This window comes from Aegilops tauschii, chromosome 2 (genome assembly GCF_002575655.3).
Source record: "Aegilops tauschii subsp. strangulata cultivar AL8/78 chromosome 2, Aet v6.0, whole genome shotgun sequence".
NCBI lineage: Eukaryota > Viridiplantae > Streptophyta > Magnoliopsida > Poales > Poaceae > Aegilops > Aegilops tauschii.
Genome location: NC_053036.3, coordinates 558,676,639 through 558,747,744, shown reverse-complemented (window position 1 = coordinate 558,747,744; position 71,106 = coordinate 558,676,639). Strand labels below are relative to the sequence as shown.

The 71,106-nt window shown below is 46.9% G+C and overlaps 4 protein-coding genes and 1 long non-coding RNA gene across 7 annotated transcripts; 4 read left to right on the top strand and 1 right to left on the bottom strand.

The window, feature by feature from the left end:
* The first annotated feature begins 17,517 nt into the window (after positions 1-17,517).
* LOC109777894 (uncharacterized) lies at positions 17,518-20,654 on the top strand. Of its 2 annotated transcripts, none has more exons than XR_005769054.3 (4): positions 17,518-17,973; positions 18,622-18,716; positions 19,225-19,450; positions 20,299-20,654. It is a non-coding gene; the product is annotated as an uncharacterized lncRNA (long non-coding RNA). The 2 variants fall into 2 exon arrangements; XR_006670597.2 differs by having other exon boundaries at positions 17,589-17,973; positions 19,327-19,450.
* An 8,517-nt stretch (positions 20,655-29,171) lies between these two features.
* Positions 29,172-35,550, top strand: LOC109777893 (uncharacterized). 2 transcript variants are annotated; one of them, XM_040401093.2, is made up of 14 exons: positions 29,172-29,352; positions 29,422-29,733; positions 29,827-29,946; positions 30,086-30,175; positions 30,269-30,294; positions 30,384-30,425; positions 30,562-30,633; positions 31,279-31,365; positions 31,591-31,647; positions 33,656-33,742; positions 33,814-33,876; positions 34,021-34,083; positions 34,589-34,678; positions 34,761-35,550. In XM_040401093.2, the coding sequence occupies exons 1-13, from the start codon at positions 29,225-29,227 to the stop codon at positions 34,669-34,671; spliced, it is 1,230 nt and encodes a 409-aa protein (XP_040257027.1). In that variant the 5' UTR covers positions 29,172-29,224; the 3' UTR covers positions 34,672-34,678; positions 34,761-35,550. The 2 variants fall into 2 exon arrangements, with proteins under 2 accessions (XP_040257027.1, XP_040257030.1); XM_040401096.2 differs by lacking the exon at positions 34,589-34,678.
* A 2,104-nt stretch (positions 35,551-37,654) lies between these two features.
* Positions 37,655-40,010, top strand: LOC123497150 (uncharacterized). Its single transcript, XM_073507386.1, has 5 exons — positions 37,655-38,311; positions 38,470-38,547; positions 39,174-39,226; positions 39,452-39,544; positions 39,617-40,010. The coding sequence occupies exons 1-3, from the start codon at positions 37,655-37,657 to the stop codon at positions 39,177-39,179; spliced, it is 741 nt and encodes a 246-aa protein (XP_073363487.1). The 3' UTR covers positions 39,180-39,226; positions 39,452-39,544; positions 39,617-40,010.
* LOC141041258 (uncharacterized) lies at positions 39,497-52,452 on the top strand. Its single transcript, XM_073507385.1, has 9 exons — positions 39,497-39,544; positions 39,586-39,607; positions 39,690-39,808; positions 40,599-40,699; positions 41,795-41,911; positions 42,311-42,423; positions 50,999-51,187; positions 51,838-51,997; positions 52,075-52,452. Exons 1-6 carry the CDS (start codon positions 39,497-39,499, stop codon positions 42,357-42,359), a joined length of 456 nt encoding a protein of 151 aa, XP_073363486.1. The 3' UTR covers positions 42,360-42,423; positions 50,999-51,187; positions 51,838-51,997; positions 52,075-52,452.
* A 140-nt stretch (positions 52,453-52,592) lies between these two features.
* On the bottom strand, positions 52,593-53,453 carry LOC109777895 (putative FBD-associated F-box protein At5g56560). Its single transcript, XM_020336446.3, has one exon. The coding sequence runs from the start codon at positions 53,451-53,453 to the stop codon at positions 52,593-52,595; it is 861 nt and encodes a 286-aa protein (XP_020192035.1).
* Positions 53,454-71,106: the final 17,653 nt, after the last annotated feature.

Sequence of the window (71,106 nt, the reverse complement as noted above, 5' to 3'; positions counted from 1 at the left end):
GCCACAAATAAGTTGCACTATCATTATCAACTCTGCATCTTTTGGTTTCAATATTATGAATATGTGTGTCACTACTATCGAGATTCAACAAAAATAGACCACTCTTCAAGGGTGCATGACCATAAAAGATATTACTCATATAAATAGAACAACCATTATTCTCTGATTTAAATGAATAACCGTCTCGCATCAAACAAGATCCAGATATAATGTTCATGCTCAACGCTGGCACCAAATAACAATTATTTAGGTCTAAAACTAATCCCGAAGGTAGATGTAGAGGTAGCGTGCCGACCGCGATCACATCGACTTTGGAACCATTTCCCACGCACATCGTCACCTCGTCCTTAGCCAATCTTCGCTTAATCCGTAGCCCCTGTTTTGAGTTGCAAATATTAGCAACAGAACCAGTATCAAATACCCAGGTGCTACTGCGAGCATTAGTAAGGTACACATCAATAACATGTATATCACATATACCTCTGTTCACCTTGCCATCCTTCTTATCCGCCAAATACTTTGGGCAGTTCCGCTTCTAGTGACCAGTTTGCTTGCAGTAGAAGCACTCAGTTTCAGGCTTAGGTCCAGACTTGGGTTTCTTCTCCTGAGCAGCAACTTGTTTGCTGTTCTTCTTGAAGTTCCCTTTCTTCTTCCCTTTACCCTTTTTCTTGAAACTGGTGGTCTTATTGACCATCAACACTTGATGCTCCTTTTTGATTTCTACCTCCGCAACCTTTAGCATTGCGAAGAGCTCGGGAATTGTCTTACTCATCCCTTGCATATTATAGTTCATCACGAAGCTCTTGTAGCTTGGTGACAGTGATTGAAGAATTCTGTCAATAACGCTATCATCCGGAAGATTAACTCCCAGTTGAATTAAGTGATTGTTATACCCAAACATTTTGAGTATATGCTCACTGACAGAACTATTCTCTTCCATCTTGCAGTTGAAGAACTTCATATCTCTCAATTCGGGCATTTGCTTGAAATATTAACTTCAACTCCTGGAACATCTCATATGCTCCATGACGTTCAAAACGTCGTTGAAGACCCGGTTCTAAGCCGTAAAGCATGGCACACTGAACTATCTAGTAGTCATCAGCTTTGCTCTGCCAGACGTTCATAACATCTGGTGTTGCTCCTGCAGCAGGCCTGGTACCCAGCGGTGCTTCCAGGACGTAATTCTTCTGTGCAGCAATGAGGATAATCCTCAAGTTACGGACCTAGTCCGTGTAATTGCTACCATCATCTTTCAACTTTGCTTTCTCAAGAAACGCATTAAAATTCAACGGAACAACAGCACGGGCCATCTATCCACAATTAACATAGACAAACAAAATACTATCAGGTACTAAGTTCATGATAAATTCAAGTTCAATTAATCATATTACTTAAGAACTCCCACTTAGATAGACATCCCTCTAATCCTCTAAGTGATCACGTGATCCATATCAACTAAACCATGTCCGATCATCACGTGAGATGGAGTAGTGTCAATGGTGAACATCACTATGTTGATCATATCTACTATATGATTCACGCTCGACCTTTCGGTCTCCGTGTTCCGAGGCCATATCTGTTATATGCTAGGCTCGTCAAGTTTAACCTGAGTATTCCGCGTGTGCAACTGTTTTGCACCCGTTGTATTTGAACGTAGAGCCTATCACACCCGATCATCACGTGGTGTCTCAGCACGAAGAACTTTCGCAACGGTGCATACTCAGGGAGAACACTTATACTTTGATAATTTAGTGAAGGATCATCTTATAATGCTACCGTCAAACAAAGCAAGATAAGATGCATAAAGGATTAACATCACATGCAATCAATATAAGTGATATGATATGGCCATCATCATCTTGTGCTTGTGATCTCCATCTCCGAAGCACCGTGCTTGTGATCTCCATCTCCGAAGCACCGTCATGATCACCATCGTCACCGGCGCGACACCTTGATCTCCATCATAGCATCGTTGTCGTCTCGCCAACTTATTGCTTTTACGACTATCGCTACCGCTTAGTGATAAAGTAAAACTATTACATGGCGATTGCATCTCATACAATAAAGCGACAACCATATGGCTCCTGCCAGTTGCCAATAACTCGGTTACAAAACATGATCATCTCATACAACACATTATATCACATCATGTCTTGACCATATCACATCACAACATGCCCTGCAAAAACAAGTTAGACGTCCTCTACTTTATTGTTGCATATTTTACGTGGCTGCTACGGGCTTAGCAAGAACCGTTCTTACCTACGCATCAAAACCACAACGATAGTTTGTCAAGTTGGTGCTGTTTTAACCTTCGCAAGGACCGGGCGTAGCCACACTCGGTTCAACTAAAGTGAGAGAGACAGACACCCGCCGGTCATCTTTAAGCAACGAGTGCTCGCAACGGTGAAACCAGTCTCGCGTAAGCGTACGCGTAATGTCGGTCCGGGCCGCTTCATCTCACAATACCGCTGAACCAAAGTATGACATGCTGGTAAGCAGTATGACTTATATCGCCCACAACTCACTTGTGTTCTACTCGTGCATAGCATCAACGCATAAAACCTGGCTCTGATACCACTGTTGGGGAACGTAGTAATTTCAAAAAAATTCCTACGCACACGCAAGATCATGGTGATGCATAGCAACGAGAGGGGAGAGTGTTGTCCACGTACCCTCGTAGACCGACAGCGGAAGTGTTATCACAACGCGGTTGATGTAGTCGTACGTCTTCACGATCCGACCGATCAAGTACCGAACGTACGGCACCTCCGAGTTCTACACACGTTCAGCTCGATGACGTCCCTCGAACTCTGATCCACCCGAGTGTTGAGGGAGAGTTTCGTCAGCACAACGGCGTGGTGACGATGATGATGTTCTACCGACGCAGGGCTTCGCCTAAGCTCTGCAACGGTATTATCGAGGTGTAATATGGTGGAGGGGGGCACCGCACACGGCTAAGAGATCTCAAGGATCAATTGTTGTGTCTCTGGGGTGCCCCCCTGCCCCCGTATATAAAGGAGCAAGGGGGAGGCAGCCGGCCAAGGGGAGAGGCGCGCCATAGGGGGGAGTCCTACTCCCACCGGGAGTAGGACTCCTCCTTTCCTTGTGGGAGTAGGAGAAGGGAAGGGGGAAGGAGAAAGAAGGAAGGGTGCGCCCCCCTTCCCTAGTCCAATTCGGACCAGACCAAGGGGAGGGGTGCGGCCACCCTTGAGGCCCTTTTCCTTCTTTCCCGTATGGCCCAATAAGGCCCAATACGTATTCCTGTAACTCTCCGGTACTCCAAAAAATACCCGAATCACTCGGAACCTTTCCGAAGTCCGAATATAGTCGTCCAATATATCGATCTTTACGTCTCGACCATTTCGAGACTCCTCGTCATATCCCCGATCTCATCCGGGACTCCGAACTCCTTCGGTACATCAAAACTCAATAAAACTGTCATCGTAACGTTAAGCGTGCGGACCCTACGGGTTCGAGAACTATGTAGACATGACCGAGACACGTCTCCGGTCAATAACCAATAGCGGGACCTAGATGCCCATATTGGCTCCCACATATTCTACGAAGATCTTTATCGGTCAGACCGCATAACAACATACGTTGTTCCCTTTGTCACCGGTATGTTACTTGCCCGAGATTTCATCGTCGGTATCTCGATACCTAGTTCAATCTCGTTACCGGCAAGTCTCTTTACTCCTTCCGTAACACATCATCCCGCAACTAACTCATTAGTCACAATGCTTGCAAGGCTTATAGTGATGTGCATTACCGACTGGGCCCAGAGATACCTCTCCGACAATTGGAGTGACAAATCCTAATCTCGAAATACGCCAACCCAACAAGTACCTTTGGAGACACCTGTAGAGCACCTTTATAATCACCCATTTACGTTGTGACGTTTGGTAGCACACAAAGTGTTCCTCCGGTAAACGGGAGTTGCATAATCTCATAGTCATAGGAACATGTATAAGTCATGAAGAAAGCAATAGCAACATACTAAACGATCGAGTGCTAAGCTAACGGAATGGGTCAAGTCAATCACGTCATTCTCCTAATGAGGTGATCTCGTTAATCAAATGACAACTTATGTCTATGGCTAGGAAACATAACCATCTTCGATTAACGAGCTAGTCAAGTAGAGGCATACTAGTGACACTCTGTTTGTCTATATATTCACACATGTATTATGTTTCCGGTTAATACAATGCTAGCATGAATAATAAACATTTATCATGATACAAGGAAATAAATAATACTTTATTATTGCCTCTAGGGCATATTTCCTTCACTATCAACCGTCACAACGTAACTGGGTGATTATAAAGATTCTCTACAGGTGTCTCCGATGGTGTTTGTTGAGTTGGCATAGATCGAGATTAGGATTTTGTCACTCTGAGTATCTGAGAGGTATCTCTGGGCTCTCTCGGTAATGCACATCACTATAAGCCTTGCAAGTAGTGTGACTAATGAGTTAGTTACGGGATGATGCATTATGGAACGAGTAAAGAGACTTGCCGGTAACGAGATTGAACTAGGTATGAGGATACCGACGATCGAATCTCGGGCAAGTAACATACCGATGACAAAGGGAACAACGTATGTTGTTATGCGGTTTGACCGATAAAGATCTTCATAGAATATGTTGGAGCCAATATGAGCATCCAGGTTCCGCTATTGGTTATTGACTGGAGATGTGTCTCGGTCATGTCTACATAGTTCTCAAACCCGTAGGGTCCGCACACTTAACGTTCGATGACGATTGGTATTATGAGTTTATGTGATTTGATTAACCGAAGGTTGTTCGGAGTCCAGGATAAGATCACGGACATGACGAGGAGTCTCGAAATGGTCGAGACGTAAAGATTCATATATTGGAAGGTTGCATTCGGACATCGGAATGGTTCCGAGTGGTTCGGGCATTTTTCCGGAGTACCGGGAGGTAACCGGAACCCCCCGGGAGAAGTAATGGGCCTATTGGGCCTTATTGGAGGAGAGGAGAAAGGGCCACATGGGAGGGGCGCCCTTCCCCTTGCCCGAACTGAATTGGACTAGGGGAGGGGGTCGGGCCCCCTCTTTCCTTCCCCCTCTCTCTCCCTTCCCTTTCCCTCCGGTGGAAGAAAGGAAAAAGGGGGGGCCGAATCCTACTTGGACTAGGAGTCCAAGTAGGACTCCCCCCTGGCGCGCCCAACCTGGCCGGCCTCCTCTCTCCCTCCCTCCTTTATATACGTGGCCAGGGGGCACCCCAATAGCACAACAGACAATCTCTTAGCCGTGTGTGGTGCCCCCCTCCACAGTTACACACCTCAGTCATATCGTCGTAGTGCTTAGGCGAAGCCCTGCGTCGGTAGCTTCATCATCACCGTCACCACGCCGTCGTGCTGACGGAACTCTCCCTCGGCCTCAACTGGATCAAGAGTACGAGGGACGTCATCGAGCTGAACGTGTGCTGAACACGGAGGTGCCGTACGTTTGGTGCTAGGATCGGTTGGATCGTGAAGACGTACGACTACATCAACAACGTTGATATAACGCTTCCGCTTTCGGTCTACGAGGGTACGTGGACACACTCTCCCCGCTCGTTGCTAAGCTTCTCCTAGATAGATCTTGCGTGATCGTAGGAAATTTTTGAAATACTATGCTCCCCAACAGTTCTCCCTCGGTATTGACAGTGGGAAGCGACATATTCGGATCCTAGTCTACGCAGGGACATTCCCTGGTTGACGAGCCACATCAACAAAGCGCCTCGCTGCTGGTAGTAGGATTGTTCATCATCTCTCAAAGCCTTAAAGGTGATGGTGTTGGTCTGGATTAGGGGGTCGTGGAGATTTGGCTCATCCTCCGTCTGGCGTCGGAGGTTGGAGGTGATCGCTAGATTGGCTGTGTGGAGGAACCCCTAGGGACTTCATTTTATCTTTCTTTATCTTAGGGGCTTTTCTGCAAATTATCTAGGACACCAGTCCTATTTTAGTTTCTTTAGAAGATACCGCATCGGTTTGTATTTGTACTTTGTGTTTTCTGATCAAAGTTAGTATATGACTAGAAGGATTGAGTGTGTTTTACTGCGTTGTTAGTGTTGTTGAGTTTTCGTTAATAAAAGTACTCCCTCTGCTTTACTGCTCCATTTCTCTGCCATGGTTGCCTCCCGTCTTCAAGTTCATCCTCCATCTTCCTCATTGCATCCCGAAGATCCACAAGTAGTTGCCGAAGGAATGGGCTGCAAGGATCATCATGCCACACAAAATATCCACATCCATCTATCTGATTCAATAGTTCATACAATCAGCAACGACCAAAAAGTGAAAAAAAAAAAAATCAAAGATGCAAGAGGGGAAGATTTGGAGCTTACAATGCCTAACACGCAGCAATAGTACCTTCTTCCAGGGTTGCTGTCACTCCAAGAAATCCAGCGGGGTGCCTTCTTCTCACAGAAGCACTGCTTCTCCGGATGATACGCCATGGGGTTCTCCCGATAGGGCACGGGCGACCTCGACGGTGCCCTCATCTAACGGCGCCCTCCGCCTGAGTACGCTCCGGAGGACGACGACATAATCGCTCGCCGCCGCTCTGCCGCCTGTCGCCGCTCTGCCGCCCAAATTGTAGTGAGTGCGACGAACCCTAGTTCTTTTCCCCAATCGAGGATTTCACTCCGAGCGACTCTAATAAGCAGAAACAACGAGTGGGGCCCGCTGTCAGCGTAATGTGGCGTCTGATTCCCCCTTAATCACTGCCACTTAAGCAATCCGTGCACTCAAACAACTTGTCAGTCAAAAACCACCGGGATAAGCCAAGATTAGATAAGACAGGGTGCTGATTTCAGGGATTTGGAGTTCAAGGTTCGTTTCAGACTCCGTCTACGAGCTCAAGGTTTTTTCAGACTTTTTCCTATTTTTTTAAAGACAGACACATTTAAGTTTGACCAAATTTATAGAAAAATATATCAATATCCATGATATCAAATTGATATCATTAGATTAATCATTGAATGAATTTTCATATTTTATTTATGTAGAATTGTGGATGTTCGATATTTTTGGCTTTGAACTGGCCGTGTTTAATAATATACTAGCCATGCCCCGCGCGGCGGCACCCCGCGCCCCGTCGATGAGTTGTGTTTGAATATGTTGTTTTTATTGTTTACAATTATACTTAATTTAAAGCAAGAGAGATATATAGATGAGATTGCAATCATAAAAAGATAATATGAAAAATGACACAATTATTGTCACCGTGCATATTCCATCTTAGAAAACGGGGAGTGTACATGATGGTACTTTTCTAGTAAGATCAAACAAACACGAAACATTCACTTCTAACTTAGATCATTTCGGTGGAGCCCCCTGCATGCTTGGTGCTTCAGTGCTTGTGATGAAATGATAGAGGGCATTTACAAATTGTTGCATGCAATCTTCAGGTGACTTGGCGCCGGTGCACGTGATGATTGGATCTTCAGTGTATGGACATTGAGAGTACATTCATAGTGGTATCATGTTGAAGAAATTATCGCATATTTTAGCTAGGATTCTAGTCTGCCTTGTAAACTCATTTTACGGGATGGTTATTAGAACGGGCCATGTTGAATTGTCATTGATTGGTTCATGTTTTCTCTTGCATTGAAGCAGACTTCCCATTTTGACTTGAAATGAATTTGGTGCCATGTGCGCCTCTCCCTTGTTCACAAAAAAATTCTGAACTTGAAGTACATGATAGTTTTGGTGACCATCAGTTTGTTCTGTTGTATATGTTATATGCTATAGTTAATTGTTGTTGGAAACGTGATGAAGCCACTCGGTGACTTCAAGTGCATGATAGCAGGTTTCTCATTGTGATTTGAGCGGCACGTACCCGGGGACGTACTTCCGCCGATGATACGTGGGATCGTGATTCGGGACCATACCACAGGGATCGTAACTGCACTACAGTAACCACTAACCACACATGCAAACACAACATGTTAGCCAATTAACATCGAATTAAGTGGCGTTCAGAACCAACGGAAATGCGGTGCCGGTTAACACCGACTAAAACAGCATCCAGAATCAACGGAAAAAGTGGCGCTACATGGCGATGCACGTGGTCACATCACAGACGAAAATCTCCTCCAACATTGTATGCATGCACATGACTACCACTCAGAGTCCACCGTCTAACAACACGTGACTAATCCTAACATTGGCAGCCTAACGAAATCACAGACCAAATCGCAACACACACCCACAAAACGTACGCTCACAGGTCCCCGAGTAAATTGCAGAAAACCACCAGTTTGAATGCTAGGTTATCAGAAAACACTAGGTTACAGTTTCTTGAAGCACCACCTCTCTCGTAAACATTTTGCAAAAACCACTGATCGGCGGATTAGTCTCGTTTGAGCGCGTTTATGACAGGTGGGCCCCTATTTGGCTTACGTGGCATAACTTTTCATGCCAAATGTGTTTTTATCTGTATTTACAAACTAGTCCCAACAATTTTATATAGACACCCCTTAATCAAAAATAAAAAACGCAATCAGGCCCTCATGTGCACAAAACCGGTTGCACGGCGCCCATGGCTCACGCGAGCAGAAGGAAGGTGGATGGGGCGGACCATGGGTCTCGTCGCCGGCGAGAGGGAGCACCATCAGGGCTTAGGGAGCGGCGGCGCGCCACTGGCCGGCCAACTGCAGATCGCCGATGACGGCCTGCGGAGGGAGCGGCGGTGACGGCAGCCTACAGATCCGATGCCGGGCGAGAACGGCGGCGGCCTGTGTAGGGAGCAGCGACGGCAGCGGTCTGCGTTGGGAGAGGCGACGTTGGCGGTTGCCTGCGATGGAGCAGCGACTGCATGCGGAGGGAGTGACAGCGGCGGCCTGCGCAGGAAGCAACGACGACGGCGGTCTGCGGACGGAACGGCGACGGCGGCAGTTGCCTGCGTAGGGAACGACGGCGGCTGTTGCCTGCGGAGGGAGCGGCGGTGCCCTGCGTAGGAGCGGCAATGGCGGCGGTTGCGTGCGGAGGGAACGACGGTGGCTTCCCACGAAGGGAGCGGCGGCTGCCCGCGAGAGGGAAGGGGGGGCATGAGGGGAAGAAAGTTAAGGGCTTTTATGCTTTAAACCCAAATAGTGATGCCACGTAAGCAAAAAGGGGGGCCCACCTGTCATAAACGTGCTCAAACGAGACTAATCCGCCGATCAGTGGTTTTTGCAAAATGTTTACGAGAGAGGTGGTGCTTTTTGTCAAGAAACTGTAACCTAGTGTTTTCTGATGACCTAGCCCTCAAACTGGTGGTTTTCTGCAATTTACTCCAGGCCCCCCAATAATACATGCATGCACTAGTAGAAAACAGAGCATTGGTTCGGCCCTCGTAATACCATTAATCCCGGTTCGCTCACGAACCGGGACCAAAGGAGGCAACTGTCCCGGTTCGTGAGCCCAGGGGGCCGGCCGGGCCACGTGGGCCATTGGTCCCGGTTCGTCTGGACCTTTTGGCCCCGGTTCCACGCACGAACCGAGACCAATACGCCTCGCCCCTGGCCCATGACCATTAGTTCCGGTTTGTGCCACAAACTGGGACTAAAGGGTTGGTCCTCGTTGCGGTCAGAGTTTAGTCCCACCTCGCCAACCGAAGGGCGCTCACACCGGTTTATAAGCCCGTCCCTCTCTGCCTTGTTGAGCTCCTCTCAAAGTGAAAATAGATGCCCTTATACAGGGAATTTGACCTAAATTCAGAGTAAATTTCTTTGAAATTCATAGAAATTTATTATGAATTTAGGTTGAATTCTCTCTATAGGCGCATCTATGCTCATTTTTTATGTTGGGGTTGGCGATCTTTACAGACTTTTTGTGTGTTGAATATGCACCATTCAAAATCAAGACAAGAAAATGAAATCCCTTTGTAACACATGAGTTTTCGTCCGAAACCCTGATACTTCGAAAGAGATTGTCCATTTTGTTCATGAAGTGCATCCAGCTTTTGCCGTAATCCTCTCAACTTTTTTGCACATGCTATGTGGGTGAAATGATGATACCATGCCAACTTTCAACCTTTTCAGAGCTCATTTTTAGGGCTTTTTAATTTCAGGGTCATTTAGCTCAAAACAATCCGCCACTGCATGAAAAATAACAATTGAAGTCAGAAAGGGTTAAAAATTGATGATGTGGCTTTGAATGGTGCATTTTGAACACACAAAAAGTCTGGAGTTCAAATAAGTTCAAGAAAATGAAATCCCTTTGTAACAGATGAGTTTTCCTCCGAAACACTGATACTTCGAAAGAGATTGTCCATTTTGTTCACGAAGTGCATCCAGCTTTTGCCGGGACCCTCTCAACTTCTTAGCACATGTTATGTGGGTGAAATGATGATACCATGCCAACTTTCAACCTTTTCAGAGTTCATTTGTAGGGTTTTTCAATTTCAGGTTCATTTGAAATGCTTTTCAATTTTAGGGTCTTATAGCTCAAAATAATTAGTAAATGCATGAAAAATAACAAATGAAGTCAGGAAGGATTGAAAAATGATGATGTGGCTTTGAATGGTGCATTTTGAACACACAAAAAGTCAGGAGTTCAAATAAGTTTTAAAAAATGAAATCCCTTTGTAACAGACGAGTTTCCGTATGAAATCCTGATACTTTGAAAGAGATTGTCCGTTTTGTACACGAAGTGCATCCAGTTTTTGCCGTAACCCTCTCAACTTTCTTGCACATGCTATGTGGATGAAATGATGATACCATGCCAACTTTCAACCTTTTCAGAGTTCATTTGAAATGCTTTTCAATTTTAGGGTCTTATAGCTCAAAATAATCAGTAAATGCATGAAAAATAACAAATAAAATAAATAAGTAATTAGAAACAAAATAATATAAACTTTATTAAAATATATAAGTAGAAACAAAATAAAATAAACTTTAATAAAATTTATGAAACTAAAATTAACAAAGTATTTTCTGTTCAAAACATTATAAGAAACCTCTAGTATTATTGAAACTAAAATTATATAAAATTGATGCAACTAAAATTATCGAAATATTTTCTGTTCAAAAGCATTAAAAGCAAAAAGAATTTTCATAAAGAACTTTTTTGTTAGAAACTTTAATAGCAAAAAGAATTATCATAAAGTAAAATAAATAAGTAATTACAAACAAAATAAAATAAAATAAATAAGTTTTTTGTTGTAAGTAGAAACAAAACAAAATAAATAAAGCAAAAAAACAAAAAAAAACAGGCAAAAAGTAAAAAATATGCCACCTACTGGGCCACCACGGCCTGAATACGACTAGAAACCCATCGATGGGCCAGGATTCAAGCCCGCAGAAGGCCCAGTAAGCCCATCAGGCATAGCAGTGACAATTAGGCCCGTAAGCCTGCAATGGAGAGGAGCTCGAGAGGGGTGCGGCAGTGGGGCTTATAAACCACTGCGCGCCCCTCTCAACTAGCGAGGTGGGACTAAACTTTCGACGCCGGCGCAGCAGCACAAGGCCTTTGGTCCCGGTTGGTGGCACCAACCGAGACTAAAGATGTGCATTGGTACCGGTTCGTGGCACTAACCGGTACCAATGCCCCACCTTTAGTCCCGGTTGGTGACACTAACCGGGACCAAAGGCCGCCGCTTCCTGCTCTTTGGGCTGCTGAAAAGAGGCATTTGGTCCCGGTTGATGGCACCAACCGGGACTAAAGGTGGCATTGGTACCGGTTGGTGCCACGAATCGGTACCAATGCTCTGGGTATATAAGCTGGACTTGTGAAAATTTTCATTCAGTTCGTCTTCCCCGCCCCGACGACGCCGCCAGGCTGCCCCTCTGCGCCTCGCCGTCGTCGTCGTCGCCCTGCCTCCGACGCCGTCCCGCGCCGCCCGGACGCCGTCGCCGCCCCGCGCCCCCTGCCTCCTCGTCGCCCGTCGCCGCGCCCCTCACCTCCGCCCCCTGACTCCTCGTCGCCCGTCGCCATCGCCGCCCCCTGCCTCCTCGTCGCCCGTGGCCGCGCCCCTCACCGTCGCCCTCGTGCCCTGCCTCCTCGTCGATCGCCGCCCCCTTAGCGAGCTCATATGAATTTTCCTAATTTAGATGTGTAGTTTAGATGTGTAGTTAATTGAGTTGTTGTAATTTGTTCATAAATGAATATGCAAAAGTTAGAATTTTTTCTGTTCATAGATTTTTTTTGTGATATTATTGTTGAATATGCAAATGTTTGTGTGTTCATATATATGCAAAGAATATATCAATTTTTTTCATAGAATTTTTATAATTTTTTCTATTGTAATTTTGTTCATAGAATTTTTATCTTGTTCATAGAATTTTTATGATTTTTTCCTGTTGTAATTTTGTTCATAGAATAAAAAGAGAAAGTGTTTAATAGAATTAGTTAGAAAAATAATAGAACTAGTTAAACTAGTTTATTTTTAGTAAGTACTACTTTATTCTATTTATAGTAAGTGCTTAGTAGTTGAACTAGTTGATTTATTAAAACTAGTTTATTTTAATATAGAAGTAGTTTATTTTTAGCAAGAAAATTAATATAATTAGTTTATATTTTTAGTTAAAGCAATTATTCCCGCATCGACGTCGACGATGCCAATCCCGCATCCTCGTCGTCGACTCGGCGGAGGAGGCCGGCTTGATTAGAGGGGCCATGTCCGGGACTGGGCTCCGCCGGGCTGGTTTTGGGAGGTGCTACCTTCCGGGTGGCGTAGGTTGGTGAGGAGCCAGCCCGTCATTGACCCGATCCTTGTTTGGTGGCGGTCGCGTGGGCCAGTGATCGTGCTGAGGCTTCCGGACACCGCGGAGGTGGTATGTCACCGTGTCAGCTTCTCCTTCGTTCCCGTGTGCTAGACAATTTGGTGTAATGCACTCGGGAACGAAAGGAAGGAGCTACCATCACTGACGGTCGCAAATGTCTGAGAGGAATCAGTGAGGGAGAGTTCCACCATATATATATGAGAGGACGAAGAATCCCGACTGTTGTCGTGGGGGTCGCTTCTCCTTCATTCCCGTGTGCTAGACATTTTGGTGTAATGCACTCGGGGATGAAAGGAGGAGCGACCATCACCAACGGTCGAATGTATACACCACGTGAGCTGAGAGTTTTCAAGAAAAGACTCGACAAACCGATAGTCAACCCATGATGAATAATAATGATCTAACTTAGGTTTTTTAGTACATATATTTAATTGTAGACGTTTAATATTTGTATTATGAACATAGGAAATGTCGTACTCGGACGACGAAAGTCTCCCGTGGGAGTGCGACTGGTGCCACGACGACCGAGGTCTGTGCGACAGGCCTCACCTGGACGAAGATCGGCGCTTCAGTATTAAGCTGGAGGAGACCTTCGATGTTGAAACGGTACGCAACGACGACAAGTGTTATTTTTTCGTAATTAAGCACGACTTCAACTATTTCAACGTGTACTTTTCATCTTTTACAATTCGACTAGCTTATTCCATGCCATGCAAGACGCTACGTCTTGGAGATGATGGGTTTTGAAGACCATGAAAGTATGGAAACAAAGAAAATTCACCTAAGAACCCATCATGATATAGATTTTGAAGTAAATCTATATAATTCTGAGAGCGTAACCCATTTTGGTTGCAAAAATTGGGAAGCATTTTGCAAGATGTATGGTTTTGATGAGGGTATGCTTGTCACCATGGATCTTGGTGATCCTGACATCGAGCAAGACAATATGGACATTTGGGTCCTTGTTGATACGCCTCCAATTCTACCGCTATGTGAGTTTCTCAAACATAGTTATTAGCTAATTTATATTGTTCATTTCAAAATAGTTGACAGCTTATTTTCATTGACAGCTTATTTTGATTGTTCAAACAATGTGCGGAACATGGTAGACAGAACCTACTACACCGATGGCTCTGAGTTAACTTATAAGGAGAAAACTCATCTGATCGGATTTTGTACTGATCTTGAGAATTACAATATCTATTGTAAAACTCCTCCACATTATGGTCAATATGTGCCACTAGTGCACGTGTTGAACTACGGTAACTACTATGGAGATACCCTGGTAAGATTTCTTACTATTACGACATCCGTGCATCTTTTGCATACTTCTAAAACTAGTACATCATTGCTAACTATGAAGTTATTACTATGTTTTTCAACAGATAATCCCAGAGAATTGTGTGCCTCATTTGATGTATCAGAATGATAGCCTTGATGTTTTGAACATACAACCAGGTCATCCTACGAATCTCAACTGTCCATACCGGATTTCTAAAAGAAGTGGAGACATGAAAATCAAAGAATGAAAAAAATGTATGGACAGTCGCAAGGAGGTTCTTGGAAGCAAAAGGAAGCGAAGCGCAAAAATTGGAGACAGGATGATCTCCATTCTCCATAATGGAGAGTCGGGGTCTATATTGTTTTATGCTATTTTACCTTAAAGAGGGTATTTAGATCCTACCTAATACTGATGATCATGTGCTAAGAACAATTAAGTAGGGTTTGTTCGATGACTATGAGGATGATGATCGTATGACTTGTTATTAATAGCGAGTAGAAGTTGTATGATGATGATTAGTAGGACTTGTTATTATGATGATGCATGATGCGGGCATGAAGAGTTATTATATATCAGTTATTATATATCTCTGTTAGCTAGCTTACACACCCTAAATTACCCCTAAACCCTCCCTCCTTTCAGAAAAAAACAAAAACCACAGCCACTGAAATGCTGACGCGTGGATGCCTTTTGGTCCCAGGTGGTGTCACCAACCGGGACCAAAGGCCCTCCTGCCTGGGCTGGCCGCAGCGGCCACGTGGAGGCCCATCTGTCCCGGTTCGTGTAAGAACCGGGACTAAAGGGCTAGGGCATTAGTAACGACCCTTTAGTCCCGGTTCAACAACCGGCACAAAAGGCCCTTACCAACCAGGACAGATGACCCTTTTTCTACTAGTGATGCGCCGTGCATCCATTAACCAATTTTGAACAGCATAAAAACTACTAAGAAACCACAAATAATTACCAGAAAGCTTTGACAAAAAAATCATAAGCAGGCACCATTTTATTATCCTTGTGTATAAATGTATGATCAAACCCATTATTTGGTGAAATTTTAGGATACATTGTAATACGTTCCCCTTGTCTTATTTTTGTAGAATCAAGAAAAAACTAAATATAACCATACATTTGACATTCTTAATTACAATTCAGTTTTGAAAAGTGGAATTTCACTAAGGCCCTAGAGAAAATCTAAATGGGAAAATTATGCTATTCCACAACCTCTCGAAAGCTGCATTTTCGGTCGTTGCAACATTTTGTTATAATTAATATTATTTCATGAAAAAATAGTTATAATATTATTTATTATTCAAGTGAATCAAAATGAATGTTTTCCTACTATTGCCAATTGGAACGAAAATAATTCATATGTTCGTATTACTGCCAGTTCTAGGCTTCAACATGAGAAGTACTAATTCCCTAGGGATTAAGAGAGCATCAGCGCGCTATTAAACACCACAAACTTGCTCACGAAATTCTTAGAAAAGAACAGTGTACATCTGGAAAGAGCAAAGGTAAGCTCACATACATCTACAATAGTAAATACTGCAGCAAATTTTCCCAACAAGTCCATTTACACACGGAATCAACCAAACTAAAAAAGCAAATGTAAACTACGCGAACCTATAAAATCATTCATCACGCATGAGGAATTTGAGATACAACCATACAGGTAAGGATGGAGGTGTTCAGTATGGGATGAATCGAAACGGGAAGATGAGACCTCACCGCGTTCTGCAGTGACGGCCGAACGGAAGGACGCCCATGCTCCCCGGCGTGGGACAAGGAGACGTCCCTCGGCAGCGCAGACCAGTGCACTAACATTGGACACTACAGAAGAGGGCGCCGCCGCCGCGCGCCGTCGTGGACCAGGACGTAGGCGATGGTCCGAAACCGAACTTGGCGTCCGCTTGCCAAGGAAGGTCACGGACAGCATGTTCCCTGCACTGCGTGAACCGGAACACGTACATCATGCGCAGACGGCGCAAACGGAGATTACCCGCCGCAGTAGCGACGTGAGCTTTGTCGAAGCACAACGCCCACGGCCGACCTGCACCGATCGACACGTTTCATGAGCCACTCCATGGCCTTGCTGTGTCAGCGTGCCCCGTGCTCACCGTCGCCATGGCCTCGCCAGCTCCGGTGCAAGCCACGCCGCGCGCCGTCGGGACCTCGCCGATCGCTGGCACCATCGCGTCCAGTCTCACTCTCCGGGGGCCTCCTGCAGCCATCACCTCCAGACGCGAACATCCGCTGGCCAAATCAAGTAATCAACCTCACTTGGAATTCCGCTGCAAGGCCTCATCGGTGATCGGCAAGAGGCCACGGAGACTCACCTAGCTTGGAACATGATATCGTGCTTGGAGCGGCTGCCCACCTCGTCTTCCGTTGCCGATGGCCGGTCGTCTTCCTCTGCTGGTCGTGCCCAAAGCTCGAGCGGTGAGAGAAGACCCTAGGCAATCAAGGCAGCAAAACACTCAATGTACAGAAAAACTCCATCACAAACAAACGGGGAAACAAAGAAATAGCAAACAAACCAGATCGGGCACCAGATCGCGACGCAAAATCCGCCGTGCATCCAGAACCTTTAAACGGCACGCGCCACATGCAGAACCAGAAGATCCTACAGAACGGCCACCCCGACAGAACGGCCGATGATGAGAGGCAGGAGCATGTTAGACTGTATATACGTAGCCTTGTATAGGCCTTGTATTGTACCTTTTGGTACGTTTATATAATGAGATAGCCGCGCCCCGTTTTAGGGTGTCAAGCCAGTTTCCCAAACCCTATGTTTTACATGGTATTAGATTAGGTTACGATGTCTTCCGCTGCACCACCTCCCGCCGCCGCCGCGCCGATCTCGACCGCCGCCGCCGCGCCGGCCCTCGCCCCGATGTCGCCCTTCCTGGCCTCCCGGCCCCTCGCGGCGACGTACGGTGCCTTGCCGCCGCCGCCCGCTTCCCCGCAGGCCTCGGGGGCTCCGGGCGATCTGATCGCCCCGCCCGAGCCCGCGGCGCTGCCGGCCCATGGCGGCCCTCCTCCACCTAGTTCGCACCCACTACACCACGGTAGAGTTTATGTGACACACTTCTGTTGGCAAAGGTCCACTAGTCTCCACGAAAAAAACTGTTGGGGTAGCTATAAAGTTTTGTCCTCACACCATGTGTCGGCGTAGATACATTATTGGGAACACGGTATGTGTCAGCAATCACTAAACAACGACTTAGCTGTCGGCAACTCACTAACAACATGTTATGTGTCGGCAAATGTGTGGGCCCTAACAATTTATCTGTCGGCATATGTATGTACGTAGTGATATCCAATATGTCGGCATATGTAGGGTGTATGGACACAAAATAAGTGTCGGCGTTTGTGCACATGTGTCAAGCGACTAAAGCTTGGATTTTTTTTGATTGAGAATCCTGAAGCTTTGGAAAGTTAGCGTGCAATTTAGGCGCGAGACGGGAAAAATTTCGGCCGGCCCGTGCAAAATATCCCCCAAATCGGACCAAGTCCATAACCTGACCCGTGCCAGCCGCCGCCCTTGCACTCCATCCCCTCGTCCTCGCCCTCGCACCCTATCCCCTCGTCCTCGCGCTCAATCCACGGCCCTGCCGCCGTCGCCGCCGTATTCGCACCTGCACCCACGGTCCTGTTGCCGGCCGCCGTCCTCGTGCTCCGCCCGAGATCCAGCCGCCATCCTCGCGCCTTGCCCGAGATCCAGCCGCCGTCCGCTCCGCCTATGATCCAGCCGCCGTGTTCGCGCTCAGGGATCCACCCCATCCCCGACCTCTAGCCCCCAACCTCGTCCGTCATCTCCATCGCGCTCCCCCCCAGAGCTCTCCATCCGTGCTCCCCGCCCCTGCTGCCGCCGGTAGTCGGTAGAGATCCATCCACGAGATCTTCATCCCGTTGCGCCCCTCACGAAGGCAGCCGTCCGTTGCTGCAGATCTCCGCACAACACTCGTTTTTCCAATAGGTAAGCATCGGCTCCTCCTGAGATAAACTTTTATGTACTGCTGTGTGCTTGTACATTGCTGAACTTTGAACCATATGTCATTGCTGAACTCTGAAAATTAGGGTAACACTTTCTTATCTTCTGCTAAGATTTGTTGATTTTACAGTTCTTATTCATATTTCTCAGCATCTCAATTTGGATACAAAGATTGGTGCTACAAAACATAGCGAGCCATCTGACATCCATGTCTCATAGCTGATTTTCATTTATATATTCTTCATACTATTATGAACTCTTTATCTCCTTTAAATTAGAAAGTAATTATTCGTTTAACATGTGATATGGGTTAAAATTCATATGTTGTTAGCATTGTGTGACTTCCTGATTTCTAGGTGGTTCAGTTTTGTTATTTAAAGCCACGACCCATTGTGTGACTTCCAGTATTTTGGGTGAATTGGCGTGGTCAAATGGAGGCTCCTGGAGGTTCATAACCTCTATTTTTTTATAGGAAGCACTTTTGATTGTCAATACGTATTTCTAAATTATATAGTGCTAGCGATCGAGTTGGCTTCCACTTCGCTGTAGAACTGAATGTTATTTGTGCTGTAACATCATTTAGTTTCTGATGCTTCATGGTTTAATTTTGGGTCGACGGGCTTCGTGCTGCAGGGAGCGGGTGTACATGATGGTGAGCTTGCAGACAGTGAGTACGCGGTACTACCTGGCAACAAGGCTGAGGAGGTGGGCGAGCGGAGGGCGCCGAGGTGGACCCTGAGTCTACTCAGTGTTTAAGGACGCACATTCCAATTTTATTCTGCATCACTATTGAACTGCATCGTCATCTACACTAGATATTTATGGATAACAGTGTCTTTGTTTGATATAATTTTTTTATGTGAGCACGGTGTTGTTTTCCTTTTGCATGAATATGGCATTAGCATTCAAACCTTAGGCTCAACATATACTCTCATCTTCCTCTGCATCCACATACCTTCAACTACTTGAAGCTGCATACTGTTTCCAGAGGGGAGAATTGCAAGTTCCGATCACATTCAAACATTAGGGGCACCTTCTCATAGTGCCTCACACCGCATTGTTTGGACATGTGAATTCCAACTGTAGAGTCAACCGCCTTGGTGCAGTGGCTAGATAGTTTCAGGATCCAGACTTTCAATACTTTTATGAGATGTTCGTGTTCACGCTGGTTGCTCGCATAATATTTGTTCTTTTGACAAGTTCATGCAGTATACTAACCAAGTACATAACTTGCAGACCTTTGGCCTTTACTTTATGATTTGATTTGGGAAGCTGAGTTATCTATATTGAACAAATTTTTTGGAAGGATGGTTGATACATGTCTACACATTTTGTCAGAGCAATTTGCGGTGAAAGAAGCAGCCTCAAACTGATAAGAAGGCAACATTTATTTCTATGAAGTAACGGTTATTGTTGTAGATCAAGGATGATAAGAAGGCAACTAATGTACCAGGAGGTACAGGTACTACAACATACTACATACATTAAGTTTATTGTTTCTCTCTTAGAAATATACATAGATCATTTTGAGCCTTGACTAGAGCGCCAGATTTATGCCTGAACTTATAGCATTACTAGATACTCCCTCCGTCCGGAAAAGCTTGTCCCAAACTTGTCTTTCAAATGAATGTATCTAGCACTAACTTGGTGCTATATACATCCATTTGAGGGACAAGCTTTTTCGGACGGTGGGAGTAACATTTTGTATCTCGTTGATAAAACTGAACTCCACATACTGTAGTTTATAATTAAAAATATGAAAATGACACAACATGATCTGAAGCGCACATACATTGCTTGGGAGTTAACATACACATATCAGTTTGGTGTTATCCCTTTGGTGGTCACAATCTGAAGATAACATGGCATAAACTGAACTTCACATACTACAATTTATTTGGTCAGAAGTTGTACATTTTTGTTCTACTTCATCAGATAACATACAAACACAATTATTTGTACAATTATTTTCAAACTTTGAAGATCACATCAGCTAACTTCCTATTAGAACAAATACAACTTCACATTGGCTGATCCTACTACAGTTTCATGCATGTAAGATGTTGAATAAAATTTGTAGATTTGCCTGCCATGGTGAAATGCTTATTCTATGTATATCTAGATATGTCTGCATGATGATTCCTTTCAGCATTTTATAAATATTTGACCGCATGTATGATAGAACTATTTTATGTGTGTTATGGACGTATGTCATAAACACTCGATTCTTATGCTTCTCTTGGCTGCCAATCTCCCTATGAGAGCTTCAAAGCACTTGAGCTGACTGCACTTTCTTCCAAATTCTTGTAGAGTATTTTTAGGTAATTAGCAACCTAATACGCATGGATGTGATGACTTTGAAGTGTTATGGAGCATTTGGATGTCTGCAGTATTTTGGACCAGCCAACTCAATTGTAATCATGAATCGTGTTACAGACCATTTGCTGCTTAAGTGTTATGTAGTAGAGATCTTGTGCTCATGGATGTGACTCAAGTGTTTTGGACCATTTAGTGTTTGAACTATATATTTTAGACCAGCAAATAGGGGCCTTTTATGTGACTTGTGTTTTCTGGATGGTTGCCAAGATGGCCAAACTTTGCTTTGTGAAGATTGACTTGTGTTTGAACCTGTGCACAATATATATGTGTGTATTTTTGTTACCATATTATCAATGATTGTGCAATATGTGTTCATCTTGATCCCGTTTTGTGCATCATCATTGAAAATTGCATATAACATTTGAATTAGAGGAGTATCCAATTGTTGTTTTGGCTGTGCACCATCTTACCAACAATTTATATGTCGGTAAAAACATTCCAACGCGGAAAGTGTTGCCAAAAGTATGCCCATAACTAGACAAACCATGTGTCGGCAATGCTAAACACCTATTTAGACAGACTAAGTGTCGGCATAGGTAGGGTGTGCGTTGACTTACCATGTGTCGGCATAGGTAGGGTGTATGTTGACTTACCATGTGTCGGCATAGGTAGGGTGTGCGGTGACTTACCATGTGTCGGCATAGGTAGGGTGTATGCTGACAGAAAAAGTGTCGGCAAGTGAACTTCTGTCGGCAATACCTTTCCCCACCGCAAGTCCTCCGACTGTTTTCTCTTTTGTCAGCATATGTGTTAGCTACAATTTATCTGTCGGCAAAGGTACCCTATGCCAACAGATTGATGTGTCACCAAAACTTGACCGTGGTGTAGTGACCCTGGTGCTGGGTTGCCATGGTACAACGCTCCCACGCCATCCTATGGTGGGCCCCCGCCGCCGTCGTCCTTATGGCCGGGGTCGGCCTATGCTGCGCCGCCGCCGCAACCCTACACGGCGGTGCCGCATCCGCCGCCACCGCACCACTACTACCCGGCGCCGCCCCAGCCGACCTATGGGGGCGCAGCCACCTCGCCGTATGGCGCCCCTGCAGCACCCGGCCAAGGTGGTTCGGCTGCTGCGGGTGCTGGCCCCTACGCCGCGCCCGGCACCTATGGTCCTCCTACAGCGCCCGGCCACGGCGCTTTGGCAGGCGCCTCTCCCGGATCCTACTCCTCGCCTGGCGCCTACGCGATGGTCCCTCGTCCAGAGATGGCCATGTCCATGGATCCCTATGCACCACTGGCGCAAGCGTACACTGCTCAAACCGCGGCGCCTCCGCCGTTTTATTTCTCGCACCTGCTGCCGGTGAAGCTCGCGCCGGACAACTACCTGTCCTGGCGTGCTCAGGTCTTGCCTCTACTCCGCAGCCGCTACTTGGAGGGCTATGTCGACGGGTCCATCCGTGCCCACCCCCTCACCATCCGGCATATCACACGTGGGTGGCGCATGATCAGGCCATTCTCTTCGCCATCCAGTCTTTGCTCACGCCGAGTGTTTCGTCGATGGTCATCTTCGCCGCTACGTCCAGGGAGGCGTGGGCGGCCCTCCACACTAGTTTCGCCTCTCAGTCTCAGGCGCGTGCACACTCTATACGCACCGAGCTGGGTGAGACCAAGCTTGGAGATCTCAGCATCACGGAGTACTTCAACAAGATGACGAGCCTCGCCGACACCTTGGCCTCTGTTGGTCAGCCGCTTCAGGACGAGGACTTCACCACCTTTGTGCTTAACGGGCTCGATGATGATTATGACAATCTCATTGAGAACGTCCATGGTCGAGAGGATACGCTCCCGCGTCGTGAGCTCTATGCCCACCTCCTTGGGCGTGAGCAGCGCATCAAGGCGCGCCGTGTTTCCCCCAGCTTCGTCTCCGCCAACGCCGCCACACGCGGAAACCTCACAAGCCGGCCCCATCAGGTGGCAAACCACCGGCTTCCTCGTCGCAGGCCTCGCGGGGCAACGCGCCGACCATCACTGGCGGGAGTCGCCCAGTTGCTTGCTGTTCTAGTTGCGGTGCTCCTCAGGCTTGTCAGCTTTGTGGCATAGATCGTCACCTCGCGTCTCGCTGCCACAGACGCTACAAGCAAGACTTCCTTGGCCTTGGTAACAATGGAAAATGGAATGATAAGCAGGCTGCAGCTGCTGTGACGGGGCACGAGCACGGACGCACCCAGTCCTACTCTCTTGATCCGGCGTGGTATATGGATACAGGAGCGACGAATCATCTCACCAGTGAGATGGGCAAGCTCTCCACTCAAGAACCATATCATGGACATGATCAGGTGCACACCGCCAACGGAGCAGGTATGCGCATCTCCCATGTTGGTCAGGCATCACTTCTTGCACACAATTTTCGCAAACTGCATCTTTCTAGTGTCCTTCGAGTTCCCTCTGCTACACGTAGTTTGTTGTCTATTCCTCAACTTACTCGTGATAATAATGTCCTTGTTGAGTTTCACCCTTTTCGTTTCTTTATCAAGGATCGGGACACGAGGGCCGTTCTGCTTAGTGGTCGTCTTCGCCATGGCTTGTATGCACTTGACGCACCGCCTGCATCTCCTACGCCGTCTTCTCCTCAGGTGTTCAGTGGTGTTCGTGTGTCGCCTACGCACTGGCATGCGCGCCTTGGTCATCCTGCCGCTCCTATAGTTAGTCATGTGCTGCATCGCCATGAACTACCAGTAGTGTCAAATAAAAATGCTGAAACTATCTGTGATGCTTGTCAGCAGGGCAAGAGTCACCAACTACCTTTTTCAGAGTCTAGTCGTGTTGTGAAACATCCTCTTGAGCTTGTGTTTTCTGATGTATGGGGTCATGCCCAAACGTCTGTTAGTGGTCACAACTATTATGTCAGTTTCATTGATGCTTATAGTCGGTTTACTTGGCTATATCTTATCAAGCGTAAATCTGATGTGTTTGATGGTTTTGTTCAATTCCAAGCACACGTTGAGCGTCTCCTTAAGCACAAAATTATTCATGTTCAATCCGACTGGGGGGTGAATATCACAACCTCAACTCGTTTTTAACAAGCTTGGGATCTCGCATCGCGTATCTTGTCCTCATACACATCAGCAAAACGGCACCGCTGAACGTAAGCATCGTCATCTTGTAGAGACTGGACTTACTTTACTAGCTCATGCCTCCGTCCCATTTCGGTTCTGGAGTGATGCTTTCTCCACCGCCTGTTTCTTGATAAATAGGCTTCCCTCGCGACTACTGAAAATGAAAACCCCTCTTGAACTCTTGCTCAATGATATCCCAGACTACACGTTTCTCAAAGTGTTTGGGTGTGCATGTTGGCCGCACTTGCGGCCGTACAACAAACGTAAGTTGGAGTTTCGGTCTAAGAAGTGTGTCTTTCTTGGGTACAGTTCTCTCCACAAAGGGTACAAGTGTCTTCATGTTCCCACCAATCGTGTCTACATTTCCCGTGACGTCGTGTTTGATGAGAATGTATTCCCGTTTCGTGCTCTTCCGAACCACTCTACCATTAGTTTACCACCTGTGCACTCAGCTACACCTTCGCCTGATCAATTTGTGGATGTTGCAAATGCTCCTGTGTTGCTTCCTAACCATGTTGCAGGTATTGGACGTGGTGCCCGTCTTGAACTCCTGGATGATGAGGCTATGGACAACACTCACGATGGTCACGTCGATCCGGTGCATGGCCCATGCATGGCGGGTCGTGCCCGCCAGCCCGATGCATCCACAGCCGCCCCGCAGGCGTCGGCAGTGCCCGCTGCTGCGCCCGGTTCGCCCGCCCCGTTGGCCGCGTCACCTGGGCCTGCTGACGAGTCAACGACGCCAGCGTCGCCCTTGCCTGGCCCAGCGGCAGGCGGCCCAGCAGCCACTGGCCCAGCGGCAGGTGGCCCAGCGGCCACGTCAGCTGCACCAGCCAGCCCCGCCTCGGCCCCCTCGGCTCCTCGCGAGCCGGCCTTGTCGTCGGCTGGGCTCGGCAGCCCCATCTCGGCCACTTCGTCCGGTGCTGAGCCTGATGACCCTGGCTCCTCCAGCTCAGGATCGGTCTCGCCTTCGTCTCCTGTGGCAAGCCCCGTGTTGCCGGCGCTACCTGCTGTGGTCGCTCATCGTCCACACACACACACACAGCCGGTCTGGTGTTTTTCGGCCCAAGGAACGCACAGACGGCACTGTGGCGTGGCTTGCCGCATGTGTGGCTCATGCTGCTGCGGATCCGACGGCTGAGCCGCGTCATTTTCAGGACGCATTGGGTATTCCTCACTGGCGTGCTGTGGTGGAGCAGGAATTTCAGGCTTTGCTGAAAAATGGCACTTGGCAACTTGTTCCTTCGGTCTTTGGCATCAACATCATTGACTCCAAATGGGTGTTTAAGGTAAAACGACATGCAGATGGTTCTATTGAGCGCTACAAGGCACGGCTGGTTGCCAAGGGTTTCAAGCAGAGGTATGGTCTTGATTATGAAGACACGTTCAGTCCAGTTATCAAGCCTACTACTATTCGTATACTGCTGTCTCTTGCTGTTACTCGTGGTTGGTCTCTTCGTCAGCTTGACGTGCAGAATGCCTTCCTCCATGGAGTTCTTGAGGAAGAGGTTTATATGCGTCAACCACCAGGTTTTGTTGACCCTACACGTCTGCATCATCTCTGTCGTCTGGTCAAGGCGTTGTATGGACTTAAACAGGCGCCTCGTGTGTGGCATGCGTGCCTTGGTTCTGTTCTCCGGACTCTTGGGTTTATTCCCTCCACTGCTGACACATCACTGTTCCTCCTTCAGCGTCTTGAGGTGACGATGTATCTATTGGTTTATGTTGATGATATCATCCTTGTCAGTTCCTCTGCTGCTGCTGCTGATCGCCTTGTGTCTGCGTTGAGTGAGGAGTTCGCTGTCAAGGATTTGGGTGCCCTGCATTACTTCCTTGGTTTGGAGGTGTGACGGTCTTCTGCTGGGTTGACTCTGACTCAGAAGAAGTATTCTTTGGATTTGTTGCGTCGTGCTGGGATGCTCAAATGCAAGCATGCTATCACTCCGATGTCTGCGACTGATCGGTTGTCTGCTCTTGATGGAGATCTTCTTTCCACTGATGACGCCACTGAGTATCGCAGTCTTGTTGGCGGTCTGCAATATCTCACTATCACCAGGCCTGATGTCTCTTATGCAGTCAACCGTGTGTGCCAGTACCTTCATGCACCTCGTACCACTCATTTCTCGGCAGTTAAGCGCATTCTGCGGTATGTCTCTTCCACTGCCTCGTATGGTCTGCTCCTTCAGTCTGCACCGTCTTGTGAACTTTCGACTTCCTCTGATGCGGGTTGGGCTGGAAGTCCTGATGATCGGCGATCCAAGGGGGGATATGCAGTGTTCTTTGGTCCTAACTTGATCGCCTGGAATGCTCGCAAGCAAGCCACCGTGTCTCGTAGCAGTACTGAAGCTGAGTATAAACAAGTTGCTGATGCCACCGCTGAGATCATATGGGTACAGTCCTTATTGCGGGAGTTGAGAATCTCTCCAGGTCTTCCTCCAGTTCTGTGGTGTGACAACATCGGTGCTACTTACCTTTCATCTAATCCTGTGTTTCATGCTAGGACGAAACACATTGAGGTTGACTATCACTTTGTTCGGGAACGTGCTGCACAGAGACTACTTTGTATCAAGTTCATCTCCTCAAAGGATCAATTTGCTGACATCTTCACGAAGCCTCTTCCACAACCACAGTTTGTAGGCTGTAGGCGCAATCTTAACTTACTTTGTACTTCAGGCTATAGCTAAGATTGAGGGAGGGTGTTAGACTGTATATACGTAGTCTTGTATAGGCCTTGTATTGTACCTCTTAGTACGTCTATATAATGAGATAGCCACACCCCGTTTTAGGGTGTCGAGCCAGTTTCCTAAACCCTATGTTTTACAATCTTTCATACGTACGGATAGACCAGACACAGCAGCTGAGGCAGCAGAATGGCCCGAACCACCACGCCGGCCAACCACAGCACCCCGCGAGCGAGAAGGCCGCCGCGGACGCCGCGGACCATGGAGTTAACGCATGCGACGCTGAGGAAACCTACCGCAATAATATGGCAAGAAGAGCGACCTATTTATAGCAACAACAATGGTAAGACGGTCCATAGATTTACAGGACAAAAGCGGTCACGATAGGCGGCCAGATTTCTGGATGAGTGAAGTCTGAAATAAACCCTATGGTTGTAGAGCTCGACCAAACTAAACCCTCATGTCTAAATCCCTGAAATCTGTACCCAACCTTGCATATTCCGGTCATTTTGAATCTTTTGGCATTTCTAAGAGAGGATTTGGTGACGTGGCACTCGGAGGCTGGGATTGTTGACTCTGACTGAATTAATGACTGCCACATCGGCTTGCTCACATGGGAGCCACCGCCATGCCCATTTGACCACCGTTGGCTATCCGCGTTGCGCTCCAGCGCTGCCAGTACGAGCTCCACTGCCTCCTGTCCATGCTCTAGCTCGCTGCCCCGTCCGGGAACGATCTCTGGGTGGACCGCATCCCGTGCTTCGGCCTGTACATCTTCGTCGTGGACTTCTTATTCTACCTTGCGTGTGTCGTGTTTCTCGCCGGGAATAGATCAGTAGCACGCCTATATATGCGTGTATATATGCGTCTAGCCAGTGTAATCAGAAGCATGCCTGTAGCTTGCTGGCTTGTACGTGCATGTAGCCCGCAAACATTGGTAAAGCTCTACAACGAGCCGGTGCATGACACCAAGCGCCGAGCCAGGTAAAAATGTTTTTGGACCACCACGGCGACCCCGGCGTGAAGCACACCGAATTGCCGGATATTACCACGGCCGGTGTGCACGCCTCGCAAGATACATGGCCTTGGTTTCAGCAAGTCACGCGGCATAGCGGCAGCGCCTGTGCAAGGGAGCCGGTGAGGCGCACGGCCCCGGCATCGACGAGATGCGCAGCTCCCCGAGCGACGAAGAAACCGGCGATGCAAGGCAGCGCGGGCGACGCCATGGCAGGCAAGACGCCCGACAGCCCAAGCGATGCAGGATCCGGGGAGACATCCGACAGCTCACCGGTGTACGAAGCTGGCGGTGCAGCGATGGCTAGCACCAAGAACGAGCAGGTCCTAGTACGCCAGCCGGTGATCCTGGCTCGGCCATGAGTGGTTGCGAGTCACGCAGCTCCCGTGGCCGTCACACGAGGTGCAGTCCACGGCGATGCTGCTGAGTGCTGACGGAAGGGGTTTGATTCCATGGGACCCATCTGTAGGCGTTGGCTGAGTAATCGATCCCGGTCTTTCCAGGTGGTATTTAGAAATCCTCTGTTTGGATACGACCTTAAGGTTCAAAACAACCGGGATCAGTTAAGTTAGGGTACAGATTTCAGGGATTTAAACGTGAGCGTTCATTTCCGTCGAACTCTACAATCATAGGGTTTATTTCAGACTTCACTCATTTCCGGATCGATCGGCAACAGCGGCACCGCTAAGAAACAACAACAGAGTCTAGATTAAACGATCAAAACGGTCGGTACCGATGAAAAAAAAGCGGCAGGCTCTAGAACTAACGACCAGAGCGGTAACGAAAGGAACACGCACGCGAGGAAAACTCGAGAGAACACGTGGAAAGCGGCACCGATTAAAACAAACAATACCAAGCTGTAGAACCAACAGTGGTCAAACCGACAGCGACAAGGACATCCAGGAGGAGCGACCGACGCAGCACCGCTGTCCACGGAACGCAAACATACCAAAAACCGTTAAATTTACGCTAAACTTGCCAAGATAAGCCACACCCTAGTTTGAAACGAAAGATTGAAGCCACCACGCGTTCGTACACAGTCAGGTACCAAAAAAATACACGTGCCCCATAGGGATGGCAATGGGTACCCATTATCCGCGTATCCTGTGGGTAAAAACCCTATTAGGGTAAGGGTATGGGACAAAAAATTACCCATGGGTACTTAAATGGGAAAATATCATACCCATCGGGTAGAGAGGGTACGGGTATGGGATCGTATAACCCATGCCCGCGTACCCATGTACCCATCTAAAATGTTGACAGGTGGGTTTCTGTTAATATTCCAATGTATTCATTTCCCCTCCTAATCACGGTAGGTAAAAACTATAATGTGTATTCAAATTATCTCTATAATTTATCATGATTTCGTGAACTAAAAGTGTATGCATATGTGTTGTTATTTATGATTATGTGTTGTTGTTTAACATTTTTATATGTCACTTTATAGGCAAGTATTTTTGTTTATGAGAATATGTTGTTGTTATAATATGTTGTTGTACATTACTGTTTAAAATGTGTTGCTATTAATAATTTATGATTATATGTTGCTTTTTACAACTATTTTCTACTCAATTGATGTGTTGTAAACGCGGTTATTTGTACCCGTGGGTACCCATATACCCTGGTGGGTGACGGGTATGGGAAAAAATTATACCCTTGACGGGTATGGGCATGGGTGATGGGTAAACTCAGGGCGGACGGGTAAGGGTATGGGGTAGCTCCACCTGTACCCATACCCTGCGGGTGCCATCCCTAGTGCCCCATAGGAATTTACCCAAAAGTCTTTTTCATCCAAGTGGATGAATCTTGGAGTGAAAAAGCTCCCGGATATAGAGGCTTGGGTATTTAGCATAATATATATTTATAGATGTTCCTCACAAGAAAAAAAAGTGTGCGATGGTTCAAACCAGGAAAGTGCGGCTAGGTGGCCCCCGCGTGGTCGGGTGGGGTGGGATGGTGGTAGGGTGGGGTGGGAAGGGAGGCTGGGGTCCGGCACCCACCCAGTAGTCCCTTCGGACAGTATGCATATACCAGTGCCAGTGGGCGTTTTCCCCCCGAGTCGGCATATTGCGTCGTTCCCGAATTCCGTCACTGCATCCGGCACGATGGAGCGGATCGACGCCCTGAAGGCCCGCAGGGGCAAGCTCGCCGACGACCCCTGCCTCAGGCGGCTCCGTAACCGGCGGCTCATCGTCTCCCTCTATCTCCAGGGCTTCCAGCCCGCCCACGACTGGTACGCTCGCCCGCCCGCCCGCTGTTCCCTCTTCTCCGTGCCCATCTAACGGCTCCCGTGCGAATGCAGGATGCTCCACGAGACGGATTTGTTCATGAGCGGCCGGCATCTGCAGCAGCTGGTGGCCTGCGGCCAGTGGAAGCAAGCCCTCGACTACATCCGGCGCTTCCTGCCGCCGGCCATAGGGGGCGTCGAGGCCCGCACCCTCTGTCTCTTCCTCCACGCCTTCTGGGCCGTGGACAACGCCGCCGCCTGCTCGATGGGCGCCCCCGTCACCACCGCTGCGTACAACCACGACGTCCGCATCCTGACGACAGTGTGCGCTAGCAACGCCAAGCTCTCTTCCATCCTCAACAAGATACACCACTCGCCCAAATTCAGGTCTCAATTTTCCTACCTACCTGATGTAATATTTTGAAGAGATTGTTCTACGTGTTGTTGTCCTTGAGCATCACATTGAATCCTGTGTTGCAGGGCATCCCTGGACTGGAGACTGGTAAGGGAGAAAGCATCGCTGATTGCTGATGACTTGGCGCTTGATTCTCCAGAGTTGAGACGCAGGTTGCTACTGCCCCAGGACTTGCTTCCCATCGGGTATAATAACTTAATTATCCGGTTTAATAACTTAATTATCCGGTTTAATATATACTCCTATATATTTGTCCAAGTTGTACTATCTATTGACTGCATGTCAATGATCTGATCATCCCATAATGATCTTTTAATTTGCTAGTCCCTGTCATCGAAGGCACCACTTGAAGAAACAAGCCCTGCGGCCAGCATCATCTGCTATTGCCAAGTGGTATCTCAACAGGAAGAAGAGGTATGCACATATGTGCAGCTACATTAATTATCATGATATGAAGTCTCCCCTATTTTTCACATGATGTTCACACATATTCCTTGCCTTTTGCAGTCTGCCTTCTTCAACCCCAGTTACCGGTAATGAACATCTTGGCATGAAAGCAACCTTGCTCTCGTAACCTCTGCATATGTCTGGCAGCTAATGTTCGCTATGTTTGCAATGACAGGTTTGAACTCTGAGGGACAAAACCGGGTTGTGGATCTTATCGGTAATTAAAACTAGTCTCTGACCATCTGTTTCCAGTTTGTAAAGAACATATCGGATGATATACATTTTTCTGCTGTTCCTTTGTTTCTGAAACTCACTTCGATTATGTGCTGATAAACTCACGTGATAATATTTAGAGGAGTGTTTAAAAGCTGGTACAGTTGTGGAGCTCCATCAAGGGCACCTACTTCAGTCAAGTGTGATGGCAGGTAATTAATCCACAGTTGTGACCAGCTTTCCATCTCTCCTGCCAATTGAACTTCAGTCACACTTTTCACATGGGTTTTAGGATGCCCCATCCCACTTTGATTCCTTATATCTCTCTTGATTTACTAGTAGTTTGCTGCACTTCCATCTTTGTTATAGACCATTTGGCTGCTCTTACTGAACAGATTCCCCCCTCATGGTTTGCCCTAAGGCATTACTTGACCCTCTACTTTTCATCTTAAGAAGTTACGTTTAAGAATGTAGGGTGGAAACAACTTTCCCCAGTGTTCCCTATTATATTATTCTTCTGTTGGTTGCTTACATTTTATACATGTTATATGTACATGGTAATTCATATAAGGCATCAAGGGTTGTTCTTTGCACATTATCAATGCCTGGCTACCTGCTGTCATTTCTAACTGCTCAACTCGAATAATCTAGGAAAATGTACGTTTTTAGAAATGCACAAATGCACCGTTAACAATAGTATGCCATTGATTGATGACATGTTATGCGTAAAAGATCTACACTAGAAACATCTTCCCCTTGAAGTTTTCTGTTGCCATTTTTACTTAACATCACCTGTTGTATTTTTTTCCTGGGTACCTGATGCCTCTTCTATGTTCTAACTACCAAACTGGCTGCAGGTGCTTTTAGTACTCCATTCTCACAGACCATGTTTGGTACGGCAGGTCCTACTAAAAACAGTGAAACTTCATCCGTGACAAATGCAGGTAAATTAGTTGAACACTGAGTGCTTGGCTTTGGCTACCTGCCACCAGTTCTAACTGCAAAACTCTTTTCAGGATTAAGTATTTAAAATTCATTGAACACCTGCATTCGTTTTCAAACCTAGATGAATCTACATGTTTTAAGATTGATCCTTAGTATGGTTCATTGTTAGAGAACACCAAATAAACTAATCAGGGGCTATAAGCATCATTTCTAACATTTCACAGGTGATTCAGTCTCACGGCCTGCTAAAATCCCTTGGACCATATCTGCCACAAATGCAGGTAAATTAACTGAACACCCTCAACTGTTTTCATACCATATAGAAAGTCCATCTGCGCATATTGATACCTGAAATTCGTAGTTGCCACTTGTCAGAGAAAGTTCATCACCGATAGTAATATTCTGCTTGCCATGTTTTATAACTCAGCATGTTGACATATATCTGCTGTCGTTGTACCTCTTGGTTTCTATGGCAAACTATTTCCCAAAACCGCGGAATATTCTGCCTTTTGCATTTGTCAGCTGCTTTCTTTTTTCTAGTTGTTTTATGCCCACAATAGTTGCAGGATTGCACTTGCATCTGGAAGCTCATAATCATACACACAACAAATCATATAATACACCTAGCTGGTTACATGCACATGCTCATTTTTTGGGTACAGATCTAGCACAACAATGCAGCAGCTATCAAACTGCGTTGTTCTTTGCACATCATCAATGCCTGGTTACCTGCTGTCATTTTCTAACTGGTGAACTCAATTAATCTATGTAATTGTACTTTAGAAATGCCCATTAGAAATGCACAAATGTGCTAGCAAGGGGCTATCTACACCACTGATAGTAGTAGTAGTTCATGGATCCATGAAATGCTATGCCATAAAAGATCTGGGCTAGAAACACCTTCCCCTGATCAACAGACGATTAGTTCTCTGGACCCGCTCCCGTCCCCGCAACCCTAGCCGCCGCCGCCTCCCCCTGCCCGTCGCCGGCGGGATCCGGCCGCCCTCGCCGGCGCTCGGCCCGGATCCGGCCCTCCCTCCCCCCGCCCTTCCTCCCCCTCCTTCCGCCCTCGCGCCGCCTCCCCGGGAGGCGGCCGGGGCGGCCCCCGCGCCGCTGCACTCAGCCTCGCTCCGCTCTTCCTCTCCCCTGCCGTCGCCGGTGGGCGCCCCCGGCTCCGGCCCGGGGGGTGCCGGCGGCGGCAGGATCTCCTATCCCCGTGCGCGCGGCCTCCCGGCCCGGGGCAGGGGGGCGGCGGCGGTGTCGCTCGGCTTGGCGGCGGTCCGGTGACCCGGCGGGGTGGCCGGCGGCAGACGTGATGGCGGCGCTGCTCCTTGGCGGCGGGGCGGCGTGGTGGTGCTGGGTGGCCGACGTCGCGCCCCCGGCCTAGATCTGGGCCCGGCGGGCCCCATCTGGGTCCTAGCGGGCCGGTCCCCCGGCGTGGCCTCGTTGTCTGCGGCGCGGTGAGGAGGAGGAGCGGCTCGGATATGGGGCGTCGGCGCCAATGGCGTGCCGGCAGCAGCGCGAAGGCGGGAGCTTTACGGGCCCACGAGGGCTCGGCCGGGCCTGGTGTGCTCCTGCTATTGCGTCCGGACGGCTACCGTCGCTGACGGTGGAGGTGGGGCCCTCCCGCGTGCCGACGGTGCTGATGCCCTAGTCCCGGCTCTGATCCTTCGCCGCACTGTCCTCATTTCGTGGTGCCGTGGTGAGACGGCGCGGGGGCCTCATGACCGCGTTGGCGCAGGGTGGTGGTTGGTTTGGTGGATGGATCCGGAGCGCCCGAGGTGCGGGTTGGGATCGGGGGAAACCCCTGTCGGCGTGGCCGACACCGGCGCGGTGGCGCCTGTGGGTGCCACCTGACCTTCCGGGAGGGCGTCGGGGGCTACCCTGCCTCTCGCCTCGTCGTGTACCGGGGGAAACCCTTGGCAGCAGCGTCGTCATCGTCGCGATCCTTCTTGGAGGTGTTGATAGGTGCCGGCGCTTCGGAGTCTTGGAGCCTAGGGGTAGATTCCGGGGCTTCTTCGATTTTGTTGATCCGCCGTTGTCGGCATTTGTTTCTTTTGCTCTTTCTCTATCGTTTCTTTTGGGCATGTCTGTGCTGCTTCCGCCCCAGCACCTATCCCTGTATAGTTCGGTTGGTTGCTTTGTATACAAAGCGGGGGGAAACCCTTTTTCGGTAGAAACACCTTCCCCTTGAATTTTCCATTTCCATTTTTGCTTCATGTTGCATGTTGTATTTTTGCCTGGGTACCTGATGCTACTTCTAAGTTCCAATTACCCTACCTGTTGCAGGTTCTTTTAGTGCTCCATCCTCACAGACCATGCTTGATACGACAGGTTCTACTAAAAACATCGAGACTTCATCAGTGACAAGTGCAGGTAAATAGTTGAACTCCGAGTCCTTGGCTTTGGCTACCTACTATCTGTTCTAACTGCAAAACTCCTTTCAGGTGCTCCAACTTTCACAGATTTGCCTAATTATCTTCATTGGAACCCATCAGTTGCAAATTCAGGTTAAGTATTTTTAAATTTGTTGAACACCTGCATTCGTTTTCAAACCTAGATAAATCTTTTCTGGAGAATGGTTCATCATAGAGAACATAGAGAACTAATCAAGGGGCCATATGCATAATATCTAACTGTTAAACTCTTCACAGGTGATTCAGTCTCACAGCCTGCTAAAATTAGAATCCCTTGGATCATATCTGCCACAAATGCAGGTAAATTAACTGAACTCTCAGCCGTTTTCCTAAGCATGTAGAAGCTCCATCTACACATATTGATACCTGAAATTGTTTCAGAGAAATTCCATTACGGATAATAGTGTTCTACCCATATTGATTTCTCCTGTCCTCATACCACTTGGTTGCTTCGGCAAGCTATTTCGAAACTGTGGTGGATATCCTTTTCTGCCTCTTGCATTTGTTGGCTGCTTTCTTTCTTCTACCTGTTTTATGCCTATAACAGTTGCATGATTTCACTTGCACAGTGGGTTGCCTGTACATGCTCATTTTTACGGTTCTAGGTCTTCGCTAAGAACTCCAGGATCTCACTAAAAAATGTTATTCTGAGTTTAGACTCTTGATTTCCAATCAGCACTAGCCCTTCCCTCGCATTTTTAAATGTTTTGACTGTTAAGAGGACATTATATGTAAAAGGTGAATAAATGAATGTTAATACTAATACTTATTTGGGTGATCCTAAAGGGTGTTAATACTTGGGCAGACCCAGTCGATCTAAGAGGGTGGCTGACAACTGCTGAGGAAGATGATCCCGATAAAAAAGGCAACGGACTAATAAATTGTTAATGCTTTGGTATAACTGGCTTTCTGCTCAGTCACTCATTTCCTAAGAAGTACGTACAATATTAACTGGTGGAGTACTTGTTGGAATGCAGGAGCTAGCATCTGAAACTGAAGCTGGTACTTGCGCCATGAACTTGATAGCCTGATTGAGTCGGGCCTTGCTCGCTGTGCTGCTTCAAGTCGATTAGTTGCAATTGTGTTGAAGGATATCATTAAGGAGGTGTATGGATTACAGATTGGTAACGTCAATGGTAAAGGAATTAGATCATGCTGGTAACGGGGGCGTAATGGATAAATCCATGTTTTGTTTGGTTCATGCCTGTAAAGGAATCTAGTTAGACTTCATGGTTGTTGCGGCCGGTGGCTGAAAAAGAGAGCAGACAAGGGAGAGGCCGGAGGAGGTCCAGCGACGACGGCGAACTGGCGGCGATGCCTACCAAGCGACAGGGCCGCACCAAAGAGGCGGAGGGGAAGGCGCACATCTGGTGACTTGCCGGCCATCGGAGACGGGAAGAGCCGGCTCGAGCCTGGCGGCGCTGGGTTCTTTTGGGAGAGAGCAGAGGAGCACTCAGATTTCTCCCTGAAACAAACATCTCCTAGGTATAAATCATATTAATGGTTCATTCCTGGAATCGATCCCCTCTTTGTTTGGTCAATTCTTGATCAGCAAAGGAGTTCGCTCCCATATAAACATAAGCAGGATCACACACACACACACACCCCATTGATGTTGGTGTTTTGGTACATCAGCATGTTTGATTGTATACACATATGAAAACGAAATGCCAGCAAACAGTACTCGTAAATGCGTGAGTTTGTTCAAGATTGTATGACTGAGACTTGTGATCCATCGGATCGATTGCAGTAGTTGAAGAAACAGATGGAACCGAAAGCAACTCTCAAGTTCAGAGGGTGAACAGATCAGAAAGATAATTTGGTTCATATATAAAAATAATAAGCTGCAGAGTGAACATCTATTGCTGCACAATCTACCTTTTGCGAAAACACACAGTGCACCGTCAAAATAAATCAGCGACAAGAAATTGAAACCATAGGCTTAACTTGTCATTAGCTTTGGAGTGCATGACTGACACATGTTGAGTGCATTAGCTTTGATAGCTGAATGCCTGAATGGCCCGGAGACCATTCAAGAGTTAACTACGAGTGTATCACTTACAGCCATATATAAAGCTACCATACACTGAAAAACAATACCTAAGATAATCAGATGAAGCAACAAAGCAAAATTTTAAGACCAGGTAACAGAGTTGGTTGTTCTAGAAAGGATAATCATGTCGACGAGCACCACGGATCCAGGCGTAACCATAGCAATCATGCTGAGGGGGAGTTTTGGCTGCCGAGCATTAACCCTGCAGAGGATGCAAATTGAAAAACTCTGGTAAGCATCGTAATGTGCTGCAAATGTACAGTCATTGTATGAGTAAATTTGTAGTCGTTGGAAGATAAAACGTACTAATACATAGTAAAGGCAGAAGAAAAGAAAAACCAAAGTACTCCTCAAACAGAATTTAACCTAGAAACTATCTTTGTGGCAGTGTAATTGAGATGGGACAACTAACTTTACGTAACCTAGAAACTATCTTTTTGCTACCCACTGAATACAGATGCAAAATACAAGGGCATAATCAGCAATTTTCGATACATAAGATTGCATAAAAAGGGCAACTTCGGTAAGTAAGCCTGCATAAAAACATTCCAACTGTTTATCACCCACTACACCATTAAGCTCCTATTTGATACAGATATGAGGGTTTGCTCATACAAATTCACTGGTAAGCATATTTAGCTAATAATCGGGATACATATGCATTAGATAGTTGGCCTATCGATATCAACGCCACATTTGAACCACACTAGAGATTTCGCACGACATGAAAAAACAAACGACTTGACTATAGGTATGAAACTTTACAAGGATTAGTAGTTACGTCCTTATTGCATCTAGAAGCATGTTAATTAAGCATGTAGAACATACTCACCAGAGCTAAGATAAACATAGAGTTCCACGGAAGAATAAGCCTTGAAAATGTTGTATATGTTTGTGCATCCATCGTTACTTGATGAGGCCCCATCTGACAGCAATTATTTTTTTGAGCATTGGCGCACATTCGAGTATCAATTTCATGAAATCAATCTCATGATCGTCTCCTCCACAGCCGTTGATCTCCACTTCTTCGATTCCAGTCAAGGAGATAGTTTGGGATCTCCAGCCCGTGGACTCACATGGACAATGCGGTGAGCATGAGCATCCTTCTTTCACCTAAAACCAAACATCATATGTGATTTTTTTGTGTGTAGGAAAAACATTGCATGTGATTAATACACAATGTATCATTAGAGTATGTAATCAGAACAAAAAATTACCGATGACCTCTGTAGGATGACCTTAAGCTTCCTCCTAGCACTACAAAGTCTATTCATCCTTAGGACATGAAACGCGAGTGCTCCAAACACATGTCCATTTGTTTCGAGATGTAGCTCCAAAACAGAAAACTCGGCAATCATATGCTTCTCCATCTCGTGCATAAATGTCTCCTCTTCACAGACAAAAATAGAATTCTGGAAAAACAATTTGGTACGATATATATCATTCACAAATTCAGTTTGTTCAGAGCTTGCTATAAATTGAGTGGGAGATGGACGTACGGCGCTGGCATGAATGTGCAGCGAAGGCAGCTGTCCTGGTGTCGCAGCCGTCTGCAGAGTCACCTGCTCGAGTCGCCAAACACCGAACACGATGGGCACCTCCAAGTAGCAGCATCTCCACGAGACCATCTCCGCCATTGGCGCCAAGACGAAGATGCTGACCTTCCCTATCACGAAATATGTTAGTTGGGAGAACCTGAGGCTTCTCAGAGCCCAGGGCATTTCGGCCGTTGGATCGAGTCGCTTGATGCGTTTCCGGGCGTCGGATCGAGCGGTGGGAGAAGCTGGGCTGTCGGATCGACCCGGAGCTACTGCTACAATGAATAGTTACACTCCCGACGTGCCACCGCGTGTAATTAGACTGCCCCGCTGGGGGCATTTTCGTCATTTCACGTCTAGGTCAACACGTGTCATTTTTCGATTAGTTGACTCCTCCCCAATCAGTGCTAGGGTTCGGCTCTCCTCACCTGTCCCTCTCTCGCGCACATCTCTCCCTCTCGCTCGAGCCGCCGTCGCCTGCCATCCTCCCCGTCCGCCGCCGCCGCCCCCATCCTTCCCGTCCGCCGCGCCGCCACCATCCTCCGCGTCCGCCACCGCCATCCTCCCCGTCCGCCACCGCCGCCCCCATCCTCCCTGTCTGCCGCCGCCATGCCATCGCCGCCACCTACCGGACGGCGCTGTGAAGGAAGCGACTAGAGAGGGAGGCGTCGCCGGTGTCGTGGACCCATGCCGGCGCAACGGCGTGTGCGCGTGCCTCCGCGGGTTCGCGCAGCGGTCGCCGGAGGCGTCGCGGGTCAACTGCGTCGGGAAGGATGGGCGCGCGCCACGCCGCTCTTCCCCGACACAACGTCCGCCGTTCTTCCTTGGTCGGGCAGTGGTCAAGTGCTTCTTCAAGCTGGGCCGCACGGTGGGAGAGGAGCCCCAGGCCGCATGCTTCTTCTTGCGCTCCATCGGGAGAGACCTCGAGGATGCCAAGGTCCACCATCCCTCTTCTTCTATCTGTCGCTTTCTTGCTTGGATTCCATCCATTTGCTCCTGTGCAGCACGCTGGCTCGCCACGGTTCATCAGGGAGCAAAGCACCCGGGCCATCTCTCTCTCGCTGATGTCAACCTCGGTTGCTTTTTATTTCCCAGATCTGCAATGGCCTGAAGAACGAGGCAATTCTTGGAAGCAACACGTACATGTGGTCTTTCTTTCACTATGATTCCAAGGTTGTTTCTCTCCATATTCCATTCCTCTCACAAAATTTTCTTTTCTTGGGCTTTTACTTTATTATGTGTGTGCTATGCTACTGACAAAATATCTAATTCTGGTGCTTAATTATCATGTCTATGTAAGCATCATGTTCTCCTCTGTTTAATCTCATTATTGCTGTGTAAAGGGAAATCAAGGATTACTTTTCTTGGTACATATGCAGTGTATTTTTGTTTTGAGTAGTAACAGTTCAGTTAGAGGTGAAATAAATAATCAAAGTACAGTACAATCGTTTATCGTCCGTGAATCTTCTTCTTTCCCCGTTTATCGTCCCGCCGACGTGCTCTTGAGGCAGCTGATCCTAACTTAGGCTGCCGCCACTTGGTGCTCAGAATCACAACGTCTCCGTGGAGCCGCAGTGGATAGCATGGTCTTGTCGCCATGCTGGGGACGCAGCGGCAGCATATATCCAGTCCAGATCCGCTGGTTTCAGATCAACGGATTACCCCAGTTCATCTTCCTACTCGCTTCTTTTCTCCTCACACACACATCCCTGCAAATTAGACTGTTTTTTTTACATCTCTTCATTCCAGTGGTGCAATTTGCCATTTAGTACTGATTAGTTTACACTGATTTATGTCAGATCTAACCAGATTGAATCATTAACTGATGGAGGATTTGGATGCCCCACACACTGTAAGTCTATTGTGCCACAATGTTTCTTTTTTTTCTACCGTCATTGTTTGCTTCATCCCTCTTTTTTGTAAGGGTGGTGATATGATAAGTGATAATGACTCTCCAGAAGTTTAAATTATTTGATACATGGGATTGGTCCAGATGATATTGACTGTAAGGATTGAACCCTTTTCTGAATTTAATTCAGTAACATGATGTCTGACAGTCGATCTTCTGTATTTGTAGGTTCCGATATAACACCAGAACTTTAGCTTTCTCGGGAATGTGACGATGGCTTCCATGAAAAAATTCATCGAAGTGACTGTCGATGACCTACAGGTCCATCTCTTTCTCAATCATGATTTTATCTTATTTTGCAGATTGGAAGTGGACTGAAAACTGGTGATGCAGGAGCGTAGCAGACTCGATGTGGCAACCGGGTCGCTCCTGAATGCGGTCAAGTAGTGCCACCTGGCCGGTGAAGTGGCCGACAGCAGGAATTCCGTCGTCGACATCGTCGAGATTCGCTTCAAGGGCCTGGAAGATGCTCAACAACCAAATCGTCGTCTCGTCCTCTCCAAGAGAAGGGGCCAACTCAAGCAGGTACATCTGCTCGCTACAGCTCGCTCCTCCTCCCTTCTTCTCTATTCCATGGTTGATTGTGTCAAACTTGAGCTGGTAGCTACTATTCAGATATGTAACTTAGATTTCATGTCCTGCCTCTCGGGTATGTGCTTATTGTGGTTGCAGTCCTGTCGACTGAAATGTTGTTCTTGGGTGCTAAATTAATTTGGTTATCCTATCAGCTCCAAGTTTCCAGTTTATAATTATATATGAGACATAGCTGCTTTGTTGTTGGTTGTTCTGGTCGATTCTTTTGTTTTCTGATACTCTGCTTGTTGCGATTTGAATGCTACCTATGTTGATATACTGGTAATTGTTTGGTTGCCTCGGTTGTGATTCTAAGATTTCTTATTTACTTTGATTATGATGTTTGTTGTGGTTGATTCTGCTACATCTTTCTATTTCAGGACTTTGTGTTGTTGGTTGGTCTGTGTTGTTGTTTTTATCGTCTTCAGGCGAGCCATGCTCTTTCCCCCGTATTTTGGTATCTATATACCTGCGTCCTTCTGATCTTTTTCAAACTGCCATTTTCCCCCTTCTAGGTCTGTTGGGGTGTTTTTTCTTTTATTCCTTAATTTGTCACATGCATCTTTTGCTTGTGTTAGTCGTTTGTGCCTCTTTTCGAGGCTCTTACTGCCAACTGCCTTTTCGTTCATATGTTCGTGAGTGACACGATGGATCTGTGCTTGGAGGGGTGGACCAATGTATATGTCGCGCAAGAGACCAACTGATCCCAAACATTGTTTTTCTTTACTGTTCGCTATGGCAGATATCGGGCAGGCATCGTCTTCCTGTTTTGCCTGAGGTGTGCCTCAGCTGGGGCATTTTGAAATGTGCTATTACTGTCGTGGTCTTTTCTTTTGCAACATGGTAATATTTTTGTCAATTTGGAGTTGTTTGGTCTGACTATATATATGTCTTTGGTAATATAATGGATTGGAACGAAATGGCCGGCTCTGTTTATATGCCAGGAGGGCCTGTGTTCTACCCTACTCTTATCATGGTAGCTGATTGTCCTGTCCCTCTGTTGGTATGCTCATGGACAATTGTATGTTATCATGTTAGCTGATTGTCCTGCGTTGTATTAGTATATACTCGAATACATGATTTTTTTCTCTTTGGCTACTGAATTTTATTGCTATTCTTCTGCACACATGTACATGCGGCTCCGGTTCTATTATACTGTACATCAGGTTCAGTATTCACAATTATTTTCATGAGTCCAAGGATAGTTCTGTTTGGTGTCGTGCCCTGTATGATTAATGTTCATGATTTAATTACAAGTGAAAACATTTGTATCCGTTGAAACGCAATGGTTTTCCCCCTGCATTGTGATAATTAATTTACATTTGCACTATAGTAGGCTCCAAATCCTATTAAGTGTGATACGAATGGGAATGGAATATTTATGAATAAGAAAGCTTTCTTACTCCTGTTGGATTTTATGTCGTAGCAATATCCCTGTTTTTGTTTCCCTGCAAGACTCGAGCTATATGTAATAGTGCTATAACTTTCAGCATCTCCTAAAGTACATCCTAAGTTGTACTCAATCACCACTACTATTTTAATTTCCATTGCAGCTTTCTGAAATAAGTTTATCCGTCTTGCTGAATGTTAAAAAAAACAGAAGGTATCTTAAGTACAACCATAGACTGCCTGCACAGTCCTTCCAAAGGAAAAAAATCTGACTCGATGTTTTGATTCAGCAGCATTGCTTTTCAGATAATATAGGAGAGTGGAAGGTTCATGCTCATTTTTCTTTTTTGTATTTTTTCTTGTTCATGCTTATACTATTTATTCTTGCAAATATGTACTATTGAAATAGAAAGATCATCTTGTGTGTTCAGACCCATACACTTATCCTGCAATATGTGAAGGAATGCTTATATTGGCATCCTGCTGTAGAAAATGGTTAGCTTAGCAGCAACTATTGTGTCTTCTAATTATGTCGCCTCAAATTTGTAGGAACGCTATTGTTGCTTTCGAAATGCTATTGGATCTTATAAATTTTTTTGGACCTGTTATTCATTCAACATTGTCAGTTAGCTCACTCGTTGGAGTAGAACTTCAAGCCGAACAGAGGTATGCTCTCCAACTTTACTCGGGGAAGGGAACTGGGTGTTGCTAAGAGAGATGTTTTAAAAACTTGTGTTGCTACAAGCCACTAAGGAACTCGGTCTGAGGTGGCGAGTTTGTCGCGAACTTATGTTTTGCTTATACTGGTCCTGTCCCTGATAAGGGTGTGTGTATCGAGTGTTTGCCAATTTAGTTCTGGCATGTTGAGTCCATGGACAAGTATGGATTATTCTCTATAGCTTTAGCCAATTTAGGAGACAACCGCTGTTTTCCTGCACATTTGCATATAGTTTCAGTCGCTATGATAGTAAACTCGCTCTCAACGACTCCGATCTTACAAAATGTTAGGTCTCCTTAGTTCCAAATATGGTTTTACAGGTTCTAAAATTATTTCTTTGATGCGAGGTGCCATGCTGTGGATAACAAGGAGATTATCAAGGCGGAGCGGCGGTGAGTATGGAGCTCATAATCATCAGTTCATCACCATGAAGCAGAAGGAATGGTATAGCTTTGCCATGGTGAGGTTCTCACCTTCTTTGCGAGTCCTTTGTTGATATGCTCGAGCTTAAGACTGCTTTTGTGGCATCAAGGGTAAGGCAAGCATGAAAAATGCTCCAGTTGTCTATTATATCTTCTATGCTTTTTTGTATGTGGCATCAGTATTTATTGAAGGAATATTTAAATTAGTGCCCCTGGTTCCTTAGTTGTGCTCACTTTTCCCCACGCTCCAAACATTTGCTCACTTTCCCCCTCCTTAGCTGAAACTCTCACAAATGCTCATAGCGGGCGTTTGCCGTCTTGACCGTCCATTGATCGTTAATTGCTGACGAGTGGGGCCGAGTCTTCGTCTGTCTGTTGCTTGCTAATGGGTGGGACCACAAGGAGACACGTATTGGGCAGCTTGTCTGAATCTGAAACAGATCTAGACAGGCCGCACTGCACCGCGCCGCCCCGCCCCCTCCATCGGCGTCGTGCAGCGTCCACCGCAATTGTTTCCTCCACCCTATGCCCCTATTCCGTTCGCCGGCGACGCCGCGTCTTCGCCAGATATAGCCCACCTCCCCATCTGGGATTACATAGCGATGTTGAGTGAGGACGCCCGGAATGCAGTCGACCGTGGAGAGGATTGGGTCGAATCCGCAGCAGATAATTCATGGATTAAGCCTGGGTAAGCATTGTTTCCTCTCGAATTGACGTTCAAATCGTATTGTAGGCCGTATTTGACTTTTGTTTGCTTAAATCAATCGAATTTGTGCTCGATTTTACCCGGCTAACTGAAGCCTTTGTTTCCTTCAACAAAATAGGATTGATCCCGCGCTGGCTTTCCGGCTGGCGATTAGAATGGAAACTAGTGTGCTGCGTGGTACTAAACCGCATTTGATTTCATCATTTTTCTATCCCAAAGTGGTAGAAACCAGCATATCTTTCAAAGATTTGCGAGCTGAGCTCCGAAACACCTATCCCTGGAGTGATGCCGATGCTGTTGAACTGAATTACTTCAGCAGTGACGAGCAAAGATTTCTCCCACTAACTTGCGACGATCATATGCCATTGCTTTTTGCTGGGATTGCTGGCTGCCGATTCGGTAAACTCCAAATCGAAGGGGAAGGGAATTCAGACATCATCCGTCTGTGCTAATAGCCAGCACCCCGGCACTCCTTGTAGGTCGACACCAAGTAAAGCAAGTGGTTCATGGAGCCACAACATGCCTGCTGCCAATTCTGGTTCCGATTCAGCTGTTGCTTCTCGTGTACCTTCTGTAGTTGGTGTAGAAGAAGATGCAGAACCTGATGAGGCTGTGCCTACAAATGATGATGAAGACGAGATGATGTTTCCTGAACTGGTCGATGTAGCCAGTCAGCAAGCAGTGGATGATGAATATATGGAGGAGCCCATCAACCAAGCTAGGTTTGATGACACTGACGATGAAGAGAAGGTGGAGAACATGGACAGCTTAATCGAGGATGAATACGATGGTGATGACATGCCAACAATTGAGTGGAACATGGAAAAACCTGAGCTTAGTGTAGGTACCATTTTCCAATCAATGGTGGACTGTCGGAATGCAGTGACAACATGGTGCATTATATCTGAAAACACTTATAAGATTAAAAGGAGTGAGCCAGCAAGGTTCACAGTTTTTGTCCATATCCTAGGTGTAGGTGGAAGTTGCATGCATCTCGTATGAGAAAGAGCAAATATATTCAGGTAATCCAAGTTCGTTAGTAATTTAGTTTCAGATCATTGAGTAAGGTTTCTTAACTGTTTTTTACCCTTTTATTTTGTTTCAGATAAAGAAAAACCCACACAAGCACACCTGTCCACCTGGAGGGGGAGGGGGAAGGCCAAAACCAAGCTAGCAAAAACTAGGTGGGTGGCAGATGCTATATTGGATTGGCTGAGAGAAGAACCTGGACTTGGTCCAACAACACTCCATGGGAAACTTTTTGAGAAGTACAAGATAGAAATTCCTTACATGAGAATTTTCAATGCTAGGGAAAAGGCTCTTGACAGAATTAATGGTCAATGGAATGACAGTTTTCAGCTGCTTTACACTTTCAAAGCTGAAGTGGAGATGGCAAGTCCAGGGAGTGTTGTAGAGATTGACAAGCATACAGTTCCAATCAAAATAAAAGGGAAGTCATTTCAGAAGGAGTGCTTCAGAAGGGCTTTTGTTTGTTTCAAGGCTTGCTGGCAGGGGTTTCTAGATGGTTGCAGGCCCTATTTGGCTGTAGATGCTACACATTTGACTGGAAGATGGAGAGGACAGCTAGTAGCAGCTTCTGCAGTTGATGGACACAACTGGCTATTCCCAGTTGCATTTGGTGTGGTGGAGGCAGAGTCTGAGGAAAGTTGAGTCTGGTTTCTGCAGCAGTTGCGCAACATTATAGGCACACCCCCAGGTTTAGCTATACACACAGATGCTTGCAAGGGTTTAGAGAGTGCAGTGGAAATTGTATTCCCTGGAGTGGAGCATAGGGAGTGTATGCAACACCTAGCGCATAATTTCAAAAAGAAGTTCAAAGGTAAAGTTTATGATGAGAACTTATGGCCAGCATCATACACATGCAGCAAAAGGAAGCATGAACACCATTTGAGAGTGTTGTATGCCCAAAATCCTCTTGTGAAGGAGTACATGGATGCACATCATGGTAAGGTGTGGTCAAGAAGCAAATTCAACGAAATCTGCAAAGTAGATTATGTGACCAGTAACCTTGCAGAATGCTTCAATTCAAAGTTCAAGTCAGTGAAAGGGCTCTTGTTGTGGCAAGCATTTGACAAGATGAGGCAAATGATCATGATAAAGATGGCTCTTCGCAAAAGAATTGCAGAAACACAATATGTTGGTCATCAAATGCTCCCATCACTGATTAAGGCATTGCACTTGAAGGCAAGAGGACTGAAGATGAAATGTATCCGATCTGGTACATATGAGGGAGAGGTTACCTATACTAACACTAAAAATAGGGTATGGAGGTATCCTGTGAACCTAAGTACTAGAGAATGTACTTGTAGGCAATGGCAGATCCGTGGGAAGCCATGCATACATGCCCTACATCTGATGACCGTTATCGGGGGTGCAGATGGTGAAGTTGATCAATATTGCTCTGAGTATTTCTCTGTTGCCAAATTTATGGCTGCTTATGCTGACAATGTACCTGCACTATTGGGGAGAGATCAATGGAACATAGTAGATCCGGGGTTCAAACTCCACGCTCCTGTCATTACTAGACCACCAGGAAGACCAAGGAACCAGAGGATTAGAGCAGGTGAGGAGGGTCGTCTACCAAAGAAGCGTGCTTGCAAAAAATGTGGAGTTCTGGGGCATATTGCTAGGCTTTGTACCAATGCAGTGGATGCATCATTTGGAGAAGAGGAAAGATGGACAACAGCATTTGCTGAGGAGAATGCAGCAGCAATGGAGACTGAAGATGCAGTGGAGAATGCAGCAGCAAATGAAGCAGTGGAGAATGCAGCAGCAAATGAAGCATCTTGGTATGTGTTTGCACCCTTTGTAGAATGCAGCTACCCTTTTGTTTGCATTTGTTCTCTTTTTTGCCTATGGCTTATAATTTTATTTACCAGCTCTAGGGAGAAAAGGCCAAGAGATGAAGAAGCAGAAGATTTTGAAACCATGGCCTTTGATGGTTTTGAAGCTATAAGAGAGGAAGAGGAGGGGGTAATTTTTCCAATTGTGCCTTTAAAGATTAATGAACCCATAGATGACTGTCAAATGGTCGTCAAGTGCTCGGCGAGTGGAACTACTCCATCAGCACCTCCACGGGGAAAACCCCAAGTAAAGCCCAAGATCAAAAGGAACAAGAGTCTGAAAGAAAAGAGCATCTCAACTACGGAAATCAGGAGCAAGACGGTGAAGCCAGCTGCAAACACAAGGAGCAAGTCAAAAATTTGAATTAAGTTGTTGGGAAATGTTTGTGTTGTCAATTTGAGGGCGAGTCCATCGCTTAAAACTTGGTAGATTTGTATTAAGATGTTGGCATCTTAAAACTTGGTAGATTTGAGCTACTGTGAAAACTTATCAGTTGTAATAATGTTGCTTCTACTTTGGTTTCTTATTTGAGTCAGAATTCAAATTTCCATCAAAATTTGAATTTAAATCAACATTTGAATTTGGGCCAAAATTTGGATTCGAGCCAAAGTTGATGTTGAACATTGGAGGTTCATTGCTCTGTGCGGTGTATTTGATCGAGCATTTGAAGTCCAATATTCGTAGGTGAACAGTCCCAATGAGAAATGTGCTAGAAACGAGCTGGAAAGCTAGGGTAAACAGCCCTATTTGAAATCAAGTTTTTTTACCTTGCCTAAATGAGGCATATATATTTTTATTAACACTTGTTCCATATATATAGGGTAAAAAGAAGTCTTACTATTTATTGATTAATATTCATATTACTACATTTTTTTTGAAAAAATATGCTGTTAATTCAAAACCGTCAAATAACACGTTTTAGATATGAAAATGAAAAAGTAAGTTTAGATCCTTCTTATTCACTCCAAAATGAAGCTATGGAGATTTTTCTGATTTTTTTTGAATTATTTTGATTTTTTTTAAACCCTAAACCCTCTCTCCCTATTCTACGAACTCTGAACATGTTCATAGGTGATAGCTCATTTGTGTGAAGCTTTTTTTCATGAAAATGACCTACACCAAGTTTATATTTTTTCTCATAACCTTGTCACATATGACGACTATGTGCGCAAGAATTACAGCATTTTGATTTTTTTAGAATTTTTTAAAAAACATTTGAACTTGATTTCGACAGATCACTTCAAAAAATGATTTTTCAAAAAAACGCCCCTATACCGAGTTTATATTTTTTTATGGTAACTAGGTCTCATAAACGGACGAACTATGTTTGTTTTATATTTTTGCGAGTTTTTCTAATTTAGTTATGGCCATTTGAAATCTGGTCAAACCCTAATAACCCCGTTGACTCGCTCATAACCCCGCAGAAATGCTCCAAACCCTAGCGTCGAACCTCCGCCGTCGGATCCTACCAAGTGCCAAACACCACCCGTCAGATGTGGGGCAGGCATGCGCGATCCGCGTGATGCATCCTGATTGGCTACTGCACTGTCCTTCTCGGGTTTTTACAGTCTGCCCCACTTTACATATGAAATTGTATTTTTCGCACATGACCACCACATGTCAGTGTTAAGAGTTGGTTCAAATATTCAAACTGCAAAATACAATGTGGCGAATCGTCAATATAGCTTCCCCTTCTCCTCTTCTCCATCTGACAGACAAAGGCATCGAGCAGATCGAGCAATTCCTCTGTTTCTTCCTCTCGGGCGATATGTCGACCTCCTCGTCAGCCCCCCGTTCCACGTGGCCGGTGTATGGTCCAGTGCCGATGACTCGATGCACTGACTGCCCATGGACTGCGCCATTGAAGCGGTTGACTTCGAAGGAGGAGAAGAATGGGAACTTTGGGCGCGAGTTCGTCAAATGCGAGAGCAAGCCGGAGGGGCAGGTTAGATCTGAGTTTTCCTCGCATCCTTTATCTCTAATTTCTCAAAAAATCTGTCAGATTTGGATTTAGGTTACATGATTTCGTTTTCAGATCGTGAAGAAATGCCACCATTTCGAGTGGATGGATGATTACATCCAGAGGCTTCAAGGGTTGGGCTTGCTGGATTCGAGGGGGAATGCAATCCGCGAGTTCAATCTTCCCCATGACAGTGCCGCTCCGGCAGCAGTAGCGCGTTCGGAATACCCGATGGTGGTAGATGTCGAACTGAAGACGGAATTGAAGAAGATGAACAAGTACTTCAAGCAGCTGATTGAGTTGAAGAAGCAATCCAATCTGATAGCTTTAGGAATACTTGCTCTAGGAATTTTTTACTTGATGGCCATCTCTCGTTAGAGATGTTTGTCTACTGGTGTTGCCACTGCTTAGCAATCCAAGTCTGTTTATCTCAAATGCAACTCTGTTTAGTGCAACTGTCGATCTGTGAATGTATGCAGTTTAGTGTTAAGTTTCGACACTTTCAGTTTCGGCAGAAGACAACTACCAGTTCAGTGATAGGATTATTTTGTTAGCTAATAACCTCGAGTGTTGGCTCATACCCTAGCTCGGGATATACATGAAGTTCATCTCTTCTCTCTCGTACTTGCCAAACTTTTGTCCTCGAGTTCGTCAGTTCTGCTAGAAAAAAAACCTAGTTCGCGGGCCCAAAGAGAATCAAGCTGCAATAGGCCCAAAGGATAAATGAGGCCCACAAACAAGCGATGTTTCTTTTTTTGTTTAGGAACGATTGCTTTGTTCTTTTTTGTTTCTGATTGCTTTTTTCATTAATTTGATTGCCCAATCTCTTCTATCTCATTGAGGATTTTTTTTGGCTTTCCTTTATGGGTCCCTTCATTTTTTAGAATCAAAGTATTTGCAAACCACAGTATTATTATGCCTAGAGAACCAATACTTCATGATTGGAAAAAGAGGTCCAACCCTCTTTTTTATATACTTCAAACATAGTGTAGTTTTCTACATATTAAAGTATATAAAACTACACTTTTGACTAAAGCCAAACATCTCAAAGTATTTGATACTTCAATATTTCTGAAAACCAAAGTATTCTTGGAATACCTAAAAAATACAGAGCTCTCAAACCAAAGCCGTGTACAAATGTACAATATGTTCTTATTTTTAGAAGGCATCTATAAACACATCATTTTTAGTTAGTTTGGTTAATTTTTCCCACGCCAATTAGCCGTGTCTAAACTTGGGACAAACAAAATACAAACATAACAAAGCATTAATATAACACACATAACTTAACTTAGATAGGGTTGCTAGGGCAACATAAGTTTTTACATATAACACGACATCGATAGATAATAATAATTAACCTTACATGCATAGATAGGGTAGCTAGGTCGGGCAACACACACACCAAACTCACAGTACATAGTAGATAGGGTAGCTAGGGTAACACCGCCATGTCTTCACCGTCGTCTTCACCTTAACCGCCGGCTTCACCGTCTTCTTCGCCGCCGGCTTCAGTACTGCTCCTCCTCAAGGCCGTTGTCGCCGAGGTAGTACGGGAGGTTGTGCATGCGGTTGCGAGCGGGGAAGACGCTCTCGAAGTCGGTGAAGATGTTATAGGTGGTGAATGCGATGAACTCGCACCCACACCAATACACCTTGTCGAGCAGGTAGTAGGCATCGAACCTGTTGGTGAAGTGGACGACGAGCCCTACCACTGGAGCGTTGGCGTGGGGACGCTGCTCCACGAGAGGTTGAACATGGGCGGCGAGCCCGCCGGGAGGTGGTGGAAGCCCGCACGGAGGAATCCCCGTGGAAGCTCAGTGCTACCCCTCCAGCGTGAGAACGCCCACACGCGGAGCGATGCCTCGACGACGACGTTGGCGGGGTACCGCCGTTCCGGCACGGTGGGCGGCTCTTGGAACGTCGGCCCGTTGTACTGCATCTTGAACGCTTCGCTGAGTGGAACGACTTTGGCTTGGGGGGAAGAAGAGAAGTGGGAGGCGCAGATGGATCTGTAGAAGAAGAGGCAATGAAGGGCAGTTTAAATAGCCGGGGGAGACGAAGTGGGTACACGCGCAAACGGCGTAGATCGTGACTCAGTGCGTGCGTGAACCGATGCGATCATCAATGTGTGAACATGAATGGATGCGAGCGTGCTTTGCGTGCTCTGCGTTGGCGGCTGCCTGCCTCCCCCTTCTGCATGCTCTGCGTTGGCGGCTGCCTGCCTCCCACAACTGAATCGAGCGGCAGCCGTGCGGCGTGAACCGATGCCTCGACATATGGACGCGAGCGTGCGTGCAGCCTGCCCCTTCTACCACCGGCACGTATGCCTGCGACGCGTGAAACAACGCTGCGGAGCGACTGAATCCACCGGCAACCGTGCGGCACGGATCAATGCGTGCGTGTCGGCGTGCATGCATGTGTTTAGGTCTAGGTCACTAGATGCGTGCGTGGCGGTGTTCGCATGCATAGCAGGCTACATCGATACCAAAGCCGGGCATGCATAGCAGGCTGCATCCATCGATAGCAGGCTTTTTTAATTTATTACCAACAAACTAACGGGCCCGTCCTATGAACACAAACACGGCCCAACCAGCGAAGCCATAGCCACAGTCAACAGAGTCCAATGTGGCCCCGCAAGTCAGTTAACGGCCAAGACGGCAAACGTCTGTTATGAACATTTGTGAGAGTTTCAGCTAAGGGAGTGGGGAAAAGTGAGCAAAAGTTTGAAGCGTGGGGAAAACTGAGCACAACTAAGGAATTGGGGGCACATATGGAATAAGCCCATTACTGAATGGTTCTGATGTTTCTGTACAAAGCTGGAAATGGATAGATAGTACTATATATTATTATTGGTTGCCCATAGAGTAGGTACATGTAGGTTTCCTTGGTAATGTAAAGCTGAAAATAACCAAGGTCTTCTGAAAATCAAAAACTACTGTACTAGTTTTTCATGTCTCAGTGAATTTGGAACAACCTTAATAATTATTCACAATTGCATGTAGTCTTTCCTCTGCTCTCGTCCGGTCATCTCCTTGTTGTCTATTGTGTGTCTTTTCCTGATTCGTTTGTCGTCTCGCAGCTGGACTTTGGCAGCCGCTGCTCCTCGGCAATCAACACGAGGTACAACCGCTGCCACCACTCCTTCGCAGCGACGCAGGCCAGCGACGAGGAGGCTCGCAATGGTGGGGGACACATCACCATCTGCCGGAGAGGAGAAAGGCATACCTACCCCTTAACGATTGAAATGCAGGTCCAGGGAAAACATCTGGTTAGTCTGCTTGCTGTTCTGGACATGAATCTCGCGTTTGGTTGAGTTTCAGATCTAATGGGAACTGAAACTAGCTCTTAGGATATAAATGTTCTTGTATAGTTTCAGTTCCATGTACCTTTTGATTGATAATATTAAGGATATGCCTCTAAGATCTGTTTGCCAATTTACAAATGTGTTTCCATGCTTCTCTGTCTTCATGTACTATGGTCTTTTCTATTCACTACTCAAAAAAATTGGAGTACTATGTAGCCATCTCATTCCAGATTTTTTGCCACTTGTGTTGCTCGCACTACTAAAATATTTTAGTCTATATGGGTTTTCAGAATGGTATGGTTGTAACTGTAATCTTCATTGTTAGTCAAAGTACTTATATTATTGAAATATTGCGGTTCTCTATAAATATCAATTCTCATTGGGTGACCGAATTAGACTCTGGCACGAACTACCATATTATGGTTATGTACCAAAATAAAATCTGTTTTAATGTAAGCTCTAAGACTACATGAACTACCATATTATGGTTATGTACCAAAATAAAGTCTGCTTTAATGTAAGCTCTAAGACTACATGAACTACCATATTTTCTCATTTGTTGGCTAGAGTAAAAAATAGGGGCATGCTCTAACAGTGGCACATTTTATCTGCAGTACTACTATTGGGCCAATTGATGCTAGGTGTACATTGAGATGTTTTAGAAAAATAGATCCTTGATGCCCGACATAGTGCAATGGTGAGATCCACTTATTTATGATGGCGAGGATGATTGTTAGGCTGGCATGTGGAGCTGTACTAATAAGCTATGAGAAGGTCGATGCTTGAATTATATTCTCACTATAAATAAAACACACTGAATTCTTTTGCTGACATGATATGTCCATCGGCAGGTCCTCACATCACAACACCCGAGCAAGTTTGGCAAGGCTTGCTCGCCATGGCCTACCACATCGGCGAGACGGATCGAGCATGTGATCACCATCAACAGGTCTTTCGTCACAACACCCGAGCGAGCGAGATGTTCACACAAAGTTATATGATACACTGCTATTGACATATGTCGTAGATGGACAGTACATATCGTTTCTCTCCATGTTACAACTTCTGTTACCTCGGCATTTGGAAGACATGTCATCTGAATCGTCTATCATGACCGAACCATTACTATCACAAGCATCTTACTTTTAGAAATCCATATGATGGTTCAGTTATCTATATTATGTGTGCCATTTGTTACCTCTGAAATATATATTATGTGTGCCCTGTCATGTTGGTTTATTTTTGGTGCCAAAATGCTGCTGAGCATTTGGTGTGACTGATTGCACTGCCCATTTAGTGTTGTCTGGGCATATGCCATGTATTGGACACAACCATGTTATCTATAAAGGCAATTTTTCACTTCTATGCATTAAACTGATCCATTCTCGGCAACTTTTCTCGCAATAATATATACTTTGTTTATACGCTTGGATAATGGGTTGAGCCTAGTTGCCGAAAAAGACACGGTCAATTGCTTAAGCACGGGCGCAACGATGTTGACACCATCCATCCAGTCGGTTTGGCGTAGGACAAGCTCCTGCAGCGACGTCGAGCTGACCGCAACCGTGGCGCTCACAACAAGGTCGTCGTCGCTGTCGGAATAAACGTTACTCAGGCAGAGCGTGCGCAAGCGCGGGGAGCAGGAGAGCAAGGCGTCAATGTCGACGGTGCATGCCCACAGGTGCAGCTCCTCGAGTGCGGGGAACTCGACGCCGGCTGGCACGCGGAGGATGACGCCGACGGGGTGAAGGTCCAGCAGGATGGAGGTGGCGCGGTGGAAGCAAGGCAGGTCAACGATGAGCGGACCGTCGAGTAAGTTCGCGGGGAGCTCAAACTCGAACTCCTCCGGCTCGAGCCGCGCGGCGGCGCGGAGCAACGAGTTGACGCTGGCAGCGTCGACCAGGTGCTCCTCAGGGATCGGCCATGGCAGCCGCTCGTTGGGGAAGCGGATTTCGAGGAGGGAAAGCACGGGAATGGGTCGAGGTAAGCGGCCGAGCACCGCTTCGAGCGAGTGGAACGGGACGTCGCTGAAGACGATCTGGCCGAGGCGGGCCCAGAGGCTGCGCCACCGGCGGGAGAGGACCTCCGTGCGCGCGGCGGCGCTGACGCAGGGTAGGCCGGCGAGGACGAGGAGGAGGAGGTCGTCGGGGAGGTCACTGATGAGATCCAGTCCGCCGCCTCGGGCTAGCAGCCGGGGGGAACGCCGACGAGGTCCCCACCTCAGATGCATCGAAGCTCCGGAAAACCCCACTGTTCCCCTCCACCAATTAGCTAGTACCTGTCAAAAAAACCAATTAGCTACCAATGGAGGAAATGGACCATGAACAATGGTGTTAGGTACTAGTTCTCTCTCTTTCGATTACACACACCAGGTCTCGAATACGAATTGGAAAGAAGAAAGAAACAGAAAGTAAAGCAGTCATGCCGTTTCTGATCCAAGGATGCTTCACTCCTTCGGCGCCCTGCTTTTTATAGCGTTAACCCATTTTGGGCCCACGAACCTGCTAGCTGGCTCGTGAATCCGAGTCGGACGTTCGATGACGCGCCCTTCCCATTAATTGGTCCATGTGTCACCTTCGGTTGCCATGGCAGCACCTTTCCTTGATGTCGTTACATCTTCAATTGGTGGCGTCGGTTTCCAATCGTACCGTTTCTGATCTAAGGATGCTTCGCTCGTTCCACGCCTTATTTTTTATGGCATTAACCCATTTTGGGCCCACGAACCTGCTAGCTGGCTGGCGAATCCGAGTTGGACGTTCGATGACACGCCCTTCCCCTTGATAAGTCCATGTGGCACCTTCGGTTGCCATGGCAGCACTTTTTCTTGATGTCATTGCATCTTCAATTGGTGGAGCCGGTTTTCAGCCGTGCCGTTTCTAATCCAAGGATGCTTCGCTCGTTCCACGCCTTACTTTTTATGGCATTAACCCATTATGGGCCCACGAACTTGCGAGCTGACTGGTGATTCTGAGTTGGACGTTCGATGACGCGCTCTTCCCCTTTGATTGGTCCATGTGACACCTTCGGCTGCCATGGCAGCAGTTTTCCTTATGTCTTTGCATCTTCAATTGGTGGCGCTGGTTTCCAGCCGTGCCGTTTCCGATCCAAGGATGCTTCCACTACAAAAAAAAGACACATCCGTGACATTTTGGGCCGAACGAATTTTTTTTCTGTCATACATATGACACTTCTATGACGATAATTGTGACAAAACCCGGTATCATCATAGATGTGGTGGGCTCCTACTTCTACGACAAAAAATCATGACAGAAAATCGGCTTTTCGTCCTGGACGGGCCGGAGACGCAGCTGCATGACATTCTTTGGGCCGTCCATGACGGAAAAACCATGGTAGAAGCGAGGGGGAGGAAAATTTCGGGGAGTTCCCGGTTACGGTAGGAGGTCGGGGGGCCGAGCGATGCACGTTTCTCTCGTACACGTACGCGCGTGTGTACGAGGCGTTGGTCGGGGACCGAGCGATGCATGTTCCTCTCGTACACGTACGCCCGTGTGTGCGAGGCGTTGGCTCTAACTGAACCCGAGCGAGGCGTTGGGCTCTAACTGAACCCGAGCGATTGCACTGCAGGCTACGCGTTACTGAAGCCGAGCGATCGATCGATGGCTGTTAACTGAACCCGATCGAGCGATTCCTTCGCTACTGCTGCTACTGAAGCCGATCGATTGGATGAACAGTGAGCGTTGCGCGGGGGGGGGGGGGGGGGGTGGGGGGTGTTGGATGAACAATGAGCGGTGGCGTTGCCTCTGGATGAACAGGACCCCGTGGTGTGGAGGGCTTGATGAACAGTAGACGGTGGAGGGGTGGTTGAACAGGACCCCGTGGTGTGGAGGGCTGGATGAACAGTAGACGGTGGAGGGGTGCCCGTGGAGGGGTGGTTGAACAGTAGCCGGTGGAGTAGTGCGCGGTTGAGGCTGGATGAACAGGAGCTCGTGGAGGCTGGAGGAGGTCGACGGTGGAGATGAACAGTATCCCGTGGAGTCCCGTTTTGCGGTACGCCACACCCCTCCTGATGAACATGACCCCCGTTTCGACCGTAGGAGGTCCGTTTCATCCGTTTTGCGGTACGCCATACCCCTCCCGATGAACAGGACCCCCGTCTCGACCGTAGGAGGTCCGTTTCGTCCGTTTTGCGGTACGCCACACCCCTCCCGATCAACAGGACCCCCGTTTCGACCGTAGGAGGTCCGTTTCCTCCGTTTTGCGGTACGCCACACCCCTCCCGATCAATAGGACTCCCGTTTCGACCGTAGGAGGTCCGTTTCCTCCGTTTTGCGGTACGCCACACCCCTCCCGATCAACAGGACCCCGTTCCGAACGTAGGAGGTCCGTTTCCTCCGTTTTGCGGTACGCCAGGCCTCATTTCCATCGCCTGTTCCATCCAAGCCCTCCCGATGAACACGACCACGCATTCCGTTCCGACCCAGCCGGTTGGCTCCCACACGTTCCGTTGCCTCCCGATGAACACGACACATTCCGTTGCCTCCCCATGAACACGACGCATTCCGTTGCCTTCCTATGAACACGACGCATTCCGTTGCCTCCCCATGAACACGACGACGACGCTGTTTCTCCGTTCCGACCCAGCCATGTACACGAGCCCTGGCTGTACGTATGCGCGAGTAGGCGTTCGAGACCCCGCCCGTATGCACACATACGTGGCCGTATTTTCTTTCTTGCACCATGGCCGCTGTACGTACGTGTACATGCTACGTGCGCGCCTCTACTACGACACGTACGCGCCTCTACTACGACACGTGCACGCCTCTACATCCACCAGTATACATGTACGTACATGTTCGCGACCAGAATGACAACGCTACATACGCTTCGACCAGGTGGGTCCTGACTGTCAGGCACTTCCTTGCGTGCGAAGATGTAGCTGGTGGGTCCCAGCAGTCAGGGGGGCGAATCGTTTTTTTGCCCGGACGCACTTCCTTGCGTGCGAAGATGTAGCTGGTGGGTCCCAGCAGTTAGGGGACCGAATCATTTTTTTTTGCCCGGACGCACTTCCTTGCGTGCGAAGATGTAGCTGGTGGGTCCCAGCAGTCAGGGCGAAACGTTTTTTTCGCGAAATACGGTGGCCCGTCCGGTGGGTCCCCGCTGTCAGGTGGAGGAATCATTATTTTGCGCGTAATAAGGAGGCACTTCCCTGCTGTGGCCGTGGACCCAGCTGTCAGCCTCTCCACGTACAGTCCACGTCCGATGGAAGTCGTTCCTTGACCACGTTGACCACGCCGCGCTGAGAGCACCACGGTGGTGGACGATGGCGAGGACTAGGAAGGGGACGACTCGGAGCCGGGGAAGACACGGCAGTGGATGCCCACGCGAAGAGGAGTACGAGGGTTCACTGGTTCGGCTGCGGTGTGAGGCTGCTGTCGCCGCAGAATAACAGGGGGTGTGGGTGAGTAGAGGGATGGCCTAGCCAGTGGTGGGAGTAGTAGGGGGCGGTGAGGCCTCCGCGGCATCACAGCCGGCCACGGGAGGCAGGAGCACGCGACACGACCGGCGCTGGTTTGGCGGCTGGAGCAAGAAGACCAGAGGTTGAAGAAGCACTACGGCCGTTGGATGAACATCGTACGGTAACAGGAGCTAGAATCGTCCATATTGACTAAGTTGACAAAGCCCTCCGTCCCCGTCAACTTGTTAGGCCCACAAGTCAGCCTCCCACTATGCTGGGTTCCAGCTGGCAGGGGGAGTATTCATTTTTTTGTGCGTAATAAGGAGGCACTTCTTGCGTGCGAACATAGCTGGTGGGTCTGACATGTCAGCGGGGGGCACGTTATTTTTCGCGAAATACAGAGGCCCTTCCGGTGGGTCCCAGATGTCAGGTGGAGGAATCATTATTTTGCGCGTAATAAGGAGGCATTTCCTTGTGTGCGGCCGTGGACCCAGCTGTCATCCTCTCCACGCACAGTCTACTTCCGATGGTGTCGTTCGTTGACCACGCCGCGCCGAGCGCATCCAAGGTGGTGGACGATGGCGAGGCCCCGGACAGCAACGAGCCGGAGATGGGAAGACGCGGGAGTAGAGTCGCAGACGGAGAGGTGTACGAGGGTTAACTGGTTCTAGTGCGGTGTGGTTCGGCAGTCGGTGGAGAAGAACAGGAGGTGTGGAGGGGTGGAGGGATGGCCTGGCCAACTGTGGAGTAGCGCTTTATAGTGAAGCGTGCTAAGTAGAGCTGCTAGCAGCAGGAGGCGGGAGGTGGTCCCGGCGGCGCTGGAGGAAGAAGACAAGAGATTGAAGATGGATGCCGGTCGTTGGATGTAAATCCAACGGCTAACATGTCAGAATCATTTGTTGACTAAATTGACACCGACTTGCGTTGGCTTCGACCTATTGGCCCACATTTCAGCCTCCAAAAATGTGACACGTATTCAACCCATTTTTTCAGAATTTCAGTCTTTTTTTTGCGCGGTAGAATTTACAGTCAATTTGATCTTTTTTTTGAATTACAGCCATTAGCTGGGCTGGGTGAACAAATAATGTAGCGTCCATGCAGCCCATTTATTTTATTTCCTAAAAATTACAGGCCATTTGCACTTTCTCGAAATACACGATTTTGCTGGGCTGATTCTAATTATAATGTTGGGTTGGGCCAGCAATGTTATCAAAAAATAAAAAGGGGCTGAGCATTTTGTTATAAATATATTTAAATAATAAGTGATATTATTACATTCGTCCTTAAATCTTACCAAGCTTTTGTACACAATCACTAGGATTTCCGTGCCAAAACAATCCAGGATTTTATTTGTTAAGAAATTATTTTTATAAGTTAATAAGATGTGGGATATTGTTTTCTTACATATGTAAGTATCTGTTAAATATATGATGACAATAAAAATAATATATAATAACATATAAAATAATTTAAATATATATAATATAGTTAGAAGGGAAACATAAGTTGGACCTGGCGTTCCTATTCTTATATAGAAAAATAGAACAGACCTCTGCGTTTTCTTCAAAAAAATACATAAATTGGGCTGCCAAAAATAAAACCTCGAATGGGAGGTCCATAGGCCGGTCGATACATGATGGCCCTAAGAAAATACAAACAGGCCTATGGACCTCCCATCCGAGGTCGTGGGCTGCGCATGTTAAAAATGAAAGCCTAGACGGGGCAGCCCAAAACCACGTCAAACACTTGCCAAAACTTCGTCCCTCGTTTTCTCTGTGTTTCGCACACTCGACATTGTGTGGGCATTTTGACTGTGCATCATATTAAGATGTGCTATGCATGAATGTTGATCAGCATGATGTTAACTGGTTGGTAGTTCCATTTTCGACCATGAATAAAACTTCCAACATGATGTTAACCCTGTTTGAAAAGGCCGTGTTAATATAAATGCTCTGCCTCTGAAAGTTGCAGTTTCTTATCTGAAACTGAACTTGCAGTTTCTTATCTGAAACTGAAACTTGTAGTTTCTTCTCTGAGAATCACATTGTCTGCACTTTTATACTCCTATGAAACTACATTTTTTTAAGTGCTAAAAATAGATCTCTAGAATTCATAAAATACTTCATATGCTCAATACTGCAAATCTGAAATTCAAAAGACATTCATATCTGAAAGTACTCTCAAAATACACAACACAAAACACAATTCACAACCTGCAAATACTGACAACCCTAAGCTCCTCCTGACAATTCACAACCTGCCCGACTATTGGGCTGGGGGGGGGGGGCAGCCCCCTCCTATTCCTCGGCGGTAGACAGCCGCCCCGTGAGACGATATGAATGGCAAGGGAGACGATGGCGGGGAAGCGTCGTCAGGCCAACTGCTTTTCTCCTCTTGCAGTTGGGTTCGGTCAACGAAGACTCCACCGGCTCGCTCTGGCAGGACACCCTCACAAACGGCACCCTGTAGATGCTCGATCCTTCAATCTCTGGTGGATGCTCCATCTGGGATCGATACTCCCACCACCGCTCCCTCACGATCGGATTCGGTGAATTTGTTTGCTCCACGGCCCAGAGGAGCAGCTCTATGTACTCCGGCGCGACTCCCTCCAGAAGTATCGCCGCCTTTTCGCTCTGTTGCAGATATTTGGCCATGGATGTCGTCGTCGCCGCTAGTTGGTCCTTGTTGTCAAGCCAAGACTGTATCTCCAACATCCTAGCTAGCTTCACAGGGTCGCCGTCTGCGATCCTCACGTATCGGTTGTACTCCTCCATCGATCTACTTCTCCAAAGCACCTTCACTCGCCGGCGGTGGTTTTTGAATGGAAGAGGAGAGGAGCAGCGCTGGTTTTGGATTAGAACGGGAGAGGAGCGACGCTGGTTTTGGACTGGAACAGGAGAGGAGGGGTAGTGGTTTTGAAATGGAAGAGGAGAGGAGCGGCGCTGGATTTAGATTGGAACAGGAGAGGAGCGGCGGTGGTTTAAGAGGAGAAGAGCGGAAGAGCGGCGCTGGTCTTGGAAGTATTTTTTGTTGTTTTGCGTATTTTGGGTCAAAGTTTGACCACGTACTGTATTTGACAAGCAAAATGTGAATGCATGTCACCAAAAATTGTATCGTTTGGTTCGTATCTGAATGTACTTTCAAATTATATTATTTTTGCAACGTAAAACATATATTTTATGTGCGAAAATCATGGTCAATTATGACCCAGAATAAAAGGGAGACTAGTTAATGTGGGGTCACTTTCTTAATTGAAGGGTAAATTGATTTTGATTTTGATCCAGTCACAGCGCGCCGGCCCTCTCGTCCAATCCTAAATCGCTGCCGCACGCTCCTCTCCCTCTTCTCCATTGCAAAACCACCTCCTCTCCTCTTCATCATCTCCATTCCAAAACCACCGTCTCGCCTCTCCCTCTTCTGATCTTCTCCATTGCAAAACCGCCTCCTCTCCTCTCCATCATCTCCTTTCCAAAACCACCGTCTTGCCTCTCCCTCTTCTAATCTTCTCCACTGCAAAACCACCTCCTCTCCATCATCTCCATTCCAAAACCACCGTCTCGCCTCTCCCTCTTCTCTATTGCAAGACCACTGTCTCTCCTCCCATCTTCCAAAGCTAGCACCGGACCACTCAGAAGGACATCTATGGAGAGGATGCAGCAGCGAATCAGGCAGATCGCCGGCGGCGACCAGGCAAAGTTAGCCAGGTTGAAGGAGATCCTTAGTTGGTTTGACAATGAGTGGGAGATTTCGAGGACGTGTGGGCCATGTGCCAATGTATGCGAAAGAGCGAGACGGCGGCGATGAGGGCGGCGATGTACATGTACTCCTCGACGGCAGCCACGCCGCAGTCCTCCGAGTTCATCGAGTATCTCCTTTGGGCGATGGAGTAGACAGATTCGCCCGAGGCGATAGTCAGGCGGAGGTGGTGGGCGTACAGGTCGAAGGTCGAGCACCTAGAGGATAACGAATCGATCGAGTATGGTGTGCCGTTCGTGAGGGTGCAGAGCCAGCCGGAGCCACAGGAGTATTCGTTCTCCCACCGCAAGAGGAGGCCAGATGGCGTGACGTCGCTTCCCTGCCGTTCTCCACGGTTCCCTCGACGCTCGCCTCGTTTCAACGGCGGCGGTAGGGTTTAAGGTAAGCTTCGCACTAACCTAATCTTCCACCTGCTCATGCTTACAATCGGTGTGACAGCTAATGAAAATCATGCTTACAATCAGTCTCCGAGTACTACGCCAATCACCCTAAAATAGCTCTGGACCTTTGGGTCAAAGTTGTGACACAGTGTACAAATAAAGAAAAATAGATTGGTGCTTCTTTCAGAAAAGAGTACTCCCTAGAAAACTGCCAATATAAGCTACTAGTATTTGGTTAGATGATTTGCTGCCGAGAAAGATCTGTCCACAGAGAGCGCCACACATCCCACTGGTGGTGGTGGATGCCAATGCGTGCATGCAGCATGGTTGGTGTCGGTAATTTTTACTTGGCACACCTCGCACTCTGCATATATGCCGGTTCCATACGTACATTTGTGCAGTTCCACCAAAATGCAGCTGAATAACCCTGTTTGCATGGATAATGAAAAAGTGTGATTCATTATAGTGGCACTAGTTGATGAAACACACAAAATAAATAGAAGAAAATATTACGATAGTATCATAGTATGCCATGCTGCGAGGGTGAGATGGGCCCTGTGACGCCTCATACGGTACGCCTCATACTGGACATCGTCCCAAGTCCCCCAGATACACCTTCTGCCAGTGATGAACATCAGTGTACAGCGGTAGTACAAGGAGGCGCCTTGAGACATTCAAATCTCTATTTTTGTACATATCAACTAAAATTAAGCACCCCCGTTTGCAGAAACGCTTAAACATTAACAATGGGACTAGTTGATGAAACATACATTAACAAAGAGAAGCACTTTCTTTATCTACATTGGAAATGAAATGATAGAGATGACACTCGCTCTATTTTAACTGTATTATTACTTCATTTTATCAGTGACACTAGGGTCGAGCAGGTGGCAAACGAGGTGTACCGTGCGTCGCAAGGATGGAGGCCGGGGGTGCTTAGACTGGGATGCTGAAGCTGGCTCTTTCAGTCACCAACATGGATGATTCAATTCATGGGACCTTTTGGTGCAGTTCACCTAAAATGAAGCAATGTCCCATGAGCTAGCAGCTTCTTCTTCAATTTTTTTAAGAAAAGGGCTCCAGCCCCGGTTCCATTTCCATCAGAAAACGAAACCCACAGAGCTTCTTCTTCATTAGTTGCAATAAAATTGAGCAACATCAAGGTTGGTTGTGAAGCTCCTGGAATGCTCAACTATAATTTGGATATCATTTGTGCAGTTCAACTAAGATCGAGCGTGAAATGTATATCTCTGTTTGCACAAAAAAGGAGGAAAGGAGGGTGACTAACAAGTGATGAAACATGCATCAAATGAAAAGAAGCATGTTCCTTATCTGAATGGCAATCCTACAAGGATAGTAGCAATTTCTAAAGCACTTGCATTGCTAGATATTAGTGTGGGCATTAGGATTAACTATGACAACCGTTAAATACGACATTACTTTGGGCACGGGAGAGTAGGCGGACCAGGACAGTTGCATTTCTAACGAAAAGAACCAACTTATCTTAATGGGATATTTTAGCAGGACATGTAAAGAAGTGCCATTGATTCATATTACTGGAGGCATTACATTGAAAACAACATTGGTTTAACGTGTCCTTACTTTTAACAGTGCGACTGCTACATTTTACCAGTGGCATTACATAAGAGTGGCTCGGGGCAACAAACATCAGAACAGGATATCTGGGTTGGTCCCATTTTCGTTCGGTATAGCCACCTTATACTATGTGAGGCTAGCAAATCTAGTGCTGGACTTACTCTGTTGACTTGTCCCTCAGTCCCCACTTTCTTTCCTTTTTCAACCAATAGATCGGGTTTATATTGAGTTTGTACTGCGTTTCCCTTTATTTCCCTATTAGACCTAGAGACCAGTTGGATAGCCAGTCTCTGCTACTTTTCGCCCCCATTATTTCCTCTTTCGACCAAGTCCTAGATTCAGGTGACAAATCCTCCCCCACCGCCACCCCCTTTCTTCCTTGTTTGAACCAAGTAGTACTAGATTCGAGTGCATGAACTAGTTTTACCTCTTAAACGTAAAAAAATTAGGTGGTTTTCGAACAGTCGATCGATCCTATCTACGAGGGGGCCTGAGAAATAGTAAAAGATACAAATGCAGCGACGCCAGGAGCTCGGGAAGTAGAGCAAGGCCGGTTTCGAAGGAAGTTATACCTGGTGGTCGCCGGGATGTCGCTAGGTGGGCGGCGGGAGGCCGGATTTGCCCACACTACGGCAGCGAGGAAGAAGGGGTCGGAGGCCCTTCCTCGCCAGCGGTGCTTGGGAGAGAACGGCAAGGCAGGCTGATCGGGACGCGCCCAGCAGTGGGTAAGAGCCGTCGCGAAGGACGACCGCGTGAACGTTGCACCTTCTCACCTTCCCCGGCGGAGAGGATCCGGCTGGATCTGTCACCAGCGGTGAGCAGAGAGAGAGAGTGTGTGGCCACCGCTGTCGTGTTTAGATCTGGAGAGGCTGAGACAGTGTGAAGAGAGCAACACTAGCAAGCAAGCGCGGAGGCTCCTGCCTATATAGTGGAGTAGTACTAGTTTTCTTTTGTCTACCGGAGCCGGCTTAACCTCTTCAATGACTGTCGAGAAGTCTTCATGCACGTGGCCCGGAGACGCAGTTGTCGTCATTTTGATCTGAAGCGCCGGATTATAACATATAACACGAAAAAATGCCACATGACAAGAAATCATAACCTCACTGCCCAAAGGAGACAACATGAATCCCGACGGACAAACTAGACGAGGAACAAAGCTCAAATTAAAGATAAACTCGTAGAAAAGGGGTCCGTCGATAGATGTCCTAATTAACATAGCCGGCTTGACCTAGATGGCAGCCGAGTAGGCACTGCTCGTGCATGTGCCCCAATGACTAGCCCAACTCAGTTGTCGCTGTTTAACCCTCGCAGTGATCTGAAGCACATGACACCTAATTTTGCGAGATGACAAGAAACCTTTTTTTAGATTTCTCACCACAACTACAGCCATGTACAACACAGCCTGCACGATATGTACACGATAGCCAATCCAGGCGTGTCTGCTGGAGTCTGGTCACATGCATGGACGAACTGATCTTCCGTGTCTTGCAGGGATCGTCCAGGCACCAACGTAGTACAACACTTCTCTAGTACTATCGCTCGTCTCCCTCTTCTATTAAGTCACCCGACTTGCGGGGCCGGGGAGTGTGCCTATGGTTGGTTCTCAATTGCCGTCCCACATGTGTGTGCAAACGCAATATGAAGCGCGTTCCATTCGGAGAGCAGCGTGCCAGACCGACCGACCGTCTGGGGTGCGACGCGAACGCGACGGGCGTGCTGTATACTTCGTACATGTGTACCGCCGTTTTCTAGACGCTTTGCTCCATGGCGCGGGCGCAATCCATGGATACAAAATTAGTATACTGTATACTATTTAAAAGTCGAGGGCGGGGCTTTTCCTGCGCGGTAGGCGGCGGGACAGTTCCGCCTAGTCGGTTCGACAGAGACGCGAGAAGACGAGGGAGTAGGCTGCTGCAAACGTAGGGCTGTGTGATTTGACAGCGAGTTACTGCTGGGCAGGTGGGGCCCCGTGATTTGACTTGCCATTATCCTTTTAAGTGCGGCGCTACGACCGGCGTGAGTCTCCCGATTCCTGACCACCTCCATACAGGTGCCTCTCCCAATGCTCCACCATGTAGTAGAGGCTGGCTCTTGCATGAGAGCCCACTTCTCCACTTTTTCCTTGCCTCTCTTTCTCCACATATGCAAAAATGTCATGTAAAGCGCACTATTGTACTTACTTTTACTTGCTCCTACATGTGCTTAAGCTTGCCACATAGGCATAAAGTCTGATGTGGCAAGTTAATCAAGAAGAGAGAGACTAGTTTGGTGACCCAAGGAAGAAACGGTGCTAAGCGCGTGTACCTAGGTGAAAAGACAATTTTGAGTCTATAGCTAATTAAATGAAGTAAACTTAGCAACACCATTTCATTGGAAGAGGTCACTCCTTGGCAAATGCAATAAATACTAGTACTCCCTGTGTCCCATAATATAAGAACGTTTTTGGCACTACACTAGTTTCAAAAACGTTCTTATATTATGGGACGGAGGGAGTACAAAGAAAGAGAGAGAGAGGAGTAAAAAAAATACACTTATAGCCAACCTTGTTGTAGTATGAGTGACTAAGTGATGACTATGTATGACATGCCAACATCAGATAGCCTAACGCACCGTGTTAAATCTCCAAGGGCGCGACCACGCGAGCGACGCGACGGCCGTGGTAGGCGCGACCATGATACGGGATGCTGGCAGCCCTTGGATCTGAGATCAAACGGTCGCATGCTAAGTTGCTGAAAATTTGCAGAATAACCCTCCAGGATAGGATATTCACCCATAGGTCTAGAATCACGCCATGCAACCGTTCGATCTCAGATCCAAGGGCTCTCGGAAGCCCGTATCATGGGAGAATGGAAAGCCACTACCCTGCCGTTCGCACGCTGGCAGTTCGCTCCTACTCGTCCCCGCACGTCCTTCAATACTACGGCGGTTCGCTCCTAGTCGTCCCGTCCATTCACATTACGGCAGTTCCACTAATCCTAACGCTCCTCCCAAATCCATGGCATCCCAAATCTCCACGATCGGCGGTGAGTACAAGGTTAGAACCATCACCGGCAATGAGTTCGACGTCATCTACACCCGTTCTTCCGTGACGGTGAAAGGATGCCTTTCTTGCTTCAGACGCATGTTCGAAGACTCAGATGATGAGTGGGTCATTGGGCTAGATGTTGAGTACACCACAGTCCTGGGACGAGAGAAGGATCTAAAGGATGAAGAGAGGAAGAAGCCCGCCGTGATCCAGGTTTGCGTGCATGACTTATGTTTGGTCTACCACATATGCCATGCCGACGTTGAGTGCGAGGATTTTAAGGACTTCCTCGAGAGCAACCTAGTCAAATTCGTTACTGTAGACTTTGGTAACGACAAAGAAGTCCTGTGTCGGATAGGCCTCATTGTAGGCAACATCTTCGACCTCCAGAAGAATCGGCTGGTGTCCTCTCGTCAGCCTTCCATGCTGACCCTGGCAGGAGCCATGGTTCATCCTTCGTATGGTAAACTGGAGAAATCTCCATACACCTTTCATCGTCATGCATGGCAGCGGAATGTACTAGATATAGACCACATCCACTACACTGCAATGGATGGCTACCTTTGCTTCAATATCTACAAGGGTTGGATGAAGAGCAACAGCCAAGTGTGCGGTTCAAGCAAAGAAGTATCGGCCAAGAGGAAGAGGGACAAGGACGAAGTCGAGGACGTGGACGAGGACTCCGAGTAAGGTGGCAGTGTCGTTGCTCATGGTGGTTCTAATGCAGTGTCTACCGGAATAGTTGCAAAGTTTAATTTCAGATGTGCTTAATTTAATTTGAGGGGTGTGTTGTGCTGAGCCCCCAGCAGAACTATGTTATGTTTCTTCTCGTTACTTTAACTCTTTAGTACGTACACACTAGTATTTCTTACATTTCATCTTTTAGTTGGTATATTACTACCACTCGTTTCTTCACATTATATACGTACAATATATATGGCCAACATCATATAGCCAGCAGTTTAGTTGTCAAAGAATTTCAGGGTGCTTAGTTTTGTCAAAGAATTCCAGGATGCTTAGAGGGTGCTTGGATCCAAGGGACTTATTTTAGTCTGACTAAAAATAGTCTCTTTAAGAGGCTAAAGTTCCAAGCACCCCTGACTAAAGAGGGGCTAAAACTAGTCTTAGACTAAAATTTTTTAGTCAGGGGTACCCCTACTAAAATGTGGATTAGTCCTCTCTCTACGCATTTAACTCCTCTCCTTTAACACAGGCGAGTTCTGGATTGGAGGGTTTGGAGGATAATAAATGCTCATTAACTTGATTTTAGCCTTTTTAGTATTTGGATCCAAGCATGGGTGAGGCTAGCATGTTTTAGTCCCACTACTTTTAGTCATGGGACTAAAACGTATCCAAGCACCCTCTTAGTTTTATTTGAGGGGTGGGTTGTGCTGGACACCATTATTGTCACTAGCCTTTTTAATAGTACTATTGCATAATTTGGCGACGAGCGCTCTCTATATGTACCACCTTTTTTAATTTCAAGTTTTGCTCCATGGCGCAATCCATCGATACTACTGTTGTACAAAAGTATACATTTTTTAAAAGGCTAGAGGGCGGGGCAGTCTAGCTTGGTCGGTTTCACGAGAGGCGAGGGCCTTTGTGATTTGACGGCTCATTACTGCTGGAAGGCGGAGCCTTGTGATTTGACTGCTCGTATAAATGCGCCGACAACCTGATCGAGGAGGAGCAAAGAACCGTGCGGTATACTCAAGTTTTCCACTGGAGTAGTACTGCGACGGAGGAGCACGAAACACGGCTGCCCAGTGCCATATGGCGATAAAAAATGATCTAATTTGCTAGTCATCTCATTGTTAGCATTGTTCTATTCATTCCCTAAAAAAAACCATTGTTCTATTCATGCCTCGCAGAGAACGTGACACGTGCGGCGAAACACCCGAAGCAAAAGATGAAACACATGAGCAAAAGAAGAAGGAAGATTATCACCCCAAATGATCTAATTCGCCACGGAGCCGTAACTGCTTCTTCATCGCCTCCACGACCTCCATCTCCTTGCGCGTCTCCTCCGCCATCTTCTTCATTCTGTCCATGACGCGGGATTTCTCGATGCGAGCCTTCATCATCTATTCCATGGCCGCATTACGTACCTTGACAGCAGCCGGGTGCTTGATGCGGAGCTTCGCCAACTCCTCCTTCTGTTCCATGACGAGGGCCTACATCATCTTCATCGAGGAACTACTATTCTCATGCAGCTTCTTCCAGCCGGCGTTCTTCTCCTTCAACAGGTCGATCTCGTGGCAGAGCTTCGCCTTGTCCTCCTGAAGTCGCAGGATTTCGCCGGCCTCCTTTTTCTCCGAGGCAATGCTCTTCTTCAGCAGCATCACCAAGCCGGCGGTCAACTCCCCCTGCTGATTGAGCTCAGTGGGCATGTCGTCGAGGCTCTCCTTCAGCAACTCCATCAAGCCTTGGATGAACTCCTTCTGCTTATTGAGCTGACCGGGCATGCCGTCGAGGGATAACGACTCCAGCTCCGCCGGCTCGGCATGTTCGCCTCCGCGGCTAGGGCGCTCCTGGGAGCCATCGCCTACCTGTGAGAGATCTTTCGAGGTCTCTGTGTGGCGGCGAGCCCTCTCTTTTTTTTCCGCAGCCTTGGTTGCCGCTCCCTTGTTACGAGTAGTTCTCGACCTAGAGCTCTGCTCACCGGCCATGGCAACGACGGACGAAGAAGAAGCACTTATGAGGAGGAAAGGTAGAGTAATTTTCGGTTAGGTAGTTCCCCTTTTTATAACCTAAGTACTAGCACTAGTACTAATACCTGCATAGTGGGAACACGTTCAGGTTTGGTACGTACTAGTAGGTGTGAGCAGGTTTTCGAATGTGATGGGAACAAGGTAAAGATTAATTGATGGTTTTGGTTTCGAGGCCCGAAACGACTCCCGATGAGTTTAGCGGAACATAAATTTCAAGTACTACACTGCTCAAATGCGTAAATATTATGTTACTGTCAAAAATTGGCACAAAATACGAAGGAGACCAATGGAAGTACTACTAGCAACCCACGATTTAACTACTCGCATGCGCGCAGTGGAGTAATAATGTCTTTCTTCCGCCCTCACGTCCACTCAATTTGCATGCGCTGTATTAATTGACCATCAATGAAGTGAACGACTTTACACGCGTCAAATTATCACATGGGGTGGATCTTGGTACAAAATTGCGTCCGCCCGTGTACCCGCGTGTGCGTGCGAGGGAATGAGTGCGTGCGTGGCGTGCGTGCACATCTTCGCTTCATGCATGTACCGCCAGTATGGCTCGGGGAGGACGAGTACATTCTTCTGGAACCAGCAGCACATCACTGTGATCAATCCACGCAAGGAGGTCACGACAACGCTTCCACATGTGCACGTGGCTTCATGAACTGTAAGAGAGACACTGTGTAGCGTGCCATTGGTATTCTAATTTACGTGTTTTGCACATACTCGAAGTACTAGTAAGGTACACGTGCATTGCACGCATCAGATTTTGCAACCAAATTATGAATCAATACCACACTATAGCATGTAAGCTCTGAGTCACATATGCCTGATGTAGCCCTTCGTTTAATTCTTATAGTTCATCTCATTCAAAATCAATTAGTTTTTATAAAAAAACTAAGAACGCGGGAATAGGAAAAACATGGGATTATAGTGGAATGTCGTCTTGAATCCTACAGGATTGTACGAGTGTTTGATTGTGCATAGAAAAAATGCAGAATTCTTTCAAAGAGGTTTGAGTGGATGGGATGTTTCCTATGAAATCTAGTGCAAATGAATCATATGGAAAAATTCCTATGGTTTAGAATCCTACGAATCAAACAACCAAGATAGGATAAATTCCTAATTATTAGAATCCTCCAAAATTCCTTTGAGAATCCTTTGAATCAAAGAAGCCCTTAATCTATTTTATGATTCATGGAATTGTGCGTTGTAAAGCATAAAGTAAAAACAAATAATGGCAATTCAACTAGAAAAAACGTTTGGGCAGTTATGATACGGAAGATTCTAGAACAAAAGAGAACCACTATTGTTTTGAGGTTTGTGCATTATGCTTAAGTTCAACCATGGAGTCTGCTAGATTGTACATGTTGCAAAATCCGGTGGGGGGCTAGAAGATGGTGCGAGGGGCCGAGTAGAGGGAGACTATGAAGGAATGCACAAGTGCAAGATCGATATTTAGAGAGAGGGGGCGAACACGTGCGCTGTTGCGCGCAGTGGCGGAGCCATGAAAAATAAATGAGCTAGGGGGCCAAGCATTGCTAATCCTTTACGAGGAGGGTCAATTCATGAACTTAAACCATTTTTAGCAGCAATTGTCTAATGATCACATTCATATTAGCCTCGATATATAGTGATGTTAGGGGGGAGGGGGGCAGGGCCCTTACTGCCCCCTGTCTTCGCCATTGTGCACGCGTATGAGAGATGAAGCGGAAGGCATGGATGATGAGAGGGGGACGTTGGATATATAATTAATGTGGGTGTATTAGCTATATATGTCAATCCTATATAGAGAGGTATAGATTGATCGATGTGGACGTGGGAAAGAGGGTGAGACCTCACTGGATATATCGATTGATCGGTTTGTGTGGAAAACTATGAAAGACCTAGCTATATACACACATACATAGAGGAACATCGATCGTTGCGCATGCACGCGTGAGAGATAAAGAATGCCCGATATGATGGAGAGGGGGATGTGTGTGAGTGTGTGCCTTCATGGGAGACCGACCTGAAGAAAAAGATTGCATGCGTGCGATGGATAATGCCGACTGGTAGTGTGTGTGCATGCATGCACGAGAGAAAGTTAGTGGTACAATTATAAAGAGAAGACTACTGTGTGGGTGTAAAAGAATAGGTGAGGTCATAATCAATGTAAAGTTGAATTCAAATATTTGAATAAGAGATCCTGATGTTTGAAACCCATGCATGCATGAATATAACGGAGATCTGCGCGGTGTGGTCTGGAAACGAGCATGTTGTAATGTATACACATTGAACAAGGTCAGACTGATTTGAATTTGAGATACCGATGGCAGACATCATTTGGCCACATCGCATCCGTGCATGGACACACTATTCTAATTGGAGATGATGGGCGGCTTTCGCATCACATATCTATATCTATACCCCTATATATATATATATATTATATTATATATTTTTTTATATTGTGTGCGGGTAGCTTTAACTTTGAAAGATGGTTGTTGGATGAGGCGAATCCGATGGTCCAAAGATGGCAAATTTGAGCACTACTCGCCGTTGGATATCATCTAGATTCCACCAGATTTTGCCACATGTATAATCTAGAAGACTCCATGGTTGAACTTAAGCATAATGCACAAACATCAAAACACAAGCACTTCTTATTTTTTCTAGAATCTTCCGTATCAGAATTGCCCAAATGTTTTTCTACATGATTTGACATTATTTGTTTTTACTTTATGTCTTACGACGCACAATTCCATGAATCTTAAGATAGATTAGCTTTCTTATAAAAACTAGATGATTTTGAATGAAATGAACTATAAGAATTAAATGAACATCTACATCATGCATATATGACTCAAAGCTTGCATGCTATAATGTGGTATTTATTCATAATTTGGTTGCCAAATCTCATGCGTGCAATGCACGTATACCTTACTCTAGTCTAAATGGTGTTTGTGTGTGTGTTGTGCGTGTTGAGGTGCAAATTGTCTTTTTTTTGGGTACAC

Coding starts and splice junctions, on each gene's coding strand:
- LOC109777893 (XM_040401093.2), top strand. CDS start 29,225: ATGGAGCGGATCGACGCCCTGAAGGCCCGCAGGGGCAAGCTCGCCGAC. Junction 29,947..30,085: donor CAGGACTTGCTTCCCATCGG/GTATAATAACTT, acceptor TTAATTTGCTAG/TCCCTGTCATCGAAGGCACC. Junction 30,426..30,561: donor CCGGGTTGTGGATCTTATCG/GTAATTAAAACT, acceptor GATAATATTTAG/AGGAGTGTTTAAAAGCTGGT.
- LOC123497150 (XM_073507386.1), top strand. CDS start 37,655: ATGAATAGTTACACTCCCGACGTGCCACCGCGTGTAATTAGACTGCCC. Junction 38,312..38,469: donor GAGACCTCGAGGATGCCAAG/GTCCACCATCCC, acceptor TTTATTTCCCAG/ATCTGCAATGGCCTGAAGAA.
- LOC141041258 (XM_073507385.1), top strand. CDS start 39,497: ATGGCTTCCATGAAAAAATTCATCGAAGTGACTGTCGATGACCTACAG. Junction 39,545..39,585: donor TGACTGTCGATGACCTACAG/GTCCATCTCTTT, acceptor CTTATTTTGCAG/ATTGGAAGTGGACTGAAAAC. Junction 41,912..42,310: donor GAACTTCAAGCCGAACAGAG/GTATGCTCTCCA, acceptor CTTTGATGCGAG/GTGCCATGCTGTGGATAACA.
- LOC109777895 (XM_020336446.3), bottom strand. CDS start 53,453: ATGCATCTGAGGTGGGGACCTCGTCGGCGTTCCCCCCGGCTGCTAGCC.